This window comes from Eriocheir sinensis, chromosome 37, assembly GCF_024679095.1.
Source record: "Eriocheir sinensis breed Jianghai 21 chromosome 37, ASM2467909v1, whole genome shotgun sequence".
Lineage (NCBI taxonomy): Eukaryota > Metazoa > Arthropoda > Malacostraca > Decapoda > Varunidae > Eriocheir > Eriocheir sinensis.
Genome location: NC_066545.1, coordinates 16,969,541 through 17,032,825, shown reverse-complemented (window position 1 = coordinate 17,032,825; position 63,285 = coordinate 16,969,541). Strand labels below are relative to the sequence as shown.

The 63,285-nt window shown below is 43.8% G+C and overlaps 6 protein-coding genes across 15 annotated transcripts; 4 read left to right on the top strand and 2 right to left on the bottom strand.

The window, feature by feature from the left end:
- Positions 1-3,600: 3,600 nt before the first annotated feature.
- On the top strand, positions 3,601-10,800 carry LOC127008418 (uncharacterized protein DDB_G0284459-like). Of its 3 annotated transcripts, none has more exons than XM_050880562.1 (6): positions 3,601-3,694; positions 5,273-6,909; positions 8,305-8,507; positions 9,101-9,297; positions 9,465-9,623; positions 9,975-10,800. In XM_050880562.1, exons 2-6 carry the CDS (start codon positions 6,635-6,637, stop codon positions 10,416-10,418), a joined length of 1,278 nt encoding a protein of 425 aa, XP_050736519.1. In that variant the 5' UTR covers positions 3,601-3,694; positions 5,273-6,634; the 3' UTR covers positions 10,419-10,800. The 3 variants fall into 3 exon arrangements, with proteins under 3 accessions (XP_050736519.1, XP_050736521.1, XP_050736520.1); XM_050880564.1 differs by having other exon boundaries at positions 3,602-3,694; positions 9,477-9,623; positions 9,975-10,798; XM_050880563.1 differs by having other exon boundaries at positions 3,616-3,646.
- On the top strand, positions 10,689-11,135 carry LOC127008473 (uncharacterized). Its single transcript, XM_050880619.1, has one exon. It carries the CDS (start codon positions 10,689-10,691, stop codon positions 11,133-11,135), a length of 447 nt encoding a protein of 148 aa, XP_050736576.1.
- Positions 11,136-21,728: 10,593 nt separating this feature from the next.
- Positions 21,729-25,474, top strand: LOC127008416 (uncharacterized protein SYNPCC7002_A1628-like). 3 transcript variants are annotated; one of them, XM_050880551.1, is made up of 7 exons: positions 21,729-21,925; positions 22,555-22,728; positions 22,856-23,015; positions 23,139-23,332; positions 23,451-23,606; positions 24,166-24,277; positions 24,430-25,474. In XM_050880551.1, exons 1-7 carry the CDS (start codon positions 21,833-21,835, stop codon positions 24,588-24,590), a joined length of 1,050 nt encoding a protein of 349 aa, XP_050736508.1. In that variant the 5' UTR covers positions 21,729-21,832; the 3' UTR covers positions 24,591-25,474. The 3 variants fall into 3 exon arrangements, with proteins under 3 accessions (XP_050736508.1, XP_050736509.1, XP_050736510.1); XM_050880553.1 differs by having other exon boundaries at positions 21,785-22,346; XM_050880552.1 differs by lacking the exon at positions 22,555-22,728.
- LOC127008415 (histone deacetylase 8-like) lies at positions 24,942-30,977 on the bottom strand. Its single transcript, XM_050880550.1, has 10 exons — positions 30,816-30,977; positions 30,360-30,472; positions 29,350-29,539; positions 28,847-28,988; positions 28,012-28,118; positions 27,481-27,673; positions 26,891-27,063; positions 26,430-26,524; positions 26,012-26,117; positions 24,942-25,817 (listed from the first exon to the last, which is right to left on the bottom strand). The coding sequence occupies exons 1-10, from the start codon at positions 30,820-30,822 to the stop codon at positions 25,774-25,776; spliced, it is 1,170 nt and encodes a 389-aa protein (XP_050736507.1). The 5' UTR covers positions 30,823-30,977; the 3' UTR covers positions 24,942-25,773.
- Positions 30,978-32,122: 1,145 nt separating this feature from the next.
- LOC127008414 (5'-3' exoribonuclease 2 homolog) lies at positions 32,123-46,210 on the top strand. Of its 3 annotated transcripts, XM_050880547.1 has the most exons (19): positions 32,123-32,281; positions 33,674-33,850; positions 34,049-34,226; positions 34,589-34,740; positions 35,312-35,543; positions 35,648-35,854; positions 36,081-36,178; positions 36,388-36,570; positions 36,752-36,867; positions 37,213-37,413; positions 38,178-38,492; positions 39,120-39,276; positions 39,854-39,930; positions 40,493-40,747; positions 41,742-41,999; positions 43,854-44,027; positions 44,694-44,906; positions 44,940-45,011; positions 45,440-46,210. In XM_050880547.1, the coding sequence occupies exons 1-19, from the start codon at positions 32,207-32,209 to the stop codon at positions 45,687-45,689; spliced, it is 3,390 nt and encodes a 1,129-aa protein (XP_050736504.1). In that variant the 5' UTR covers positions 32,123-32,206; the 3' UTR covers positions 45,690-46,210. The 3 variants fall into 3 exon arrangements, with proteins under 3 accessions (XP_050736504.1, XP_050736503.1, XP_050736505.1); XM_050880546.1 differs by having other exon boundaries at positions 44,694-45,011; XM_050880548.1 differs by lacking the exon at positions 41,742-41,999 and having other exon boundaries at positions 44,694-45,011.
- A 1,541-nt stretch (positions 46,211-47,751) lies between these two features.
- Positions 47,752-54,360, bottom strand: LOC127008413 (uncharacterized). 4 transcript variants are annotated; one of them, XM_050880542.1, is made up of 5 exons: positions 54,127-54,359; positions 53,155-53,220; positions 52,586-52,666; positions 51,156-51,227; positions 47,752-50,785 (listed from the first exon to the last, which is right to left on the bottom strand). In XM_050880542.1, the coding sequence occupies exons 1-5, from the start codon at positions 54,155-54,157 to the stop codon at positions 49,893-49,895; spliced, it is 1,143 nt and encodes a 380-aa protein (XP_050736499.1). In that variant the 5' UTR covers positions 54,158-54,359; the 3' UTR covers positions 47,752-49,892. The 4 variants fall into 4 exon arrangements, with proteins under 4 accessions (XP_050736499.1, XP_050736500.1, XP_050736501.1 ...); XM_050880543.1 differs by having other exon boundaries at positions 54,188-54,359; XM_050880544.1 differs by lacking the exon at positions 52,586-52,666 and having other exon boundaries at positions 54,127-54,360.
- Between the last annotated feature and the right edge of the window lie 8,925 nt (positions 54,361-63,285).

The following is a 63,285-nucleotide window of genomic DNA, read 5'->3' as shown; positions in this document are numbered from 1 at the left end:
ATTTTTACATATTTTTCTTTCCTATCCCTCAGCATGAGATCCACGACTCCCTCTGGTTGAATCTATAGTCTTCTGAACGCCCCGAGAGGAAGATATTAATAAATCTTTCCTCTAGATTCTGAAGAGACTGTTTTATATTCATTTTTACAACTTTTTCTTTCCTATCGTCAGTATAATGAGATCCACAACTCTCTCTAGTCTTCTGAACGCCCCGAGTGAAAGATATTAATAAATCTTTCCTCTACGTCCTCAAGATACTGTTTCATATTTATTTTTACAACTTTTTCTTTCCTATCGTCAGTATAATGAGATCCACGACTCCCTCTAGTCTTCTGAACGCCCCGAGTGAAAGATATTAATAAATTTCTCGTCTACGTCCTCAAGAGACTGTTTTATATTTATTTTACCATCTTTTTCTTTCCTATCGTCAGTATAATGAGATCCACAACTCCCTCTAGTCTTCTGAACGCCCCGAGTGGAAAGTATTAATACATCTCTCGTCTACGTCCTCAAGAGCCTGTTTCTTCATTATCTTTCCACAATTTTCTAGTCTCCAGTATAATGCGTTTAGGATCATCGTATCGCAGGATTGAAACGTAATAATAAGTTTCCATGGAGGAGGTGGAGTTGAAGAAGGCGTTTTTTATTGATATATTAAGTACCTAAGAGCATTTTAAGCACCTCAAGATGGATTAGAGGCAAGAAATACAGAATCCATGTCCAGTAGGGTCAATTAGGGTCAATATTATATCATGTTTGAGGCATAATAAGAAGTTTGCATTACGCTCTTATCGAGTTGAAGAAGAAAGCACTGTCACTCAACCACCAGGGTCATAAAACTATATACATACCCTTGGATATGCCATGCACAACTATGGATGAAACCCTTGTCAAATATGTGTGCTTGGCCGTGGAAATGTTTATAATATGACCATCATCAGCCCCCTCCGCCCTTAACAAAGCCTCGGGGTGAACGTTACGAGGGGGAAGAGGTGTCGTATATTCCCCGGGAGGACGTAAATGACGCTTTCGTGAGGCTAAGTCCACAAGGTTGCGATCAAGTGACGAGACTTTCCGGGAAGGGCGGCAAGGCGAGTGAAAGGCTGCGGGAAGGGAACTCAGCAAAGGGCGGGACACGAAACATTCTTAAAAACTAGGGAGAGAGAGAGAGAGAGAGAGAGAGAGAGAGAGAGAGAGAGAGAGAGATTAATTCTTATTCTTCTTATTATTCTTCTCTTGCCTCCTCCTCCTTCTCTTCTACTCCCTTGACTATCATTGCCGGGAAGAGAAAGAGAGAGAGAGAGAGAGAGAGAGAGAGAGAGAGAGAGAGAGAGAGAGAGATCTGCAATATACAGATAAATGAAAGAAAAAAAGGATGCAAAGGAGGAAATGAGAAAGTTGAAGAGAGAGAGAGAGAGAGAGAGAGAGAGAGAGAGAGAGAGAGAGAGAGAGAGAGAGAGAGAGAGAGAGAGAGAGAGAGAGAGAGAGATGTTCGTCGATACCTTGGATTTTAAAATATTTCACTTCTCTTTCTACCACATTCTCCAAAGCGAGAGAGAGAGAGAGAGAGAGAGAGAGAGAGAGAGAGAGAGAGAGATTAAAAAAGCGGGCCTCCTGTGTATGTGTGTGCGTGTGTGCGTTCGTCGATCCCCGGGAATTGTATAATATTTCGCTTCTTTCTTCCTATTGTTTCACCTTGGGGTCGCATTGTGTCTTAGCCTCCCCCCCCCTTACCCTGCCCACCCCCACCCCCACCCCCCCTCCTTCCCCCTCTTTCGTCAGCACATCTCCACCACACCGCACCTGAACTATCGGAAGAACTTCTGTTTTTTGTCCCCTATCACAAACTCACACTCCGGAGGGCAAGACGCTGGAAGGAGGAAGAGGAGGAGGAGGAGGAGGGAGAACGAATGAATGAGAAAATATACTGAAAAATAATAAAAAATAAATAAATAAGATAAATCACACCCGTTGCTGAATGTTTGTATAGATTTTTTTCTTTTATTTCCGCCACCCAGCCATGCAACCCACACTTCGAAGGGCACACCAGGAGGAGGAGGAGGAGGAGGAGGAAGAGGGGGAAGGAGGAGAATGAATGGAAAAAAACAAACAAACTAAACTGATCCCGACCCTCCAACCCACGAAGGGAAGCTAGCGCGCCACACGAAAACTTTTGGAAAACTGTAGATTCAGGCAGAACGAACGAACACACGAGGGTTGGTTTTCTACAATATTTCGCTTGTTTTTCCCACGCTGCGAGTTTGGCGCTTCCGGGAGAGGGGGAGAGAGAGAGAAGGGAGAGAGAGGAGGGAGAGAGAGGGAGAGAGAGAGGTGTATTGTCAAAGTATCCTAACCTGCTCTGAACGTGACATGGAAGAACCAGGTATATTTAATTAAGAACCAGGTATATTTAATTAAGGAAAGGTAAAGTAAATGAGACAAGGTGAGAAAGAGAGGAGGGTGGGAGAGAGAGAGAAACCAAAGTGTCTAACCTGTTCTGAACGTGAGAGTAAGTATAAAGAACCAGGTATATTTAATTAAGGAAAGGTAAGGCAGATGAGACAAGGTGTGAGAGAGAGGCAGCATCCAAAAGTCCCAGCATCCCTCCCTCTCCCTCTCTCCCTCTCCCTCTCTAAAACTAACGGTACAGGGGATGAAAACTCTCGGTTGCTGCCGTTTCTGTTCTTTTTCCACCAGTCAAGAGCTGCTGGGAGGGAGGGAGGGAGGGAGGAAAGGAAGGGAAGGAGGAAGGAAGGGAGGGAGGGAGAAGTGAGCGTTCCCAGAGAGAGGAGAGATCGAGACAGAGCGAGTGAGCGAGAGAGCCAAGTTTTCGAAATGCATAGTACAATTTCTGCGTTTTGTTATCAGTCAGGAGTCTCTCTCTTACCCTCACGTTAGCGGCCTCAGTCAGTTCAGTTGTTGCTGCGCCCGTGAGTGTGCGTGTGCGTGTGTGAGTGCGTGTAGATCTTCGTAGTGGTTGTAGTGTTAGATACATACATTACAAAGTGCAACCAACCCTCACTCTTAACGGTTCTAAGCTGGTTGGCGGGTTGAGTTGGTGGATCGGTTACCTGTCCTTATTGCAATAGTGTGTGCGTGTGTGTGTGTGTGTGTGTGTGTGTGTGTGTGTGTGTGTGTGTGTGTGTGTGTGTGTCAGTCTCCATCCTATTGTGTCTCTCTTTTCTCTCAGTTCGTCACTCGCTCGCTCTCGTGTCAAATCGCTTCGTCCTTGCATGCGGTGGTGTTGTTCCATTATGCAGAGCCCTTCCCAATCGTTGCCTATTCGATGCTATGCTGTGATATGATATTCTATTCTTGCTTGCAGCTTTTATATATAGACGTACATACGCGAATTTTAAAGTGCTTAGTCATCGCTGTTGTTTCCCCTTCCTCGACACACACACACACACACACACACATAACATAAGTCAACCTCCTCCTCCTCCCTCTCTTCCTTCTCCTCCTCCTCCATCCGCGTGTCACTTTCTAGCGCTCTGTTTCAATACGTTTCCACCTCCCGGAGTCGAACCAGAATGAAAAAAGAGAGAAAAAAAGCCACCCCTTGGAGTTACTGGATGCACGAAAATACTGTTAGTCGTTCACCTGTGCTGTTTGTGAGCGGACGAGCGGACGGCGGCGAGAGGAAGTGTGTGTTGGGGGGAAGGAAATTGTGGAGGGAATAAGAAGGAAAAGAGTGAGTGGATTATCTTGCGTTCCTTATCAACCAGTCAGTCAGTTGAAGCTGTGTACCAAGTGAGCAGTGGTGTGGATCGAGTGGATAGTGTTGTGGATCGAGTGAGGGAGAAGTGGAGTGCAGAGAAGAGGTGATAAGAGGAGGAGGAGGAGGAGAAGGAGGGAGGGAAGAGAGTACAGTGCAGAGTATGTGTTAAATTCTCGACTCGACTCACTTTTCATTCATTTTCACACACACACACACACACACACACACACACACTTTACTCCCCCGATCATCCCCAAACCCCCTTCTTCAAAACACTTGTTGCACACCACACCACCATCTGTATATATATGCAAAAGTACATTGTGTGTGTGTGTGTGTGTGTGTGTGTGTGTGTGTGTTGCATAAATGTACTGTTCACAAGGATAGGAGGAGGGGAGAAGAGAAGAAGGAAGAGGAGGAGGAGGAAGAGGAGGAATATGGTTGCATTGCTGTCTGTCTGTCTGTCTGACCGTCTGTCTCATCCCCTCCCTCCCTCCCTACCTACCAACCCACCTATCTGTCTGTCTGTCTGTCTGTCTTTTCCTGCAGACGAGAGGAAAAAAATATCAGACGAAAACTAAGGATATTTTTGCTGCTTGCATGAGGTGAAAGCGGCCAGAGTTGCACCAAGCTATCTCGCCCACACACCACCACCACCGTCACCACCACCAATATCACCACCACCACCGTCACCACCACCAATATCACCACCACCACCGTCACCACCACCAATATCACCACCACCACCACCTTCCTTCTCTCTCTCTCTCTCTCTCTCTCTCTCTCTCTCTCTCTCTCTCTCTCTCTCTCTCTCTCTCTCTCTCTCTCTCTTGCAATCCTGTCGAGTATCTGAGCTGAGCAGGTGTACAAGCAGGCCTCCCTTCCTTCCTTCCTTCCTCCCTCCTCCCCCTCCTCCACCTCCTCCTCTCCTCTCCTCCCATCTCGTCCCTTCCTGCTTCCTACTCCTGCTTGTGACTCTTCATCTTCCTCCTCCTCGTTCTCCCTCCTCCTCCTCCTCCTCCTCCTCCTATTCCGCCCTTTCCTACTTCCTACTCATGATTGTGACTTCCTCATCCTCCTCGTCCTCCTCCTCCTCTTCCCCCCAACCACCAGAAGACCTAAACGTGTGCGTGTTTGCTTGTGCGTGCTTGGGTGTCCGTGTGCGTGTGTGCGTGTTTGCAATCTGAAAAAAAATATATATAACCAGTGCAAAGAAAGAATAAGCGAATGGAAGTGAAGTGAAAATTGCAGCGTTTGTGGATTTATCTGTGCAGTTTAGATCGACCGGTATAGTGAAGAGTGAAAGGGAAAAAGATGAAAGACAAGCTAAAAAGATATATATTACAACTGCGATCTGAGCGTCAGGAATATAAGAGTAATTTAAGGAATATACGGATAATAAAAAGCCATAATGATTGACTGGAGGTGATGGAGAGTGCATGAGAAAGAGAAAAAGGGAGAAAAAAAATAATGGGGAACTTATAAAAACGTGTATTTGAGCTGTGATTTTATAAGTTTCTTTTGTATAAGATTGTGTGTGTTTGATTACAGGAATTAAAGCGTTTCAGTCATTACGGGAAAAAATTAAAGAAAATACAATCAGAAAAGAGAAAGAGGAAACAGTGAAAAAAAGTGGAATGAAATAAAAAAAAAATAAACTAAGATGATGATAAAGTTAAGTGAAAAAGAAAATTATGATAAAGACGAAATGATGGAAAAGATGGAAAATACGATAAAGGACAATGGTATAAGGAGAAGGGAAGGAATAATCGCGAAAAATAATAAGAGAAGAAGGAAGAGGAAAAAGAAGAAGAGAGGACGTTGAGAGGAAATAAACAAGACACGAAAGAAATGAATGAAAAAAATAAAGAATCCCAAGAAAGAAGGGAAAGAGGAAGAGGAGGAAGAATAAGAAGACATTGAGAAAGAAAGAACAGGCAAAAGAAAGAAGGAATAATCGTGAATAATGGGAGAACGAAGAAGAGGAAGAGAGGACATTGAGAAACAAATAACATGAACGAAAGAAGGAAATGGATGAAAAACAGAATCCATAAGAAAAAAGAGAAAGAGGAAGAAGAAGAGGACGTCGAGAAAGAAAGAACAGAAATTAGAAGCAGGAAACAGATGAAAAAGAAACCCTATAATATCTCGCCATGACAAAAGGAGGAAAGAAAAAAAAAAGTAAAATAACCCCATTGAGGCGGAAATTACAGGACCCAAGGATGAAAGTCGAGAAGCCACAGATGTTTACGAGTGAAGGCGTAATATCGTAATGGCCCTCACAAGAACACGACCAAGGCATCAGGAATTATTAAAGTCGTAAGGAATAAGGGAGATCAGAAAAGAAATATGCAAGAGAGAAGATACATGGAAAAGAGTAAAAATAATAGGTAATACAGAAAGAATATGAATGAGAATGATATATTGCTCTTTGGTGGCCCGGAATATATTGAGATTGAGATAGACAGACGGACAGAGACAGAGATTGAGACAGACACAGACGGAGGGATAAAGACAGATAGACAGACACATAGAGATTGAGATTGAGACATAGGCAAACAGAGACAGATAGACAGAAAGACAGACAGACACACAGAGATTGAGAGATTGAGACATTGAGACACAGACAGACAGACAGATTGAGAGACAGACAGACAGACACCACCAACACCCAACACCCACCCACAACCTCCGCCCCCACACCACACCCAACCCCAACACCGCCACCCCCAACACCCACGACCGCCCCGCCCCGACAGCATCCCCACATCCGCCCGCCCCCAACACCCCCGACAACATCCCAACACCCGCCCGCCCCCGTTCAAAGGGCGCGGGCGTTCCCATACGAGAGAGCGAGGCCGAGGAGGAGGTCCCCCAGCATCGTGACGTCATCTCGCAGTCAAAACATTAAAGATGGCGAACATGGCGAGTGGTGGAGTGTACCAGCAAATGGTGGTGCCCGCGTCCTACCACTTCCCCCAACCACAGCAGCAGCCACAGGAACCAGAGCCCAAGAAGGAGCCCAAAAAGAGGAAAAAGCCCGCGGAAAAGTCCAATGGCGAGAAGAAGAAGCCTCGGATCATTGGACAGAGCGCGTACATGGCTGGGCTGAGGCTGGAGGCTGGAGACGGAGGCGGGGAGTGCTCGAGGTGCAACAAGAAGAAGTGTTTCAAGCATGTGGACGGGAAGTGAGTATGGTGGCAGGGGGGTGGGGGTTGTGTTATGGGAGGGGGGATCTGTCTCTTGTGGGAGGGTCTGTGTTCTCTGTGGGTCTCATGTTGTGGGAGGGTCTATGTTCTCTGTGGGTCTCATGTTGTGGGAGGGTCTATGTTGTCTGTTCTCTGTAGGTCTCAATGTTGTGGGTCTCATGTTGTGGGAGGGTCTATGTTGTCTGTTCTCTGTAGGTCTCAATGTTGTGGGTCTATGTTGTCTGTTCTCTGTAGGTCTCAATGTTGTGGGTCTCATGTTGTGGGAGGGTTTATGTTCTCAGTGGGTTTCATGATGTGGGAGGGTCTATGTTTTCTGTGGGAGGGTGTCTGTTGTGGAAGGGTCACTGTTTGCTCTGGCAGGGGGATCAGTGGGAGGGTGTCTGTTGTGGAAGGGTCTATGTTTAATTGGTTGGTCTATCGGAGGAGCCAGTTTGTCTGATGTAGGAGTCTCTGTTGTGTGTGGAAGGTCCCTCAGTCACTCCCTCGCTCTCTCTCTCTCTCATCTCTAAGGATTATGAGGTTCAGAAAATTCTCCCTTAACCCGGTAGCAGCGGGGATCATGTTTCTTAATGGTCCCTCCAAGCGAGAAAATGGGAAAAAATCACCCTCACACAAACCATTTCATAATATATATCAAAGCATTTGTGACCAGATTATGTATCATCTATTTTGGGGGGTTTATATCATGGCACAAATTTAGCCCGTCGCTGCTACACGGCAAAGCCACAAATTTGGCCCGTCGCTGCTACCGGGTTAAATGACATCATATTTATCTGCAGTTTATGTTTGTGCTGAGTTACTATTTTTGTTATCACTGAGATCCATGAAACTACATCAAAGGAAAAATATATAGATACCCAAACAAAGTGCCCCCAATGAGCAGACATGGGTATTATGTGGAAAATAAAGGTATATACAGTGGCAGTAAAGTAAGAAGATTAAGGAATGAGACAAATATTGACAGTGTTGCCCTTGAGCCGTCTCCTTTACTGTTAAAGAGAGAGAGGAGTATAAAAAAGGACATGGGACAAAAACAAGGCCCAATGAGTTTAAAACAGGCAGGTGTTAACTCATTGTACACTGACCTTACATGACCTTACACAACAAATAAAGGAAAGGCTGGATAAATGTAGATATGGAGACAGGACTATTACAGTTTAGCTCAGGCCCGGTAGACAATAAATAGGTAAATACACACAAACAACACCTTACACAACAAATGAAGAAAAGGCTGGATAAATGTAAATATGGAAACTGGACTATTAGAGTTTAGCTCGGGCCCGGTTGACTACAAATAGGCAAATACACACAAACAGCAGCACACACTAACCTTCATAAGTTGCTCCCGTTGACACTCGCATCCTCTCCCTCCAGGAACAAGAATCAGCTGTCGAAGAAGACCCCCGAGGACACGGTGCTGCAGATGAAGAAGCACATGCTGCGCCTCCTCTCCACGCAGGACTACCTCCTCTTCTGCAAGACGGACCAGAAGAACGGTCAGCTGGACGTTGACATATCCAAGATGCACCGCTCGTACCTAGAGGAACATGAACCACAGGCCTTTGAACCTGCCACCGGTTAGTTTTGTTACTGATCTAAGGGGTTTTATATTAACTCTTAGACGGCAGCAGTATTTGAAGAGTAGCCCCCCCGAAATGAATGGTCTAAATATACGGTAATCACTGCCGACCTTAGGACCGTAGCATAAATATAGTTACGCGGCATAATGGATGATTTAACTATTGCCTATATATAGATTCTACTGCAATCTGGAAGTGTTGTTATATTTCTGCCATACAAAACTGACTGACTGAATTTTGGACCGTCTATATATAGTTTCACTGTCGACTAAGGGTTAATGATATATTGTTCAAAGTCTTTCTCCTACCTGTTAGTTACCCAGATTATGAGCTCCCCCTTCCTAGACCATCCCCTTAAAAATAGTTCCCTCAATACCAGTAAATCAGAATCCTTATACAGGTTAATGTCTGCAACTAGCATATTAATTATCTCTGTTAGTAATTGTATCATGAGCAGTTACTTCAGCAAATAAAATCATACCTATAGATATTTCAAGACTCATAAATCTATACCGAGCCATTTAAATCTTTGTAGTAGAGAGACACAAGATAAATTAGCATCTTTTTAACATCTTCTAATTCCCTTCCAGACCCCAACAAGGAGTACAAGCCCAAGGTGAAGCAGTGGCTGTACAGGAAGATCTACTTGGATGAGTTCAAGAGCTTCGAGTACGCTGAGGGCAAGAGGAAGATTGGCGACCTACGGCGGAGCATAGAGAGTGTCATGATCCAGAAAAAGAAGAAAGCGCCCAAACCCAAGCCACCCGCCCCCTCCCCTCAACACCAGGTCAGTCTGCGTCTAGGATGGGCTCGCTTGCACTCTTTCTCTTCCCCTCTCATCTCATGGTTCGGCAAATCAGGAATTCTATATGTGATCTTAACTCACCTTATTAGCATGCCAGGCTGTTGTGTGTTCCTGCAACTCTTTTAAGTGTTGCTGGTGTGTGTTGCCAGGTATTGCCACAGGACTACAGCATGAACAGCCACAGCCCCAACACACCCGCCGGCCCCACAGACATGAGCAGAACGGCCGCGACGATGTCCGTCCCGCCCGGCACCATCATCGCGGCCTCCCCCCACACCCCGGCCAGCACCGCCACCGGGGGCTACCAGGTGAGGGGACAGAACTGGCTGAACCATTGCTGTTCTTCTGCCATTGTGTTGCACAGTAGCCTGTAGGGAGAGTGGAAGATAAAGTATTAGTGTAGTACCTGTAAAGAAGTGAGAGGACTGGAGTGTAAAATACATTGTGTAAAATTAGTATCAAGTGTCTCCCCCCGTCCTTATTCATGCTCATCTGTGTCAGGTATGAAAGTTCCTTAGACAAGGCAGGTTGACAAATAAGCACTTTGTAGGGATGGTGGATTCACTCTGTTCTTGGCACACCAGCAAGCACTCCCAAGCATAGCTGTTTAGTTTCTTTCCCTGAAAGTCTAAGATCCCTAGCCAGGCCTCCCTTCACAGCCCAACCTGATGAACCTTGGCGTGGAGACCACCACCACGCCCGTGTCCTCCATGGCGGCCATGGGCGCCACCTCCACGCTGCACAACTCCCTGGCCACCTACATGACCCAGCAGGTGCAGCCCAACCTGCTGTTTGGCCTGGGCCAGCAGCAGCAGCCACCCCCTGCCCAGCAGCAGCCCCTCAACCTGCAGACCTCCCACCAGGGGCAGCCCACCATGCAGGCGCCGCCCCACCAGACCCCAGGGACTGCCGCGCCCCCCACGGCAGCACCCCCCTTGCCCCTCAACCTGCACAACCACCCCTACTACGTGTCCCTGGGGCCCATGCTGCCCCTGCCCATGTCCACACCACAGCATAACCACCAGCAGCAGTTCCAGCAAAACATGCTGCAGCAACAGCAGGGCATTCCTGGCGGGTTCAACCAACACACCATGTACCAGTGAGGCAGGGCGGCCCCTGGCCCCACCACCCACTACCACCCGTCCCCTGGCCCAGCGCAGCACCACCAACACCACCACCACCAGCAACAACACCAGCAGCAGCAGCAGCAGCACCAGTACTGTCCACACGGCCGCTACCACCACACCTACACCGCCGCCGCCGCCGCCGTCCCTGCCAACACCGGCGTCCCGGCGAGACAGGTCAGCTTCCCCCCAGCCTACACCCCCACCCCCGCCTCCTCCCAGCCCCAGCACTGTTACCCCCCTGATGCCATGCCCCCAGGGGCCTCCCCTCAGAGCTTTGCCTACGTGCCGGCCCCCCAGCAGGGCCAGCCGGCCTACCACAGTGTCCACAGCAGTGCCTCCCCCCATGCCCCTGCCACCCCAGATAATCAAAAAGTGCCCCTCACACCCACTCCCCCCACCAGCCTCCCCTCCCCCCAGGCCTCCTCCCAGGACCTCCCAGGGGCCTCAGGGACCTTCCCCAAGCCCGGTCCCGCCTCTGCAGTGCCCCAGCAGACCATCATTGTGGTGCCGTCCTCCATGGCGCTGCAAAACAACTACATCATCAAGAACCTCCCCCAGCCCCCAGGCTTTGTGCCCGCCCCGGCGGTGGTGGACAAGCCCCCCTCCACGCCCACCCCCTCCCCCTCTCCCACCACCACCCAGGCTGGAGCTGACCCCAGCAAAGGTAACACAGTCATCTACCTGCCCTCATAGTGCACACAGCCACGCATCCTGCTGGCCAACCTTCAGGTACGTGACGGTGCACTATACAGTATTCTACGGTGGCACCATAGTGGATATATACTCATGTATTTTATTACTTTTAACAGTTATACAATTTTTACCACTGTTAACAGTAAGTAATGCTGCCGCTCAGTGAGTGAGTGAGTGCTGCGTCTGGCACAGGGGCCGCATATGGCCGGACGTTTTTTTTTTTTTTTTTTCATGCCATCTGTTTTGTGGGACTAAGGGGCCGACACCCTAACACTAAGCTTTGCAAGGAATGGTGTGTGTGATCACTAAGGAAGGTCTTCCTATATCTCACTCCCTTTCCCATGTATAACTAGAAAATGTATACTGTTCCATTGTCAGGTAGACTCGTCTGCACCAGTTCTTCAAAGTGTGGGTCGTACGTAACCCAGCACTGGGTCACCACCTCTGACAGACAGACAAAGAAATACTGGATGTGGCAGTCTCGCTTCAAAGCTCTAGCAAGAGCTGTCCACTGGTTTGTGACAATAATTCTTCAACCCAGATTGGGTTGAATCAGAAAACTGACAACCATTGGACTAACCTCATTAGGAGCAGAGTAAGGAAAAGGATGGAGCCATGAAAACTATTTAGGTGATCGCACCACCACCACCACCGCCACCACCACTCTCCTGTCCACCCATGACGGTGTGATGGGAGGCGACGAGGCGCAAATAAGATAACTAGTTTGTCCTGCTGTATTCTGCGTCAAACTGGTACCATGAAACACCACACCAAGCCTTATACGTGGGGCTGACTCATATTTTTCAGCTGTCTTGTAAATATACGACAGAAAGCAGCTACTGGTTAGGTGCAGACAGTATAGTTGACGAGTTCCTGGCTTTATTTTTTCATCACTCGGTACATCGTTCTGCAAGATGTACTGAACTGCTACGAGTGGCCAACTAAGTAAGCTAATAATAATGGGTATATATAAAAGTTGTCTTGATATTAATTATGAAAAAGTACATTACAGTAGAGTTATACCAGGTAAACGCACGATGCCCAGCTCCCTTTCCTCGGCTTAAACTATCACTGTCTGCGAGGGAATGCTTGGACGCTAGGCTCCCCTCAGCGGCCAGTCATAACACAGCCTCAGAAAAGGGAACTGGGTTGAGAAAGAGTATTTCCTGGGCTTACTCTCACTGCATAACCGTTAAGTGAAGACACTGTACGGGCTTCCCACACCAGAACCTACAAAGTGAAGGGCATTGTGGCCTCCAGTTGGTCTGCCCCATTCCTATCAACACTCATACCAGGGGGAAAAAACTTGTCTGAGAAATAGAACTGAGATATAAGAATGAATTGTCAGAATAAGGAATGTTTATCAGTCTTTATTCCGACAGTGGGTCATTTCCGTACCTTGGCTCGGGTTTTCAGAGTACAAAGTCTTGTTCCCGATATGAGTCCTGTTAGGAGTGGTGCATACTGACTGGTAACCGTGCCCTGGTTTTAGAGCTGGGAATGAGCTTCATTTGCGGTGATGAACACAATTGTCCATATATCTGTGATCAACCCCGCACCCCCCCTGTACCCCACTAACCCCTACCCTTGTGTTGTCCCCTTCCTCCTCTACCTCCTCCTCCTCATAGTGTGTATCGGGCAAGACGTCTTTCTGTTCTGAAAGTGAATTCCATATTTGTGATTATACAATACTATGCATAATATTATTGACTTTTTTTCTTTGTGTTATTGGTACATTTCCTTTTGTCTTGCGTAAGCCCACCACTTGGAAGAGTCCAGTGTTTAGCCAAGGTTTGTTTACTGTTGTCCGGCGTGAGTGGCGTGAGCACAGTGTTCCTAGGGCAGCCCTTGGTGGCGGGCACAACACTCCCTCTCCACAGGTCACCGTACATACAGACCCGTATGCAGGAATATAAAAGCTTCTTAGGAAAGTCTGTACCATAAACATTTTTCTAAATCAACCTCTCTTAGTGGTGTACTATATATGTATAAGAGTTTTGATATGGGCATAGAAGTATATTTTTATCAAGGTTGTACCATAACAGGCTTAGGACCATCCTCCACTAGTTAAGTCCTTTTCTAAACTAAACTTTCCAGACGTTTCATTAAGAGGTGTACTTTTTATTTGATCAGAGCCCAGTATGAATAATAATAATAGTAACAATGGGGCACGTTTGCTAGTCTCTACGCACCAGTTATACAAGAGAAAAAAATACTCTTGAGAATTGAGACGAAGCATAAAAACAAACTGTTGAGATAAAGAATTTCTAATAATCTATATCAGGGCAATATGTTCAATTTTCCAGACCAGTATTTTTTTTCTGATACGAGTACTAATTGAAAGGGTGCGTATAGGTTGGCAAACATACCCTGATGGTTAGCCGTATGTATGTATGTATGTATGTATGCCTAAGCCTCCATGTGTGTGTGTACCTCATTCTTGGGCATTGCTGGGTTGTGTGAATATGGATCAGGTTATGTACGCAGGCAGGCACACACACACACACACACACACACAAACAGTCTTGCTATGTATCTGGGTGCATGTGTGAATGTAGATGGGTTATGTATACTGGCACACACACACATATATATACATACATAAACACATCACTTATTCATTATTTTATCTCTTTATTTTCCTTTTTATAATGGGCATTGTTGTTAGGGCAGCTTCTCCTCAGGTTAATACTTTAGGTGTCTTCTTTAGGATAATACACAATAGACGGCAGCTTCTGTTTGTCAATGATGATATTACTTTCTCAATAGTCACTTCTTCAATTGGCTTGTGTAAGAAGTTTTTGGGTCATCTATGAAAGCCCAAATTGTCAATACGTTTAGTCATCATAGAGTACCAATAATAACAATGACTACTACTACTATTAAAACTTTTACTACTAACGTCTGTGTGTGTGTGTGTGTGTGTGTTTTACGAGGCCAAGTTCGCTGCCATCTGGAATCTCGGAGAATAGTGAGACTTCCGTTAGTGGGAATTATTTTACTTTGCACCGCTGGGACCCATGTTGGTGTATGTATATGTGTGCTAAGGTGTTCCAGGGTGCCATGGATTGTATTGCTAATTTAAACGTGCCAAATGTACAGAGTGAATACCTTTTATCACACTTTAATTATGATGCAATCTCCACCACTACATTTTATTATTGGCAACTCCACCAGTATATGGATTGTTACTTATTATTGTTTTTATTATACTTATTTCTGTATAGGTTAGTAGATTCCCGAGTGTGTGCGTGTGTGTGTGTGTGTCCGAGTCACAGGTATATTGTGAATGAGTTACAGATTTACTGAGACAACCATTTGATTTGTATATACGAGGAAGGTTGTATAAGGTCCATCTGGTTCGTAAAGGACTGTGTGAATGTGCATGTATGTGTGTGTATGTGACCCATTTTCCATTACTTTTTTCTTCTTTCTTTTCCTTCCTTTTTTCCGTTCCTTCCTGTATGCAAGAACCAGCTGCAACGTAAGTACATATGCCGTGGGTCACATGCGCTACAGTGATGCAGTATTTGTTGCATAACGGAATACGTGTAAAGGCATTTCTCGACAATCTTTAGCAGTGCGTTGAAAGTAATCGTATGAAAGTCTTAGAGTGAAACCAAATTGTCGAGTCCATTTGTGCGTTGGCTCCCGTGGGTCCATTTCTCCCCTCTGCTCTGCCACACAGTCCCAACACCTATTTTTTCCTCTCATATGTTACCTATAGCTTACATATGAGAGGAAGAGATAGGTGTTGGGACTGTTTGGCAGAGCAGAGGGGAGGAAAGGACCCGTGGGAGCCTATGCCAGACCGGCCCCGACATATTTGGAAGACTATAGTAGGTGATATTTACTACGGAAACTAACATGACAAAATTTCAGTGAGGAGGGTGATGGGACTTACTAAACTTACTATAAAAGAATAAGGAGTCAGGTGTACATGTATATGAAAATGTAAAGTGTATCTATCCTTCACAGAGCCGACTCATTAAGCAAACTGTAAAAAGAACCAGAAATCCAAGGAGTCTGATAGTATTACATATGAGACGTCTGAAGGAGAAGGGGCATTAGGGACAGAGCTGTTTTTTTGATAGTTTGCACTGGGAAAGGAAGGCTACATATTGCAGGAGGAACAAGATATAAATTGCAAGAGAAAAGCAACCCTCGGAACACTAAATACAAGGTCAGTTTCCCCTTGCAACTTATATCTTGTTCTTCCTGGGAAAGTGTAGCCTGCCTTTCCCAGTGCAAACTAAAGGAAAATGGCTCTATCCCTTACGTCCTTTCTCCACCTCCCTCATATACTCCGCTGCATTGTTCACTCCTTATTCAGAGATTGATCCATTGATACTTTTCATCCTGGAGGTGAATCTTGACTTGGTTGTGAATGTAGTTTATAAAAATGTGTGTGTGTGTGTCTGTAGGTTACGTAGGTAAATCCCCGTTGACTTACATGTGAGTGGATGTGTCTGTGGGATGTAACATTACCATACCTCATGTTGTTTACTACAATACAAGCCAGTAGGCAGGGCATTAATAGGAGTTCTTTCTTTCTTTCCACGTGAATCACAGGCGCATGAATGGCCAAACCCTCATGGAAGACGCTCAACAGCTAATCCCTTCTTCCTCTCCTTTACTTCACGTTCAATGCTATTTTTTATGCTGAGGTTAAGAGAGCAGGGCATCTCACATCTCAGGAACAGCAAATAATTTAACACGTTCATGCTCTCACAGAATCGTAATTATTGCCCATAAAGGAATGTAAGCAAGATTCTCATTTTCAAGATACTAGTGATGAAAATCCATTATGCAAACTGGTTAATCCTCCACAGCTATTCGTTGCCCTAACCAGAAGTAAATACAAGCTGATTTGGCGAAACATCCAGTCACGAAAGCAAAATTATCTATATATTGCCTTTTCCGCATCAGATGTCATACGAGCATTCATAAAGAAAGCTAAATGAAAGCAAAATGGATATAAAAATGCCACCAAAATTATCATCTTTTCCGCATCGGACATCAAATGACCGTTCGTAAAAAAAAATAATAATCACGGGAAGTGTTTTGTGAGCCTGCAAACAAAAAATGAAGTTCAAAACAAAAGCAAAGTAGATATAAAAATGCCACCAAAATTATCACCTTTTCTCTTTCAGACGTCAAATGAATGTTCGTAGAAAACAAACTCGCGGGAAGTGTTTCGTGAGGCTGCTACTGTTTATGCATTTGTGCGTTCGAAAATGAGGGCGTAACCTTCAGCATGTGGTTCATTCCCTTATCTGTTGGTGGTGGTGATGGTGGTGGTGTTGATGAAGCCCCACCACCACCACCACCACCATCACCAGGGAGCAATAATTCACACTGGGGGAACACTTGCGTAGATTTGAGAGGCGCATTTTATAGGCAGAGAAGGCATCTTTATACAGGCGCAGTTCTGCTTTTTAGTCCCTAGTGAGGAGGAGGATGTCGTGAGCTCAGGGTTAAATTGGAATGCATGTGTGTGTGTGAATATGTTTTTTTAATGTGACAAGTGAAGGGCATTTTTGTATATGTTGGGTTTTTTTCATGCAATACAACTCCATACTAGGACTGAATGGCATACAAGTTAAGGTCAGATGTGTTATTATTACTAGGTCTGTGTGTGTGTGTCCTAATCCTCAACTCTGTGGCCAAAACAATCTTTACTCTAATAGTCCGTTCCAGCAGCATCTCTGCGAAGAACACTTTACGATATGTTTGCAATCCTTTTTAGGCTACGTTGCATTACGGCGCATTCTCTTGATATTATTTTGCCGGCAGGGAATGGAAAATGTATTGACGCAGTTGTTTATTTGTGTTGCCATATCAAGAAGGTTTACACGTCCACTGCAGGGAATGGAAAATGCAGCTAAACACTATAGTAATTACTGATATTAATGATGCTGCTGTTCCTCATTCACGCCGACATATTAAGAAGGTTTAAGGTCTAGAAACAAAGTGGTCGGCAAAGAGCTATTAGAGGAGGGAATGGAAAATGCAGCTAAACAACATAGTAATTACTGATATTAATGACGCAGCTGTTCCTCATTCACGCCGACATATTAATAAGTTTTAAGGTCAAAAAGCAAAGTGGTCAGCAAAGAGCTATTAGAGAAGTGTTACCTTTGAGAGGCTCGCTGGAACGGGGTACAATAAACATTACTGGGTATGTACTGGAGGCATTTATCACTGTATTCTTATTATTATCATTATTTTTATTTTTGCTGGTTATAAAAGCAAAGCAGCTGTGACTATTTTGTAAGCTTAATTTTAGGCATCTATACCTCCTCCTCCTCCTCCTCCTCCACCACCTCCTTTTTGCAATACTACGATGGTGTTTTGTTTTTATTGTTACTGAGAGCAGAGAAAAATTAACAACTGTCATTCCATGTGTATATTCTTAATGCCGAGTGGGGTGTATTTGCCAGCCTGTTCATGCCAGTCTAATGATAGTGCTTATGCCAGGAGAGAAAAGTACCTCATAAACCAACTAGTGGCATTTTTACGGCAGCGCGACTAATCAGAATACTACCTATTTTCCCCCTGGCATAAGTGCAAATTGGACTGGTTGGTGAATATAAACTCGCAAATACTACACTCTAAACATTGAAGTCTATGATATTATATTAGCAACAAGTGTTTTCTCCAAGCAGGAATGACTGGCAACAGCGATTGAAAGGTTCCCCCAAAGTAACAAAATTGAAAGTCCTATATATTGTTCTTAGCCTCCTCGTGTGTGTGTGTGTATGCTATGTGTTGACGCTGCAGGGAGTCTTGCTATACAACCTATGCTGAAGCCAGTTTTATTTTTATACATGTTTGCACTGGAAGCCTGAAGCCTGCCATTCTTAAGGATCAGGGCAACTGTTTAGTCTGTAGAAGGGAGCCAGTTCCTTTAGATTGACCCCCACTTCTTCTTCCTCCTCTTTCTGAACTCATTCTAATCCTTTCTTCATTAGTTTTGTCTTCTACACTTCCGTCTTCACTTCTTGCACTTCCTCTTTTTCCTCCTCTTCCTCCTTTTTTTTTATTATTTCTACGCCTTCCTTTATTTTTCTTCTTCCATCTTCACTTCCACTTCTAATGCTTTGTCTTTCACCTCCTAGACTCCATTTTTCCGCAGTATTTCCTCCTCCTCCATTTACTCATTTTTCTCCTCCTCAAAAAAAGTGGAAGGCATCTCTCCATCTATCTATCTAATGTTTCTCTTCCTCTATCCTCTTCCTATCCATCCATCTATCAGTTTCTCTTTTCCTCTCTCTCACACACAATGGCTCCCCAACTAATCCTCCAGAACAGATGTGGTCAGCATAAGCTGTGTCCAGATCATCAGTGCTGCTTTTTCAATACAGACACTTTTATAAGAATAGTCTTTTAACACACATGCTCCTTCCCCTATGTGAGTTTTTCTCTATTCATTTATATACATGTGTTGTAAATAAATGACAAGCAATAATGTAAAATTCACTCCCATGTTTTGCTGTAGCTACCCAAATCTCTGTCAATATATTATGGAATATCAGTTTTTCTTATTTTTTTGGTTATATTCCACTATTACGAACATGGCTGCTTTGATGCCTCCTCTAAGCTCAGCGCTGAGCAGCTCAGTCTTACATTATTTATATTACGTTATGGGTTTTTATTATTCTATTTTGTCATAATATTTCTTCCAGTGAAGTGTACAAAGTGACCTTACATTATTTTCTGTATATATTTGGTGCATTGCAAGGTCACTCTGTATGTTGTGTATGTATTTTATATATGAATATATTTTTTTCCTCCTCTCCCTCCCTTCTTTCCTATTTCAACATTGTAAAGCATGTTCAAACTGTGTGTGTGCAAGTGTATGTACACGTATGTGGTGCCCGCTGCCACACATGGCTGTCGTCACACACACTCTGGCACACGTAGCCCTGCAGTGCTCTGAGAGACACTGTATGACCCTCATAATGCTGGTGCTGATACTGGTGTCCCATTGTAAGAAGAAAAGAGTGAAGGAACAAACCATTTTCTCCTCAGTGTTATACATATATAAGTGAGGAACTAAAGCAGAGCTTGGAATTCTCTGAACTAAAAAAAAGATATTTATATAACTAATCCATACATTATTCTGCACTTGTTAACCTAAAACATTCATTTATAGGCATATAATCTAAAAACTTATCTTCTGTTCTCTGAAAAGCATTTGGGCATTATATATATTTTTCAGCCCTTGGTCTGTCTCCTTTTCAATAGTAAAAAGATGGGCCATTTCCTCAAGAAATTCAAGATGCCCAGAATTCATTCACTCACTCTCTTTCTCTTACTGTCTCCTCCAAGTGTATATTTTTGGTGCTGATTACCGATGCAACTGTTACTATCCAGCCGTGTTACTGCGCCTGGGGCAGCGCAGCACACTAGCACCGCCACGCCTCAGCCAGTACGTGTACATAAACATATTCCAAGGCAAACTGTATTGATCAATGAACGGCAGCTTGTAAGGGCCGGCCGCCAAGATGTACATTTTTATGTGTGCAGCCTTCTCTAACAGCTAGGAGGTGTTTGCCAGTTTGTGCTCACCCGTGGAATTAGTACTTATAACAGGGCAAACTTCTTCCCATGATACGAGTACTAATTGGAAGTGATGTGTATGAATTGGTGATCACAGACTCTATTTTCACCCCTCTCTATGGGATGCCACAAACGTAAGAGGGTTCGGGGATGGTTTGGAGGTGGAAAGTGACCTGTCCTGTTCTTTTCTCTTCATTTACTTCCCTCTTCCCCACTTCTTTTCTTTAGTCCTCCCATTCTGTAGATTAACAAAAAACAAATCACTGAAGACTGTATATTATTACTACGCTGCTTCAGGATGTAATGTAAAAAAATGTGAGAAATTCTAGGTAGGGAGTAAGTATGCCATAAATATTTGTTTTTAATTTCGTAATAAAAAAACTAAGAATAATGGTGTGTTGAAATTTTACCTTTTATTGCTATTTTCTCAAGTGTGGTCAATGGCAGTCTTCATCCACCCCTCACATCAACTACTTCCAAGGGCCGAAAAGGAGGTCAGTTGGGTCCTAATGAGTGTTTCTTAGGTTCATGGTACAGAAGATGGGTCATAAAACTACCCCTCAAAGTGCCTGCAACTCCTATGAAAGCCTAGTGTGCTTGGGCGCTGAAATATTTAAGAATGACCTAAAACTTTTTATAGAATATCGAAATACTACTTCAGCCCTATGGTAAAGACCCATGATAAACCTACGACCAATTCATCCTATAGTTAACAGGAAAGATAAAACAAAAAATAATAATAATAATAAATAATACAAGATAGAAATAATAATAATAAATAATACAAGATACTCAAAGGCAAAAAAGCATTGAAGAAAGAACTAATTTATCCTATAGTTAACAGGAGAAATAGATAATAATAAATATACTTGAAGGAAGAAATGTAATGAAGAAATAACTATATAAAAATGGGAGAAAGGGCTTAACAGTTATGACAGGCTTGGCAGTCATGTTGTGAGTGCCAGTATGATAGATACATTAAATAAAGATTAGATATATTCATGGATAGTGAGGCCATGTTCATATCTTATAAAAAAGGCACATCCCCTATTAACTAGCTAACTAGTAACTGACTAATGGAAATAATGTAATGAAGGCGGAGTCAGATGTATTGCAAGGTAGAAGATGGCGCCACTATAAACACTTGCCTGCGCCATGACGGGCTGGGGGCCGAACACCATCCAGGCCCCACAAGCAAGCCTACCGGCGCTATAGGCGTAGACGTAAATAAAATAAAATAAATAATAAAAAAGGAGAGTGATTATGAAGAAAAAAAACTATGATGTGAAGAAACGAGGAAAATGCTCATTACTCATCCAGCTAACAGAGGATTGATAGTAAGGTATGTTATTTTTTTATTTTTTTTTTTAGGTAAAGTTGGGAGCATGCACTATACGGACTGATTGATAGTAGGCCTAAGGTAAGGTATCCGGTTTTTTTTTTTTTTTTTTTTTTGGGGGGGGGGGTAAATTTGGGAGCATAGCTATAGGTGCGCGTGGCGGCGGTGCTCAACTCCGTCCCTTTGAGGCTGTGGTGGGGCAATCCTTTAAGGGACACAGGGAAAAAGAATGAAGAAAGGGAGGAAGAAGAAAGAGGACGCTGAAGAGGAGGAGGAGGAAGATGAAGGAAACAGAACGAAGAGAGGGAGGGAGAGGACGCTCGTGTGACCGGTCTTGATCGTAGAGGAGGATCTCTTAATATTCCCTAATTATCTCCTCTTATTCCTAAGCTCCTTCTTCTCAATAATGCCCTATATCATGTTTAATTTACAGTGACACCATTATTATTAGACAGCGCAAGACTTAAAGCTAGATAAATAAACAACCTAGAAGTTACAAAGTCCTTTAAATAATCTAACACAAATACAGCAATGTTAATGGAAATAGGAGATCGACGTACGTCTTCCCCATTTATCCTAATGTAGCAAGTACGTAGTACCTATATAATCTTAAACTGACTTCAATATAATGATCGTAATATAAGGAGGGAGAGAGAGAGAGAGAGAGAGAGAGAGACTGCTGCTAATGATGATGATGATGGTTTGGAACAGCTGATGAGGGTCGTCTGCTCGCCTCCCTGCAAGTGATCTTTCTCCCCAGCGAGGCGTCCATACTGTTGTCCTCGGCAGTGACATGACTCCCTTCGGCAGGGTGGACGCCTTCATCACCTCAAGACTACTCAACAGGGGACAGGAGCAGCAGAGGCGGTATTTTAACAGAATCAGGGTGAGCTGCCCTGTTGGATGCTGGTCCGGGGATGCTGCTGGCTCGGTATTCTCAGACGCTTCCATCTCTCACATCAACTATTCCCGAAGCCCGAAAAGGAGATTAATCGGGTTTTCAAGAGGGTTTTTTCACATTCATGGTACTGAAGAAAGGTTACACTACCACCAAGGCCATTAAACTACCCCTGGAAATGCCCAAAACGCCTACGAAAGCCTCGTCAAATGTGTGCTTGGGCCTTGCTTACCCACATAATACCATTTTATAATCATGGCAGGTTTACCATTAGTCCTGAAGACCTTGTCGTCATGCCTGGCTGTGGTGAAGGAGCTGACTGTTGCCTGTAGTAAGTGGTCATGGGGAGCTTTTAAAGTGCCTGCATGGAGTACAGGCTGGGCTGTCACGGTGCTCCACACAGGCTGAGGTAAATGTTTGCATCTATCTCAGTCAAGATGCACATAGTATTTTAACCAGTTTTATTTATTTTACTATACAGCAATTTGTCAGAAATTGCTAGTTTGGCACTAGAAGTCAATTTCTTTAGATAATGTTGTGGGTGTAGGGAAGCATAACTTACCCTGCTGAGCCAGGGCCGGACCAGCTGTGCCGTCACCTTGGCCTTGTTCTTGCAGCACCACCTGGCGGAGGGGGAGTGGCGCCAGGTGGGGCGCCTGGCCAGCCTGCCCATCGTGCACCACCCGGGCTATGTGTGTCCGCTGCCGCCCAACCACCGATTCAAGATGATGAAGTTTCACTATTTATACGAGATTCTTTTAGGCGACGGCGTCATAAAGAAAGATAAGCAGGCAAGCAGATAAACTTGGGCCTAAAAACATGTCAAAACCTTGGAATTTTACTCAAGCAGAGTATGGACAATAAATAGCTATCAGTATTTTAATAATCTCGTAAGCTGATGTCTGCCAACTGTTGCAGGTGATACAGCCGGAGCAAGTGAGCCGAGAACTGGCCTCGGCTGTACACTGTCCGCTGTACGTGGACAAATTCTTCGATGGAAAAACATCCGAGACAGAGCAGCGAGCGACAGGCTTTCAGTGGACGCCGGGACTGGCCAGCCGAGTGCGCTATGAGACAGGTGAGAACAGCAGACTTTTTCTGATATTTGTGTGGCCTTTCAGTCTTTATATGAAGTAGATACATTTAATAAGGTCTGCATAAACATGACCCTGAGCTGCCTATTGGTTCCCCCTGGTGAGAGGTGGGACTGTTCTGGCAGCCAAACTGAGTCTCGAGTTTGGCCTGGCGTGTAGCACTGGGGGCGGCACGCACCACGCCTTCCCGGACCGAGGCTCGGGCTACTGCCTCATCAACGACCTGGCAGTGACGGCTAAACACCTTGTACAGTCTGGCTTGGCTGAGAAGGTTCTTATAGTGGACCTGGATGTACACCAGGTTAGTGCCTTGAAGAGGATGTTGGGGGACTTCAATATATCATGTGTGATCGCTGATGTCATAGAATCTGAAATGTTGTTGTACCAAGCAAAATATTTCATCACACCTTTTGTTACAGGGAGATGGAACAGCGTTTATATTTGAAAACCATCCCGACGTTTACACACTCTCCTTCCACTGCCAAAACAACTTCCCACTTCGCAAGCAGAAGAGCGACCTTGACGTGGGCCTGGCAGTGGGCACGGGCGACAAGGACTACCTCAACACCCTCGCTGTATGTACCAGTGGACAGGATTATTGAACTGCTTGACTGAGATAATGTTTTGTTCGCCTTTCTTTCATCACCTACAGAGCCGAAGCATCAGCATTATCTATTGTTATGTCTTGTAAATGTTTTCAGGTTATTTCTTAATAAGACATCCCATTGTCACCTTGAGTAGCCTAGCCTTGTGAGGGGCATGAATAGTCCAGTCCAGTGGTTCCCGATGTTCTTGCACTCACGACTATTTTCCCAAAATCTGGATATCCATTGCTACCCCCTGATATCAGCAAACTTATGAATTTACTCAGCAAATTTATGATAAAAATAATTAAAACATTTTTTGTTCTTAAACAAAAGCCAGGAAAACATAAAAGCATTGAAAACATCATCAAAATGCCTAGCTATAAAAATCATCCTTCCAAGCCATTTCTAGCTAGGCCTCGTCTCCACTTACTGATTGGGAACCTTTGGTCTAATTCATTCATGTGAGTAACTTAGTGCCAAATAACATGTGTGAGTGTGTGAACCAAGATCTCTCAGGAATGTTCTAATTACAGCAAACACTTTTCAGGAGTACTTACCAAGTGTCTTAGACAAGATCCATCCTGATGTTATCCTGTATGATGCCGGAGTTGACCCTCACGAGAAGGATGAACTGGGCAAATTAAAACTAAGTGATAACGGTATGTCCAACAATCCACCCACTACACCAAGGATATAATCATCAGGATGCTATCAACTTTAGGGTAATAGTTTATATTTGACCAACCCCATAAATAAATTCTTAATCTTCCCTACACTTGATTCTAATGCCTGTTGCACCACTGACCTGCAGGCCTGTATCTGCGGGACACCTACGTGCTGCGGGAAGCCGTGTGCCGTGGCATCCCGGTGGCTACCGTTATCGGCGGCGGCTACGACGAGATAATGAGACTCTCGGCGAGACACACCATCATCCACCGGGTGGCCCAGCAGATGTGGAACACATACCTTTGACATGTTAATATGTCTTTTAGTATTCATTCCCCAGCATCAGCAGGTATATGGATGAAGGAAAGGTCAGCTTGCTGCTCAGCACAGCACAAAATGGTTCTATGGAGTACTCAAGTCTGGTATGTGTAAATCAGGCAAACTCAACATCCACATTAACTTACGCAATTCACATATAAATGCAAATATGAAAGGTACTTTACATAATTGTCAGGGTATATATTCAGTTTGGCCAATTTACATGCAAGAGGAAAGCCGAATAAGCCGCTTCAAGGAGTTGCTGCGGTGCGCTGAGCAGCAAGGCGACGCTCCACTTCCCTGAGGGACTTTGTGACGCTTGTGAGTAAAATAAAAAAGGACAAACATATAATTTTATTTCAATCACATTTTTTGTGTATAAAAGTGATTAAAACTTCTTTAACAAATAATTAAACTGAGAGAATAGCAAAAAGTGTTGCTTCTACTTGTGTACTGCTACAAAGCTGTTATGGTGATGAGAGTAACAAGTTTACAAGGATAAAGGTACTGTAATTAAAGCTCCTAAACTTTTTTAGTGATGTCTAAACCTAAAGAATGGCAAAAAATATTATCCAATTGTATTAGTGCCATGAGGCCCGTTGTGGCAATGAAAGACTTCCTTCACCAGCGTAGCCAAGCCTCCCTTCCTTCATGTGCTGATTGACACAGCTTGAAGGGGAGTCACACAGCAAGAGACATAGTGACTGGCCAGTGATGGGAGTCCTGCCACAGCCTTACTGCTACACCACTACTCAGACACAAGCACTTGACTTCAGTCCCAGCCAACCTCTTCAGGAAATTTTTTGTATTGCTATGTATAGTACCCTATTTTGCTGAAAGCTCAGAACTAAATGTAGCCAAAACCTATCTATCTACATCTATGTGCTAAAGCTGTGCATGGCCTCAGAGCTCACCAACAACTCCTTAGCCCTGAGCCTGTGGTGGGTAAGATCCCATTACCTCGGGACACAGGCCAGTGTGACATCCGGGTTACCACTGTTTACCTTCCTCAGGTTTCTTAAAGTAGTACCCATGTACTGACCAGCCCAAAAGGGAGGATGACCAGCTGAGTGGGCTGCACACCTACTGACCTAACCCCAGACCCCAAAACAATCATTGCGCCGACCACCACACCCGGCACCGCCAACATGACCAACAATATTTTTCATAATTACTGTTTTTGCCCCAGTAGCTCAGCCAATTTATCAATATTCCCTGAAAGAGTGAAATAAATAAGTACTGCATGAAATGAAGCATATTTCAGAAAATGTTACAGCGAACCTTTAAACTTACTGACAGGAAACTTGTATCAAACCAGCTCCAGGCTTGATGGATGACTATTTCAATCGCTGGACTGCTCTATGTCTATTTTTGCATACCTCTCACACCTCACTCATCCTGCTACTTACCATGTGCTACTTTTATGGTCTGGTCCAAGGACTCCTGTGTGTTGGAGCTCTTCTGGAGGCCCGGCGTCACCTCCAGGTCAAAGCTGGGCCCGTACCGCATGAAGAACTGAAAACAATAAATATGGTGTCTACTACAACATTTTTACCAACACTGTAAGACTCGGTAAAATGGAAAGACTGGCTGCTACTTGTTTCAAATGTCATATACCTTCTAACAGAGAGGAGACAGAAGATATAGCAATGGTACAGGGTGGGTTTAGGGCTTGGGTAGCAAGACTGATTTGTGTGTGTGTGTGTAATCAATCAATGGGGGTATACACTGGGGGGCATGTCGCCTTACCCACCCTGCAACACTAAACCTACAAATATAGATCATAACAATATCAACAATACCAACACTAGTCCCCTCACATCCTACCTGGTGGTCGGGGATCTCGGAGGGCAGAGGACACTTGAGGAGGGTCCCGGTGATGGCCGTCCACAGCTTGGCGGTGCTGATCTTATCGTAGCCGCCTGCAAGTGATATCATGAGAAAGTTTTTATTCGTCAAAGAAAACATTGAGGATAAAAAAGAATTGTATGAAATCTGGAGTGTGTGGCAATTTAAGGAAAAGCTGGACAAGTATAGATATAGACATAGGACCAAAGGAAGGGAGAATTGTAAAGTAGGAAAAACAGAACAAAGAAAGGAAAACATTAACGAGAGATTGATGAAAATGACTGTAAAACTAAAACAAAAAAGAAATACTGTAGAATTAATTATACAAATGGAACATAAACAAAGAGACAAAGGAGAAGAAATCAATGCAGTGAAAAATAAGATACTAATTAGATATGGACACTACAACTAGGTAAACACACACAGACACACACACATACCTCCACCCAGAAACAGTGTGGGCTTGGAGAGGTTGGCAACATGGGTGACACAACGGGTGTAGGCTTCCAGGGTGAGGTTGGCGCCCCCGAGAGGGTCTTGGCTGAGGGCATCGGCACCACACTGGCACACCACAGCATCAGGCATGAACACCTCACACAGCGGGTAGAGGATGCTGCACACGGACGAAGAATATTATTGTTATTACTGGAACACTACAGCTTTAGGCACAAACACCTCACACACTTGGTATATAAAGGATGCTGCATATATTCAGTTACTATAGGTCTTGACTGAGAAAATTCATATATGCTTCCTTATCAATGAGACTTTCTATACAACAAAGTGAGGTCATTCTTTGTTGATTTATACCATAAGGTGCTGGCCATCATGTGTTTGAAGATACCCTAAACTTAACCTAACAAAACCCAAAACGGTTACTATAGGTCTTGACTGAGAAAATTCATATATGCTTCCTTACTAAAGAGACTTTCTATACAACAAATTGAGGTCATGCTTTGTTGATTTATACCATAAGGTGCTGGCTATCATGTGTTTGAAGATATAGAGAGAGAAGATTGTATGGACCCACCTCTCAAAAAGATACACAAACTGCTCATCGGTAATCCCTTCCTTGTAGGGCACGTTGAGGGAGTACAGCCGCCCCTTGCCCAGGCCTGTGTCTTCCTGCGCGCCGGTGCCAGGGAAGAATCCTGCCTCCCTCTGGTGGAAGGAAGCCGTCAGCACTTTGGGGGTGAAGATGAAGGCGCTCTCAACACCATCGCCTAAGAGATTAAAAACACATTTATTGGAAGAGTTAGGAATAGAGAAATATATTAGCACTGGATAGAGAAACTGAGATGGAGAAATAAATCAGCACTGGATCAAGCACGATAGAAGAGGGAGAAGATGAACCACAAAAGAAAAAGTAGTTATTGGGATGTACTTTGTTATTTGAATACTTAACAATTATTATATCTTGCATACTTATAATTTTACATTTCAAAAAATCTATTTGTAAGGGAAAATAATGAATGGTATTAGGTGAGAGTAGAGTTGGGAGGAGTTCAAACAAAGGCACTCATGATCTCAGAGCGCACACACACACACAGGAGGCACTGACCGTGGTGGACATCCAGGTCGAGGTAGAGCACCTTTGGGAAGGCCGTCCGCAGCTGCATGATGGCCAGCACGATGTCATTCACATAGCAGAATCCTGCAGCCATGTCCCTGCAAGTGTATACTGTTCAGACTAGACATCAAGCCCTGTATTCTCAGAAGCTTTCAGATCTCACACTAAATATTTCCAAAGGCCACAAAGGAAGTTAGTTGGGTTTTCATCAGTGTTACTTTACATTCATGGTGCAGAAGCCTTGTCAAACTATCATTAGGCTCATAAAACTACCAATGGAAACATCCACAACTAATACAAATGTCTTTATCAATTGTGGTGTGTAAGCCCAGAAATATGTAGTGTACCAGTGTAAAAGAGTTCCTGGGGCCTTATCCCAGAGTAGCCACTAAAATATTATGAGGCCATTATCCCTGCGAGCATAAATATCCACACCCATTAAAGATCCATCACTAATGCTCTATATAATGCTACTGTCTCGGCACACCCACACCCACTCACCTCTGTGCATGAATACAACCTATAATCACATCCTTTTAAGCTCCCTGGGCCTGGCAAAATAAAACATCCAGTATCAAGGCTCAACACAGTGCTACTCTCTCTGCACACCTTTGAACACTTTCCAGAGGGGCGTACCAAGACACCTCTCCATATGAATGGTCTCTCTACTTTGAACACTTCTACTAAACGCTACCGATTTGCAGACTTTTTTATTTCCTCATTTTTTTGCACAGGCTTTCTTGTTTCCTCTTTTTTTGACCCTTTGAGCTGCCTCTTTTCCTGTAAAACAATAAATGAATGAAAATCAACACCCACACCTCCCTACCTCTGTGCGTGGTGCCAGCCGCCACACCAGTTCAGAGCAATTTTGGCCCGGCCGGCGGTGAGCTCTCGGGCCGCAGTGAGGGAGCCGCCAGCCAGGCCACAGACCACGCCCCAGAGATTGTCCAGGATGGGGCAGTCAAATCCTGTGCAGGGGAATAAGTATGAATACATCTCCATATAGGACAAGCGATGGTAGGAATAGATTTTATCCCTCCCTTCCCCAGAGACACACAAAGCATATACATAATTTAATTCTTTATAAATTCCTATTAATAGTACATGTTATTAGCCACACAATTGCATTTCTCTCATTATTTATTATTGTTATTTCTATTATTATTGTTACTTACACCCACAAAAATCAGTCATCAATACTTACCCAGCCTAAACTCATCCCATACTATTGCTTTCTCTTCTGTACCTTCTATTGGTGCCTCTTTCTGAATAAACTTTGCATATTATTAGCATTATTTACGCCCACACAAACCATTCAAGAATACTAACCCAGCCCAAACTCATCCTGTACCATTGCCTCCTCTTCTGTCACTTCCTCTGACGCCTCCTTCTGAATAAACTCCACGTATTCCTGCGAGTGGAACTTCCTGATGTCCTCCTCGGTGGCTTGCTCCGAGGGGACGACCCGCATCTTGCTCAGGAGTCCGTACGAGGCGATGAGGGCGTGGGTGAGGCGAGCCTGTCAAGAAAGGTGCCCATGAGATGCGTCCAGGGTGTTGCATGTAGAGGGTGTTTCTACATCTGAATAATAAATTGACATACTAATGAACATAAGATAACATATGTTTCAATTGGTAATGGTGGCTCTTCTTTATGATAATTATTATTACTTATTTACTTTAGTTTACTTAGTCTTGTCTGGCTTAATAATATTAGAATTTCTCTATATTTATATCATTAGGTACTACTAAGTGTAATGAAACACACAATGAATTAAACTCTGCAGCATTTTCCCAGTATACTAAAAATTGGCAAGGCTGCAGAGACTAAAAACTAGGTCAGTGCATGTCTGTTCTGCCACTTAACAGGGCTGTCATGACTTCTAGCCTCCCTGTCCACTCTGAATGGAATGGTTTCTCATTTCTACTTCCGTGTCCTTTACCTTGCCCTTCAATGAGTTTCAGTGAGTGCAATAATCATCAGGTCTTCTACACTTGCTAGCTCCCTCAGGAAAGGCATTTTGCTTTTGTACATTTTGAGGTAGTGGTCCTGACTGTTTCCCTTCATTATGTTTCCTAGTGGTTTTTAGGGCACTGGTCGGTATTACAAGACATTTTCGCTTTTCATATCAGCTGTTTCTAAAGGCCAAAGAGGGGGTCAGTCAGGTTCTAATGAGTGTTTCTTTAGGTTCATCATACAGAAGAAGGGTCACACTACCACCAGGGTCATAAAACTACTGGAAATGCCCACAACTCCTATGAAAGCCTGTGTTCTTGAGCGACGAAATGTCATAATACGACCCACTGAGTCACGTGAATTTCGGATTAAAAACAACTCACCCGCTGGCGAAAGACTGGAACAGCTTCACAGCATTTCAGCAGCTGAGCATCGGCAACATACACCACCTCAGCCTTGTTCTGGGGGGGCCCGCTTTCCCTCATTGCCGCCTCACCTATAGGATTAACAAACCCCGTGAGTCCTTTACTTGGGCACCTTCAGGGGATGGTTAGGCAAATGCTGTCAGCCATAAAATATCTGGAGACTAATGGAATAGATTGACTAAAAATAAAACCCAGCAACAAAGATAAGGTTACGGTCAGGAGACAGTTAGGCAAATACTATCATCAATATAATGTATCTGGAGACCAATGGAATAGAGACTGAGTAAAAATAAAACCCAGCAACAAAGAATAAAGTTACGGCATCTTCCGGACACCTGGTTTTGAACTGTATCACTAAAGTTTCTATTTAAATCTCAACAGTACAATGTTATGGAGTCTTATATATCAAGTGACCTGGCATATTCCTTTGGCTGAGTGTTTCTGTGCTTAGTTAGTGTTGCCGTGCTGCTGGGGACCGTGGGGAGGCGGGAGGAAAGCCAGGAGACGCAGGAAAACGGCTGTCACATTCAAACAGCCGCCAGCCACCCTCTGCCTTTTATTTACATCGCTGTGGCGGGAAGAGGAGCGCCCACGAACCTATTTTATATTTTATTTTATCTCATTTATTTATTTCTTGCTAATTGGCTCTTTCAGGGTCTCATTAATAACCCTGCATGAACATCAACTATAAGACCAAGCCCACATAAAGCTCCTAACATCCTTTAAAACCTACATTATTTGTTTCCAGATGGTGTTTTAATTAATTTTCATTTTCCCGTAAGGTAGTGATGACCTTCCCCCCTATGGCTGCTCTGAATCCTACTTCCTATATCCTGCAGTGCATATCTATGTACAGCTGTACGATAAACCTACCTAAAATTACTGTGGGGAGTCTGAGTGTTCGTACAGCAGCAGCTCCATCCGCATCTGCTTCTTCGATCGTTATAATTATCCCATTTTAACACTTTCCTCATTAATTACCTGTTCCTAGTTACACTCACGCCTTCTTAATGACCTAGTCTACCTGTACCCAGGGCATGTAAGTAGCCTACGGTACGGTTCGGTGCGGTATATTACGTGCGGTACAGTAAGGTAATTTTATAAGGCCAAAAATATGGTTCGATATATTTCTTCAAGTACGGTACGGTACGAAAGTACGATTATTCTTTTCGTACTTATATATTTCGTACCATATCCGTACCCAATCAAGTTCGAAGGGGGAAGAAAAGGACGAGGTCAATTAAGTCACCTCACCTCAGTTTAGGGAAAGGTCAATGAGTTAGAATTCTGGCCACATATACGTCATACATCCTCGAACTTATAATTACATCCTCTTTTTCTTAATCCGCCCTTTAATTGATGCCTTAAATTAAATTACCCCCACAGCCCCACGTACCGGTGCATTGCATGGTCAAGCATTGGGAACGGAAGTTAATTGTTGCCTGAGAATTACAGGAGTTACTATTATACTAATGAGAGAGAGAGAGAGAGAGAGAGAGAGAGAGAGAGAGAGAGAGAGAGAGAGAGAGAGAGAGAGAGAGAGAGAGAGAGAGAGAGAGAGAGAGAGAGAGAGAGCATTATACCAGGGTCACATTACATCACTATACACAACCAAACCACGAGGCATTAAAAATTTCAACAAGTCTATAAATTTACTAATACTACATTCCTTTATTTCCACTTAGAAGCGTGTAATAAGAGGGAGCCATTAAGTAGCACAGCCGCCCTTCTCTCCACTAGCTGAGGCGGATTTAACAGCTGCGGCGTAGACTGAAGGAGGAGGACGCCGCCGAGGCATCGCCAGCATGGGAGTCCCGGCATTTTTCCGCTGGCTGTCCAGAAAGTACGCGTCTGTGATCATCGAGTGTGTGGAGGACAGGGTGAGTGCGTGGCGGCATACTTTGGAACACCGGAGGAGGGCGAGGGAGAGGAACACCCTGTGGGGCTTAAGTGGGCCATACGTGTCTTCCCCCGGGTGCTGGCGTGACCTTTTTCTTCTTCTCTTTTTCTTCTTTTGACCTGTTCCGCTTTGTATCGCTTCTTAGGTCCTCCTTCTCAACACTTATATACTTCACACCATCCACTTAGTTACTTCACAGTGCACACTTACACACTTCACCCTGCACTCATGTGATTCTCTGCTCTTTTCTTACCCTGATTTTGCTTTTCTTTGCCCTTTTGTTAGTTTCCACTGTTACACTTTTCACTCCACTTTCACTGCTCGGTTCATTTTTCCCAACATGACAAAAAAATTTCTGTGTGAGGTTCGTGTGATGGTCCTTACACCCACACAGTCCTAACCGAGCAGCACTGTAGTGCACAGTGGCTCCACGAGGGGCACGGGTGTCCTCCCCAGTGGCGGGGTTGGTTTCTGTCGTGAAGATTTACATTATGCATATATTCTATTTGTGGACTAACATTTTTCTGTGACATGTTGATGTGTTTTGAATTATTTAGGCAGTTGTTATCTCTGAATAACATAACCTTCCTAGTGGGGGCTTTGCCCCCCGGTTCTCTCTAACAAGAGGCTTCGCGCCCTTCGATCCCTCTTAACAGGGGACTTTGTCCCCTTCGACCCCTCTAACAGGGGGCTTTGACCCAGGCTGTGTTTTTACATTTCATCTCTATAATTTCAAGTCTTACACACCTTACTGTGGTGAGTGAGTGTGTGTAGAGCAGCGCATGTCAGGAAGTTTCCTCCCGTGTGTTTCCTTCCTCACTGTCTTGCAATATACACTACTTCATGAAGGCCAAACATTGCAATGTTCACCACAGGACAATGGTGGTAGAAAAATCACCGTGTTCCTTAAACCCTTGCAGTGCCTTTGGATTGCCCTAAAAAATGTACCATATTAAACGAGTAAGAAAGACCTTTCCTGTCAGCCTTGACCTGAGATGTTCAAACTGGCAGGCGAACGGCAGACCCCCCTGCCAAAGCGTATATGTAATTTGATTATCATTAATTTGTTTATGAGATTTTGATCAAAGTGATTGGCTTCTGGGAGGTTTGAAGGTTAGTAGAGGACATATGACAACAAAAGAGCAGCTGGTTAAGTAGGAGACAATATAGGGAAAAGTGCATAATGTAAATTTTAACCCAAGTTGGTTTCCTCAGTGGGGTTAGGTTACTTTCCTTAGTGGCGACAGGTTATTGCTATTTGCTGCTTAGTGTGAAATAAGTACTTGTATTATGGAGCAGGTTAAAGCCCCGGAGATGTTGTGTGCGTGGCCCACCAGTGTATGGACTTAATGATAATAATAACAATTTGCAGCAATACAACACTGACGATGGAAAGCAGATCCCTCAGGACACCTCCAAACCCAACCCTAATGGGATCGAGTTTGACAACCTGTACCTGGACATGAATGGGATCATCCACCCTTGCACCCACCCTGAGGACCGCCCCGCCCCCAAGAATGAGGACGAGATGATGGTGGCGATCTTTGAGGTGAGTAACAGCAGCCTAGGGTTCACTTCTTATCCTCTTTATTTGTTCGTAGTTGATTTCCTTACTTCCTATTATTTTCTTTAATGTCACTTAGGCAAGAGGTAACCAACATCTTCATTCTTTTATTCTTTTCAGTGGTAAAATTTTGGTGTCTCTTCTTCCCCTTCTTCTTTTAACTTCTTCTTACAATCTCTACAGTGCATCGACCGCCTCTTTGCCATCGTACGGCCGAGGAAGGTGCTGTACATGGCCATCGACGGTGTTGCTCCGCGCGCCAAGATGAACCAGCAACGCTCCAGGAGGTTCAGGGCATCAAAGGAGGCTGCCGAGAAGAAGACAGAAGTGGCTCGCCTCAGACAGGAGCTGCAGGATAAGGGTGAGGGAGGGGGATGACTTGTCCTGTCCCTTGTTTTTGTTCACACCTGTTTGATCCTTTTCTTGTTATTGTTCTGGTTTGTCTGTTTCTTCATATTCTCCTTTTTCTTTTTCTTCTTTCCTGTTTTGTTTTCTTCCTCTTTTACTTATTCTTTTTTCTTCTTTTTCTTCCTCCTCAGCTTACTCGTCTTTTTTGTCTTATTTTCTTCTCCTTTTTCTTTCCTTTTTCCTCTTTTTTTCTGTATCTCTTCTATAGTCCTCCAGCTGGTCTCCCTTCTACCTCTACCTCCACAGCTCTTCTGGGTAGTATACTAATGGGGACTAATAATCACTTGTCATCATATTTGTTTTTCTCTCTCTCAGGTTACAAAGTGCCACCTGAGAAGCCCAAGGAGGCACACTTTGACTCCAACTGCATCACACCCGGCACGCCTTTCATGGACAGGCTCTCCAAGTGCCTACATTACTACATCCATGATCGCCTCAACAACGATCCAGGGTGGAGGGACATTAAGGTAAGTGGTGGTGAAGGACGCAGAAAAATCAGGAACTTACGTCATTAGCTCCCCTCCCTCTTCCTACTGACAGTCTTCTACTTCTTTAATTCCACTGTTGCCTCTCTTCATTGGCACGGATTTGGCTTTCGCTGGTAGCCTGGTAACATATACTCTCTGGTCTTTCTCTGCCTCTGTGGTGGATAGTAGTGTGTTTCCCATGTTTCTTCATTGAATTGTAGCTGCCACTTCCTGTAGCTTGGTGATGTCATCTTGTAGGAAATTTGGTCTTAGGGTTAAACTGTACTTCACTGTTGTCACTCTTATCTTCTTTCGGGCAGTAGGAATTTTAGTTTTAAGCTCCTATCCTTTCTCTTACTGACAGTCCTCTACTTCCTCTTGAATTCTTAAATTACATTGTTGCCTGCCTCTTTTTCTATATATCTGCTCTCAGTATTTTCATGCTGACTGCTCTTCTGGAATTGCCAATCACGGTTCGGTGCCATATGGCCACTGTAGTTGTGCTGCCATGAGTACATACCTCATTAAGTCGATCAATAACCCTAATCAATAACCTTCGTAACCCGTGCAGGTCATCCTCTCTGATGCCAACGTGCCCGGCGAGGGGGAACACAAGATCATGGACTATATCCGCAAGCAGCGCGCCCAGCCGGACCATGACCCCAACACGCAGCACGTCCTCTGCGGCGCTGATGCTGACCTCATCATGCTGGGTCTGGCCACGCATGAGGTCAACTTCACCATCATCCGAGAGGAGTTCAAGCCCAACAAACCCAAGCCCTGTGACATTTGCGGCCAGCTAGGTGAGACTTTTTTTTTCTCGTTTTGACGTTGGGTGCAGATAGACGTTCTATAAAACTAAATCACTACTGGTTTGAACACTTTATAAGTCGCTTGCCTCCCACAGGACACGAGCTGAACGAGTGTGTTGGGGTGGCAGAGGGTGGTGCGGGGGATGAGCCCGATAAGGTGTTCGAGGAGACGCGCTACATCTTCGTGCGCCTGAATGTGCTGCGCGAGTACCTGGAGAAGGAGCTGGAGATGCCGAGCCTGCCCTTCAAGTATGACTTTGACCGCGCCATCGACGACTGGGTGTTCATGTGCTTCTTCGTAGGTGAGTGCGTTGGGAGGGGGGTGGGGTGGTTTGCAGTGCTGGGTAAGGGGTGGAGTTTTTACTTTATTTCTTCTTTTTCTTTCTAACTCTTATATACCTTCTTTTACAATCTATTCTACTTGCTTTTTTACTTTTTTCTTTCATTCTTTTATTTACTTGCTTTTTTCTTTATAACTTTATTTCTTTTATTTTCATTTTGCTCACTGTGTCTTCTCCCAATTTCCAGGGAACGACTTCTTGCCACACTTACCTTCCCTTGAGATCAGAGAGAACGCCATTGACCGCCTCGTTAAACTCTACAAGGACTGCTGCTACAAAACGGGTGTAAGTACATACTGCTACTGGTGTGGGAGTTGAATTTCTTGACCTTATATTTTGAGGTATATCACTGAGATCACTTGGAGAGATGGGGTGGGGTGCTCAGTGAGGAGGCAGCAAGATGTGGATTGATGGAGCGGAGTACAGGGCTGAGAGTTCGTAGACTGAGGTGATTTGGGCAAGAACGGAGCCTCATAAAATTTCTCCCTCCCTAGGGCTGGTTGACGGACAGCGGCACGGCTAACATGCGGCGTGTCCAGATGATTCTCCAGAACCTCGGCAAAGTGGAGGACGAGATCTTCAGGAACCGACAGAGGAGGGAGCTGGACTTCCGCGCCAGGGACAAGGCCAAGAAGAAGGCTGAGAAGATGGAGAAGGAGGCCGCCAACAGGTTCAAGGTCGGATTTATTTAGTTTTTTCTTTGTTTTCTCTTTATTTAAGTTTATTTTTTTTATTTTTGAGGTTGAAGGTTGGTAAAGCTGAAATATAGTTGGTTTATATAATCTTCCTTCCTTTCTTTTTTCTTTCTTTTCTTTTCCTGTTTTCTTATTTGCTTTCTTATTTTGTGTGTGTCAACAGAACGAGACTGGCCAAGGGGCGCTGGGCGTGATGAGGGCCGGGGAGACTGCTGTAGCTCATGGGGCCAAGGACTCCATCATGGAACAGCGCTACATGAACATGGACCGCCAGGGAGGGTGAGTCACTTAGCCACACTGTTATTTTGTACTGTCATTGAAATCTAGTGTATTATTTTTCTAACCCACCCACTCATAGTCAGTGAAGTCTATTTTGTATTATTATTATATTTTCCATATTTTCCACCACTATTTGTAAGCCAGTTCCTCATAATATACTGAGCCCTCCTTCCACGTGCACTTAGCCACACTTATTCTGCACTGTCATTGAAATTTAGTGGAGTAGTATTTTTCTAACCCACCCACTTATAGTCAGTGAAGTCTATTTTGTATTATTGTTGTATTTTCCACCACTCTGTAAGCCAGTTCCTTATAATATACTGACTCCTCCTTCCACGTGAACAGACAGGGACGCGGGCAGAAGAGGTCCATAGACAGTGTGAACGGGTCCGACGACGAGGAGGAGACTCCGGATGAGGTGCGCCTGTACGAGCCGGGCTCCAAGGACCGCTACTACGAGTCCAAGTTTGAAGTGAGCCCCAACAACCTGGAGTTTAGGAAGAACGTGGCCGATGAATATGCTCGTGGCCTGTGCTGGGTCCTCAAGTGAGTGGGGTTTGATGGCATGATTTTGTAGGACCATATTCTTAACATTTTAGTACCCTGGTATGCATGCTTGACGAGGCCTTCATAGGAGTTCTGAGCATTTCCAGGGGTAGTTTTATGACCACACCCAGCCACACAACATCACACGTACTATCATAAAGGAGTCGGAATTGGAGATATTTTTACCGACTCAAACTCCGACTCCGGACAAAAGTAGGCGACTCCAACTCTAGTCCATATTTATGAACATCTCAGTGCCTCAGTTCGCTCGTTTGAAAAGCCTCTCGTAGAAGTTGCTGGGGTTTTCATGGGCTGTTTTGTGATGCTGGTGATAGTTTTACCCGACTTCTGCACCTTGAACTGGAAAACTACCCATGAAAACCATGTTAGTCTGGAATCCTTGGAAAATAGTCGTAGTGGGAGCCTGAAACAATTGAAAAATATCACCCTTTTAAAATAATTTCCTAAGTCATTATTCGTAGATATCCAGGTTTTTCTCTTCGTTAATTTTTCAACATATGACCCCCATTTTTGTATCGTTGCCTTCATCACTCAGGGTTTCAGTGTTCTAGAATTGACCTTTTCATTTCTGCCTAAATCTTAAGCCAAATGAGATAATGACTTCCAATTTCCTGAAAAGTAGAAAATAATGACTTAAGTGGTTTGTTTACGAAGGTGACGATATGGACCTCTGACTGCGACTTGAGCTCCACACCCCTGACCTTACCTTTACCATTATCCTCACCCTGTCTTGTGTCCACCAGGTACTACTATCAAGGCTGTGTGTCGTGGGACTGGTACTTCCCCTACCACTACGCACCCTTCGCCTCAGACTTCACCAACTGCGAGCATGCCAACGTCACATTCAACCTGGGGACGCCATTCAACCCCCTGGAGCAGCTGATGGGGGTGTTCCCTGCCGGCAGCCGCTCCCACGTGCCGGAGCCGTGGGGGGAGCTGATGCTTGATCCAGATTCGGTCATCATCGACTTCTACCCCGAGGACTTCAAGATCGACCTCAACGGGAAGAAGTTCGCCTGGCAGGGTGTGGCTCTCCTTCCTTTTGTGGATGAGAAGCGGTGAGTGCAGAGTTCAGGAGAGTTATTTTACAGTAAAGGAAGGAGCTCATAGACATAATAAAAGAGTACGAAAAAAGAACAGTTCAGGAGACACTCAGTCCAGTCATCAGCAGGTTTAGAAATGCTGCTTACTTGACTGACTTTATACTTCTTTTCAGGGTATTTTGAAGTGTATTAATTACCAGTGGTTATAGAAATGCCTCTTCGTTGATTTGATAGCCATTGCAACACATCTCTAAGGGTATTTTGCGTTAGCTCTGTCCTGTCACCAATAAGTTTAGAAATGCTGGCTTGTTGACTGCCTGTATGCTACTTCTCAGGGTGTTTTGAAGTTTATTAATCACCAGAAGAGTTAGAATTACTACTTTGTTGATTTGATAGCCTTTGCAACACATCTCAGGCAATACTTTCAGTCACCTAATCACCAACATAACTAACTGCCATTGCCTTTTCCTTCACCTCAATTAAGTCATTACTAGCCTACAGAAAATTGGAACAAGTGAAATTTAGTATAGTCAGGGTATTTTGATGAATCTGATTGCCAGCAGATGAAAGAAATATCGCTTTGTCGACTGCCTTTACACTACTTCTCAGGGTACTTTAATGCATCTATCGAATTCCCAACAGATTAAAGAACGCGCTCGAGGAAGTCTATAACCAGCTGACCCCAGAGGAGATACGGCGTAACCAGCGCGGCGACGACAGACTCTACATCAGCGTCAAGCACCCATCATACACCAGCTTGATGGACCTCTATCGCCTTGGCATGGACAACGAGAACGAGGTGGGTGTCTTTAGGGGACTCGGAAGGCATGATATGAGGCCCTTGGTACTCAGTTATTTCAAGAGGAGAGTACTGAGATATATTTACAGTGTCTATATTTTGGCATTTATAGTTGTGGGTGTTGCAGTGCTGTTCAGGCATAATGTAAGGGTTCTGGTTTTCAGGAGGAGAGAATTGAAACATCTTTAGAATAACTTTTGTTTGGTATCGTGTTATTTATAGCAGTGGGTGTCGATGGGGTTTCAGGACATATTGTGAGGCCCTTTGTACTTTATTCTTTCAAAAGGAGAGTACTGAAACATCTTTTGAATGGTCTTTGTTTGGTATCTTATGTTATTTATAGTGGTGGGTGTTGGTGGGCTCTGAAGGCATAATGTAAGGCCCTTGATTCTCTATTCTTTCAAAAGGAGAGTATTGAGACCCCTTTAGAATACCTTGTTTGGCATTGTTTGTTGTGTTTATAGCGGTGGCATGCTACAGGCCTCTTTGTTTTGTTCACATTCAACACCCAAAAGAACAACAGCCTTACAGATAGGTCATGAAGCTTGTCACTCAACCTGTGTGTGTGTTCCTTCAGGTTCCGATCAGTGGCAAGGAGTTCCAGGGGATGCAGGGCTTGGTGCTGCTGGCCAAGGACAATGTGGAGACCAACGGGTGAGTACTTAGGGTGTGTTGTTTGGTCAGAGGTCTGTGAGGGTGTGTGCTGGTACCAAGGCTGAGGGGAGGACTTGTGTAGTATCCCTTATGCAAGAGTTAACCAGCATCTTCATTCTTTCATCCCTTTCACTGGTAACCTTTAGAACAGCATCCCTTTGTCTGTATTTCCTCCTGCCAATGACTCTTTCAAGGGGGGAGTATCGAGACAGCTCTCCACCCAAAAATTGATCTCATTTGGCCACTACTTCTTTATAGGACCAGTGCTTAGTGGGCATTATTATTTTTATTTGTTTTTGCCCTTTAGTTGCTTCCATTACTGTAAAAAAAATATGTACACAGCCAGCCAGTCAAAGTCTTAGTCACACCATATGATGCTATCCTTAGTGTAAGTTATAATTGCCTGTTGATTAGCTTACTTATCTAATCATGTAAAGTGGCATGCTAACTTCCATGGCTATTTGTTACTATCAGTTTAATTGGTAACTATTTGTTATTTTGAACTACATATATTTTTTGTAAGTTTCCATCTTTCAAACTTATTGGCGTTCCTTTCTTCCAGTGTGCTGAGGACCCCGGTGCAGGGCATGGACGATGTGCTGAAGAACCAGGTGGTCACAGTGAGGTACCGCAACCCCAAGTACCCCTCGGACTTCATCTTCCCGGCCAGGAAGCTGGAAAAGGCCAAGGAGCCTCCGCGCGTCCTCAAGCCATCAGACCTCAATCAGCAGCAGTCCAGGAACTACCGTCCAGTCATCGGCTTCAATCCCAACATGCCCCGCGCCCACCTGGACTCCTCCGGCCACCGCGCCCTCAAGTGAGTACCCACACAGGAACACCACTCAGACACATCCTGAAAGTGACCTCGAAGCTTTGGGCAGCAACACGCATGATTCAGCAGCACAAAATTTGTATTTCAAGATGTGTCTGCATTATTACTGAAGAATCACGTCAACATCTGTGGCAAACTGGTGCAGTAGAGTTAGAGTGGCATTGTGTCCTTCCTAAGCCAGGCCACTTTGGTAGCCCCACTCTCTTAACACATACAAAGGTTATGCTGGCTGTAGGCTCTGCTCGCTCTTCTCTGACTTAGCATTCTGTAAGAGATGTTGCCAGAGTTGTTTGTCCAACCCAGAGATGGTAGTGATGTGATCTCTTTACCAGACATAGTAAAGAGATGGACTTGTTTATCTGGGCCTGTGGAGTTCTGTGACTGATCACTGACACTCCACACAACTTGTGGGGACACTGCCCGTGTTTAAAGGTGCTTTTTGCTGCCTTAAGGTAGCAGTACCAGCAGCATTTCTTCTTGTTGCTGTGTATTGCTACCTGGATTTTTTATTACCTTTGATTATTTGGTTGTAAAGTTTTAAAGAATATCTGATGTGTACAAATTTTATCTTAAGATGCTGTGAAAACTTATAGATCAAGTAAAAAGAGTTATCTGAGCAATACTAGGCATTTCAGGAATATTGGCTTAGGTTCATGATACAAAGGTGGATGGAATAACTTTCTCAGCAGCACACTGACTAATGATGGAAGTAGCACACCAAAACTTAGTGTTTGAAACTTTATACTAAATGAGATTTCATTGCATGAGTAAAAGGGACTGTTGTACATTAACTATGATACATGTTACATATCTTTAAAAGAATAATACACTAAATATCACTGGTTCCAATTTTGTGTACGCTAGTCATGTCTGGCAAGGCAGTGAGTATTTTGCTGCAGTAGTGCTGTTTGGCCTCTTGGTTTGCTTTATTGTGTCCACCGGAGAGAGAGCTGCCTCCTAACCTGCCGTCCTCCTGCAGCCACAACCTGCCGAACCTTCAGGGTGGAGGAGGGCTGTACAGCCAGAACGTGCCCCTCCTCAAAGGTGATCGAGGAGGGGAGGGGCTTCTGGGAGCAAGTCCTTGCCTGCTTCCACCTCCACCGACACCTGGAGGCGGCCTGGGCTCTGAGCTAGGTGGTGGAGGATCTCTCATGGGTTCTGGAGAGGGAGGAGGAGGCCTCTTAGGAGCAGGACCTGATATGCAAGCATTTTACGAAGACTCTGGAAATGCTCTTGGGTCAGTACTAGACATATTACCCTGTCTAGCAAGGGAGGGGGTAGAGGCCTGCTGGGAGGAGCAGCTGTTGAGGGAATGTTAGATGTGGTTGTTGAGGAGCACTTTTGAAGCCTGGAGGAACCATGTGGTGAAGATCATTACAAGGAACACAAAGGAAGAACAAACAGAATACATACCTCATACAAGGGAGGTAGAGGGTGTGGATCATAACAGGGCAACAGGGTAAACACACACACACACACACACACACACACACACACACACACACACACACACACACAGGCTGCTGGACTGAAATACATGACTCAATACTGGCCTTGGTGATGCCTGGTGAAAAGATACTCTAGACTGTTATGAGCATTAGTGCAAACTGTGTGGAGTTCATCATTGAGCACCATTTGCTGCATTGCTTTAGCAGCGTATCATCTGCCATATTTAGAGGATGTGTGATTGATTAGAAGAGCTTCATTATTTTCAAAGGGCAGCATTTTTAGAGGTAATTGCACCTGTGAAAGATTAATGTTCAGAATTGCTGTTATTCTGTTCCTCATCTAACCTGTCACTCCCTTGATGCCTTCTCAACACTAACCTGTTTACCTTCACTCATGTTTACCGCTGCACCCTGATCCGGTCCTTCATTCTGACACTAACCCTTAGACGGCGGCAGTATTCTAGAGTAGCTCCCCCCAAAACGAATCATCTATATATAGTCACTGTTGACCTTAGGAGTGTAGCATAAATGTAGTTACGCCACATAATGGATGTTTTAACTATCGTCCATATATAGATTAAACTGCAGTCTGGAAGTGTTGTTATATTTTTGCCATACAAAACTGACTGGCTGAATTTTGGACCATCTCTATATAGTTCCACCGTCGTCTAAGGGTTAATTCTAGTGTGTTATTTCATTGATCAGCTTCCTAGTATAAGTCATTTTAACATCATCCTCATCTGTAGTGTTTCCCGGGCTCAGGGGGTTGGCCACTAACCAGCAGGCACAGCACGTGGGTGTAAGGCTGCTATCATCACACACCCTCTAGTTATTGGGGTTGAGTACAGGCTTTCACCTGCAACTCATTCATCTTTCTAACACTTTCTAACATTTTCCGTGAATCTTCAGTCAAACCACAATTTCCGCTGGCTTGGTTCTCATATTTCCGTGGTTTTCTGACATGTTCACGATCTTCCAAAGCTACGGTAGATTTCACCGAAGGAAGACAGTATTACCATCATCATCAGCAGCAGCAGCAATAACAAGAAACAAATAAGAACCACGCCAGCGGAAATCGTGGTTTGACTGAAGATCCACGGAAAATTTGCCCTGTGTGATAGCCCCTTAATCAGTACTCACGTCACGGTTAATAATAATTTAGCTGAGGTATAAAACAAATAATTTTCATCATCAAGACTAATTCATCACCTTTTTTGAATGCTTTGCCTCAGTTCAGTTATCCAGTTTATTAATTTATTATTGCTTCCTTCGCTGTCATTTAGTACTCGCATCATAGGGAAAAAATTGAGCACCAAGGAGTAAAAAACATGTCATTTTCATTGTAAAAGTTAAGCTAACCTATTTTTATTTCGACTCTGAACTCTCTACCTCACTGCTGTTATCTAGTCTATTAATCACTATTATTATCATTATTTTTTCCCTGACATTTAATACTTCAATCATTCTCATAGTAAAAGCTGTCACCAACTCTCCTTTTTATTTCGACTCTGAACTCTCTACCTCAGTGGTGTTATATCTAGTCTATTTATTCACTATTATCATCTTTTTTTCTTTCCCTAATGATGTTTTAGTGCATATGTATTGGCGAGCATACCCTAAGCATTGTTGTTGTTTTCACTCAGTCACTACAGCAACCAAGGCAGGGGTCAGGGCCGATACTCTGGGGTCCCGCCGCCCGGAGACTCCAGGGACAGCAATCGCAGGTCAGGTGGCGGTGGCGGTGGCGGCCGCAGCCTCTTGGGAGAACCGCCGTCCTTCAACTTCCCCATGATGAGCCAGTCGTCGAATTACCGCAGGTGCTGTGTGACCCTTTTCTTGTCTTTCTAAGCTAAGGAGACATAGGTTGGTATTCCTAGATACTGCCGACTCTCACATCAACCGTTTCCTAAGACTGAAGAGGGAATCAATCAGGTTCCAATGAGTGTTTCTTTTAAGTTCATGGTACAGAAGAACGATCAAACTGCTAGAAGGGTCATAAAACTACTGCCCCTACGTGTCCCAAACTTACGAAGGCCTTGCCAAATATGTGACCTTGTGCACCGAATGGTTGAAATTATGACCCACAGACCAATGTCAAAAGAAGAAAACAAACAAGAAAAGATAAAACACTTCATATAAGCCAGTCATCCAACTATTGTAGATGTTTTATGACCCTTTTCTATTTTTTCCAAGCTAGAGAAACAGACCAAGGGCAGAAGAAGAGAAGAATATAAACCCAAAACAATAACATTTCTTGAACCTTTTCCGAATAATCTTTGGGAATTCTCAATCACAATTTTCTTTCTTTTGGGGAGCAGTCTTCATCAACCCGTCCTACCCCATAAGGGAAAAGAAGGGCACTAAAAAAAGCAGAAGAAAAAAGACCAGTTATAAATATGGACAAAGGAAGGACTGACAATGACTTACGTAATGGACTTGTGTTTCCAGCAGACGTAACATCCGTGATTTTTCTTCCTTTCCAGCAACTCGAGAAGCAGTAATTACTCAGGAGGTGGAGGAGGAGGTGGAGGTGGAGGAGGAGGAGGAGGATACAACCAGAACTACAGCAACTCCGGGGGCTATGGTGGCAGGTCTCAGGGCGGGTATGGTAACAATGACAACAGTAGCAGGTCCCAGGGTGGCTATGGCAATGACAACAGCAGGTCCCACGGAAGCTATGGTGGCGACAATGGCAGGTCCCACGGAAGCTATGGTGGCGACAATGGCAGGTCCCACGGAAGCTATGGTGGCGACAACAGCAGCAGGTCCCAAGGTGGCTATGGCAACAATGACAACAACAGGTAAGCATTTGGAGGAGGAGGAGGAGGAGGAGGTCTCTCTAATCTCTGAAGTATGAATATTTTTATTTTCTTTCTCCTCTCACTTCTCCCTTGCCTTCCTCTTTTCATTTCTCTCTGACTTTTTCTTATTTCTATCAATTATCCCTGCTCTTTCTTTCCCTGTTCCTTTCTTCTCCTCATCTTACTTCTCTCTTCCTCCTATCATTCATCCCGTCCCTTCCTTTCATTTCTCTCTTCCCTTTCCTTCCTTCTGCCATTCATCAGTTTCCCTTCTCCTTTTTCTCACTCCTCTGCTCCTTTCTCTTCCTCCTCACTCCTTCCTTTCCTTCCTCCCTTCCCTTTTTCATCTCGCTCCTTTGTTTCTCTCCTCCGCCTCTTGACATGTCCTGGATATGCTTCTAATCGTACTCCCTGCATCTTGATTTCAGGTCCAGTAGCTACAGCAGTTCTGGAGGTGGGTATGGTTACAACACCGGGAACAGCAGCAACAACTCACGCTCTGGCAGCAGCTACGGTTACAGCACGTCCAGTCACTCCTCGGACAGTTACAGCAGGAGTAGCAGCAGTAACCAGGGCGACGGATATGGCTCAAACTGGAAGGGCCGAGGTGGAAGTGGAGGTGGAAGTGGAGGAGGAGGAGGAGGAGGAGGAGGAGGGTATTACACGTCAAGGAATTAGTGTTAAGGCATGGTTGTTTGAGGATGTGTGTGCTGTTTTGTTGTTAGGGATGGCACCGTTTCCCGACAGTCTTCTTTCCTGTGTGTTCTCGGAGCGAAGTTTGACACGATGCCTGGCTAGTCAGTCAGTCAGTCAGTCAGTGGCCCTCGTTTAATTGTAGGTTAGCTAGCTTGATATCTGTAGCGTTCCGTGTAGCAATGTTGCTGGGTATGGAAGGGAGGCGATAGGGTAAGAAAGTGAGCTGCAATACCACGGGAATGTACATTTAATTTAATTTCATGTTATTATATCAATTTACCTTTTCCCTTAGTGAAGTTATGGGATGTGCATCTTTGCAGTATAGAGTTTTATATATGATTTTACTATATTAAGCTTCAGTATATGTTACTGAACAACTGACTGGGCTGTCACTGTTAATAGCCTACAGTAAGTATTTTCCCTTTGTCTTATTTATGCCCATGAGTCACACTGATGCAGCCCCTGTCCACCACTGTAATAATAACATTTGAGTTCTGCTTTTATTAGATTTATTGTTATCCTCCTCACTACAGCACAGCAGAACAGTGTCAGGTGTCCTTGAAGTGAAGTAAAAAAATTGCAGATGTAGTAAATTCCCACACATGACCCCCTCACTAATCAGCTCTCAGGGCCGGCCCCCCACTCACTGGCCCAGGCTTTGCTCAGAGTGGCCCGTTGCTGCCTCCACCTCTGTTGAACCTTTACACCAGTCCTGCAGCAAATGTTATCACAGATTAGGTTGGAATTTAACTTTTTTACAAGATATGCAACTCTCTTTGGAGTGCAGCTTCTTTATAGTGTCTTGTTAGTTAATGAGCACAAAGAACTTCCTTCTGCAAATAAATGAGAGCTAGGTAACAGTGGGTGCTGCTGCTCCTCATATTTCACATCTATGGCAATCTTTTTCCCAGTGTTTTGATGGTGAGAATATATTAGTTTTGAGGAAAGTCTTCAGTGGAGTCCAGATGAACCTTGATCACTTAGAAGCATCAAAGAGTCTGTGGCTACAGTAGTGTGGCGGCTTGTCCTCAGCACAGTGAGGTGAGGCGAGGCTCTGTGATGCTCGCCGCTCCTCATTTTGAGAATTGGGTAAACTGGACATCCTCCAGTTAACTAGAATATTTTTTCTCTTATAATTGTGCATACTACAGTGTATGGCAATTAGTTTGCCTGAATTAAGGATACAAAGAATAATGAGTCGGCTGCTTCACAGAAACCCTCCCCAGCCCGTCATGGCTCTGCTCCACTCAGGGACGGCTTCACGCTAGGGGTTCTCAGCCCCTCCACGTGGAGGTGCCGCTGGACAGCCGCCCACAAGGGATTGCATGGCACTATTTTACACATTTTCAGATAAGTTTTTATTAAAAAAATTACATATAGTATTTCTTTGACCCACAGTGTCTCACAGAATTCAAGGAAATTTAGCACTTGAGGCAGAGAGTTTCTAACAAATGATGAAATACTGTATTTGCCGCCGCTGAAGACACACCCAATCGTCATGTGAAATATTTTGGAAAAAAAAAAATATATATATATATATATATATATATATATATATATATATATATATATATATATATATATATATATATATATATATATATATATATATATATATATATATATATATATATATATATATATATATATATATATATATATATATATATATATATATATATATATATATATATATATATATATATATATATATATATATATATATATATATATATATATATATATATATATATATATATATATATATATATATATATATATATACAAGCAAGCTAAATCTTGTTTTGAGGAAAAAAGTGCGTCTTTGATGTTGACAAATACAGTAGTTCTTTGGCTCAAAAGTTCTCACATAGGATAATCTGTCTTGCCTGCAAGGCACAGTAAGCAGCAGGGCAAAGTGCAGAGAAAACAGATTCCTAAAAAGAAAAATGTCCTGGAGATGTGCTGTTTTTCCTCTAGGATAGGACGTTGTACACATTATTTACCTGTTGAGCACTGTGTAAAGGAGGATCACTAGACACCCTTGTTTGGTATACAGTTTACTGTCAGGTTTGTTTATAGAACCTGAATGCAATGCACACTGTTGTATAGCTGATCCTTGTCAGTTCAGTCATATGGTTAGGCTGATGCTTCTTATTTTGTCTCCATTAATGTAACTAAATATATATAAAAAAAAATTGCCAAGTACCTGTTCCTCTTGAGTCAACACAATAACATCAGACATGTTGTGTTGATGTAGAATATTGTTTCTAAGATAGTTCTTTACAGTTTAAAAAACAACTTATTAAAACATTTACATAGGGGAAAAAAAAGGATTTCGTACACAATAATGGAGTGTCCACAACAGTAGGCCACGTTGTGTAGCTAGCTGCCGGGTGACCAGCGAGTGTCTCGGTGTGTGCGGCGCAAGTTCTCGGCGCTGCTTTTAAAGACTCGCCACAAATAGATGATCCCAAAGTTGATGCTTTGGAGATTGGGTTAAAACTCATTATGAAGATTATATTTTATATTTGTGAACAGGTAACCATGTATGTATAATAAAAAAAGTTGAATTTATAAGAAAACTGAAGGAATATGTCTTGCAAAGCTTGAAATTTTCATAAACACAAGTACTAATAACAAACAATGGGTATTGCACTTCTGTAAGTGGGAACAATGTGTAACTCATGAGCCTGAGGGCTTTTCAGGGTAAATTACCATACAGATTTGTTTTTGTGAAAACAATTAGTACAAAGCTTTGTAAATACAATAAAGTGTATTCTTTCCACTCAGTTCATAATTAACCTAAGTGAGCAGCACATACCCTGCGATGCCACCAAAGACACAGCACCCAGCTTGTGCTTCCCATTAGCTATGCACACACAACACACCACAGTTGCCACACCTTTACAAAATTCATAAACAGTAAACCCTCTATTTAATCATCTAAGTGGGGGACACCAATTTGTTGCATAAAGTTTGTTATATCAAAAAGTATCAATACGTACAATACTGTACCAAATAAAATATCTTGTTTACAGTACATACTAAGAGGTAACCCCAACAGCAGGACAGGAAATGCATCTAGTGAGGTAGGAGAATGCTTGCCATCTCTTGCTTTCAGCTCCAGCGAAAAGAAGGCAGAGGGCATAAGTTCCACCTGCCGGGATGTGACATGAAGAAGAAGAAAGAAAAACAGTACAAACTAAATACTATTTCATCAAATAAAAATAGTTTTGTCTTAATAGTTAAAAAAGAAAAAAATCCTCAATAATAACATAAAAGGTATCAAATAAAATACAATTTATATCAACATACTGAAGCGTGTGTAGGTTCATGTGGCAGGATAAATGTCAATCTCATCAAATAGAGTGATTACTGCACTGACAAGGTGAGCCACTCATCTGCCAAGGACCAACGCAGGGGAGAGAAAACTGGCCTTACTCCTACCACAAAACAAAGGCTATACCATTAAGGTCTGGCCTACAGTCCATGTTCTGATACCTAATTATCTCGTCAGTATACATCTAACTGTCTCCAGTCTATACCTGAATCAACCACACTTGTATCTAGGGAAGGGAAGAGACCAAATCATCCAACATGTGCACCAAATAAGGAAACAAACAATTCTTTGCTGTGTCCAACCCCTTGAAGAGTTGAGAGGAGCAAATGTCAAACACAGATAAACAGCCAGGCAGGTGGGAGTTGAAAACCTTCCTACAATGCATGTGATCCGACAGCAAACTTCTGGCATTCAACACAGATGCACTCCAAAGAGCCCGATAATTAACTTCCTGAAGAACAAACTTCACTCAGTGGCGGCTGAAAAATCCCGGCTTGTGGCACCAGGCGGGGATTGAACTCGCATCGTCCTGAACGCGGCGCCGTCACGCTATCCACTCAGCCACCGTAACACGCCATAAATACTCGTGTAAAAGCAAAAATTTTCCACAGTAATTTACATCAAAACTTTCGGGTGTCAAATCTTTATGGTCAAACTTAAGTGGAGTCAAATTTTAAATGGATATCAGTTTCCTGGAGGGAGAGGGAGGCGTGGTGTGCTGCTTTTACAATACAATAAACTACCTTTCTGCAGGCTTAAACATCCTTCTCAGCTAAACATATTGTACGTAATAGTCTTCTCGGAGGGTGAACTGTCCTATACTAACTCTTACAGTGTCGGTTCTAAGCGCTGGCTGTGACCGACTTCAGCACCGTCAGCATGTGGGAGTAGAGCGCCATGTTGGTCTTGTGTGACGTCCGCAAGGTCTCCAACAACTCCTGCTGGTACTCCTTCCTCTGCCGCTGCTCCTCCTCCAGCCAGGTCATGATGCCCTCGAGGTCGCCACTCTCAGTGCCCTCAAACTTCTTCTCAACCTCCTCGGTGGTGGGCTCGGAGTTCCCCCAGTTGTCAAGCAGTTTGTCCAGTGTCTTTCGGTTGAAGCTCAAGACTTCCTGGACCTTTAAACCGAAGTCGAGAAGGTTCTCCATCACTGTCGGGTCGAAGCGCGTTATTTTTGTTTTGACTTCAGGCGATTCATCCTCCTCGTCTTCCTCCTCCTGCTTTGAACCTCTTGGTGTCCTGCGAACACGCTTCTCTCTTGGCTTCGTTTCCGTGATATCCGTGTCCGGCCTCTTCCGTTTCCCTCGTGTTCCCAGTACCGGAACATGCGTAACCGTAAGGACTGGCTCGGGATTGCTGTTTACCCTCTTTGGCCTTCCCCTCTTCCTCGGCACTGGTGAGGAAGAACTCTGCACCACCTCAGCCTTCACCACGATTTTCTTTAACCCCGACTGCGAGTTGTTGTTATTAGACGTCACCCTTGCTGAACCGGGTCTCCTCCTGAGCAGTTTCGACGAGGCTACTCTGGTGTTCTTCTTGCTGCCTGCGCCCATGTTTCCAAGCCTCTTCAAGGTGACTCGTGGCTCCTTCTTGAATGTGTATTTCCTGGATTGGTTCTGTAAAGCTGATTTGGACAGGGCCTTGATCACGACCTTGGCCTCCTTGTATTCAGCTCCAAGTATTTTGCTAGCCTGCACAGGATCTAGGAGCTCCTTCTTGGCCTTTTTTGTGCTGCCTGAAAGTGAGATGTTTAGGATTTTAAGAACTTGGGGAAAGAGAAGATTGAGGAAAAGTAGGGAGGAGGAGGAGGAAGAGGAGGAGGCAAAAATACACAAGAAAAAGAAAACTAAGGAAAAGCAGGAAGGAAGAGATGAAAGGATCAGGAAAAGGAACAGAAGTGACAGAAGAAGGAGGAGGAGGAGGAAGGAATATACGGGAAAAAGAAAACTAAGGAAAAGCAAACAGAAGTAACAGGAGGAGGAGGAGGAGGATGCATGGAAGATTGGAGGCTCTGAGTGAAGTGCTGTTGGAGATATTGAGGGAAAGAAAGTTGAATACGGGAGAAACTTTTTCACCAACAAGAATCTAGATGGTGGTGGACTTACCTCTGGCATTGTTGAGTTCCTTCAGTTTCTCGGTGACTTTGGGGGGCCGGCCGCTCCTCCTCGTTGGTTTTTCTGAGAGTGAAACAGAAGGTGCGATTCAAAACTAAACAACCCTACCAAAAAAAAAAAATTTACATTAGGTCAAATATCTCTCTCTCCTCTTTACATATAACATTCCCATTCTCATCATCATCATCATCATTTCATCGATGCCTGCTCCTAGGAGCTCCCACCAGGGGATGGCCACGGCAGAAGAGCTTCCAACTTTCTCTATCCAGACACTCCCTCCTTGCCGGCTCATTCTCCCTTACTGTTTTTATCACTATCCTCTTTGTAATTATGTAAGCCTTTTAACCCCTTCGTTACCGGATTTCTGAGATGTTGTACTTGTGTATAACATGACTGAATGTCGTGTGGAACTGATGTTGTATATGTATACAACATAATTATAATAGGGTGTATGGAGCCTTGCTGAGAATTAGTTTGGTGTGTATTGGCAAGCACTCATGGTGTAGCTTATGGCATCTGTGCAGTGACGTCATGCAACCCTCTATGACACTGTAAGAAGGTATGAATATATGCCAAATAATTACATTATAACTCGTTATTATTTCCTATATACATACTTTGACCTCCATCAAATAGAATATAATATGTAGAAAATTATTACTGCTGGCACCTCAGCCATACGTCCTTGTATGGCAGTGGTGCCACCAAGGAAGACAGCAATTATAGAGGCAAGCAGGAAGAAGCTCGGCAGGATGGAGCACACGGATTGGCATCAATACCTGCTACTGAGACCAGGAAAAGACCACAAAAGCAGTGCAGTGTCATAAAGAGGGCAGGGTGAAGTGGTGGAGGAAATGTTGCCCCCATGCCCTGGTGTGCCTGGGTTGTGGTCTGAGGAACACTTACGGGCCTGGCACACCCAGAAGCACCCTAGTGTACGCCACTGCACCTGCCTATGAGCGCACCACCCCTGAATTTACACCACCCAAATATGGAAGGAAGTCAACACAGCTTACAAGGAAAATAAATCAATATTTTTATGGTACAATTTTTCGGTTTCTTCTCTTTTACAATTAAGTTTACACATATTATGAACGTTGAGTAAAGCATATGATTCTGCACATAAAATGGCTTCAAATTCAATGGTATGGTGCGGGTAGTGAAAATCGGTTCAGCGGGAGGGGTTAGCACAGTGGTGAGGGGGACTGTCGGTAACAAAGGGGTCTTTCGGCCACTCCTCTTGATTCTTTTGTGGGAACAGTGAGTAGTGGGCTTTTTTTTATTATTTTCCTTTTTTCTTTGCCCTTGATCTGTTTTCTCTAATGTAAAAAAAAAAAAAAGAAAGAAAAAAAAAAGGATGAAAAAATGAAGTAACCAAACAGTCTATGCCACTCCAGTGAGAACAAATCTTGCTGCATTACCTTCTTCAACATGATCGTCTAAGTACTCCTTCAGCTTCTCACTAATTTTGGGAGTTCTATTGCTCCGTCGTGGCTCCGGCTCTGAGGGCAAGAACGTTGAGCTTAGTGGACCAGACGTGTAACGCTTTCATGCATAGCATTAGTACAATTACTAGTGTGTTAGGGTGTCGTGAAATTATAATCACATACGTTGACCCAAATTGAGCAAAAGGAAAGGTTAGTATGGATAATGTGGGAATAGTTGGGATTCAGACATCAAATTAAATCTAACTTGAGCTACATTACTTCGCATTTTTATTTTCAGGAACGTAAAAATCTCACAATTTTTGAGATTCTTCACCAATAAAGATTAGGGCAGTAAGGCTATACTGACAGCTAAAGGTTATGTTAGATAACCAGAAAACTTTAACCCCTAATGAATTTCATGGACAACTCTTCACCTTTATTAGTCTGCAAAATCAAGGAATAATGTTAAACAGGGAGAGGAGGCAAGCATGGCTGAGGACAAACAAACAAATCAAACAAAAATCAGGGCTTGGCAGAACACCTCTGGGCATAACATAGCTTACCTTTCTTTTGCCTCAGTGCTTGCTTCACCTTCTGCACCCTGCTCTTCAGAACGGGCGGCATTGTGTCTGGAAGGGAATGGTTTTGTTAGAGGAATTAACATTAACACCACATTTCTGTCTGTCTGTCTATACTCCCACACAAGACTGCTAATAATTACCCTGGGTAGGAGACAGACCCCTCCTCTTCCCCTCTCTCCTGAAGATACCCTACTCCCTTCACTTGACTTTCTCCCATCCTTGTCCCTTCCCTCACTGAAACATAAGAACATAGGGAGACTGCAAGAGGCCTAATGGCATACACAGGGCAGCTCTTAGGTACATTTTCTCAATCACCTCAGCACCAAAGCACACATCAGACAAGCCTTTCATAGGAGTTTTAGGCAGTATCAGGGGTAGTTTTATGACCCCTCTAAAAAACCCTCACTCATTAAAACTCAACTGATCTTTTTTGCCCCTTGGAAATGTAGAGTTGACATGAGGGGTGCAAGTCTGAGAGTACCAGCTTAAGAACTATGTTAGAGAGGAATCACTAAGGAATCTGCTCTGAAATACTAATAATACGTAAAAATGATCCACTAATGAAGACTTCACTGCCATTAAACCTTGCCACCACACACACTGAGAGCTTAAGAATCCACTAGAGAGAAAATCACTAAAAAGACTTCCTTGAAATACAAAAAACACGTAAAACAAGATCCACAGGTATTATAAGAAAACTCCACTGCCATTAAACCTTGCCACCACACACACTGAGAGCTTAAGAATCCACTAGAGAGAAAATCACTAAACAGACTTCCTTGAAATACTAAAAACACGTAAAACAAGATCCACAGGTATTATAAGAAAACTCCACTGCCATTAAACCTTGCCACCACACACACTGAGAGCTTAAGAATCCACTAAAGAGAAAATCACTAAAAAGACTTCCCAGGAAATACTAAAAATACGTAAAATAAAACCAACACATATTACCCCTCCCTCTGCTACCCACGCCTCGCCTCATGTTAAACAGCCTCAGTACCCCAACACACACCTCACACACGACTCCTTGGCCTTGTAAATAAATGGCTGGGGTGCTTTGGTTGATTGGTGAGCAGGGCAGCGTGAGGAGAGGGATAAGAGAGGAATTAGAGGGAAAAAAGAGAAGCTCGGCGTGGTGTGAGGTGAGAATGCCCAGGGTGTAAACAAGTGGGCTCAGATCGAGGTGCCAAGTTGGGGCTTATATATCTTGTTTTGGGGTTATTTTGAGGTTATTTTGGGGTTGTTATGTGTTATTTTGTGTTTCCAGGTGTTGTTATGCAGGTATGTGTCCCTATGTGTCATTCCGTTATGTGTTCCTCCTCTGCTATGTGTGGTTATTCAGTTATTATTGTGTTTTTATGTGTTATTATTGAGGTATTTGGGGGGTTTATGGTGTTTTTATGTGTTATTTTGTGTTTCTATGTGTTGTTATGCAGGTATAATGTCACTATGTGTTATTCCGTTATGTGCTCCTCCTCTGCTATGTGTTGTTATTCAGTTATTATTGTGTTTTTATGTGTTATTATTGAGTTATTTGGGGGTTTTATGGTGTTTTTATGTGTTATTTTGTGTTTCTATGTGTTGTTATGCAGGTATGTGTCCCTATGTGTTATTCCGTTATGGGTTCCTCTATGTGTTGTTTTGTGTGATTATTCAGCTGTTATTGTGTCATTGTGTTATCATTGAGTTATTTTGTGTTAATATTGAGTTATTATGTGTCTTTTCTTACCGGTAGTTATGAGTTATCTGTTACGTGTTATCAGTTACGTTGTTCTTCAGTTATTATGCGTTATTCCTCGGCTGCATGTTATGATTCAGTTATATTATTACTCAGTTATGTTAGGTGAAGAAAAGAAGCAACAGAATAGGAGAAAATAGAGGAAACATTACCTTTTTAATGGGAGCCGTTACAAAGGCTTATCTCACAAGTTCAAGTTCAAGCTCAAATGTGGTAAACAGTTAAAACTCAACAGGAAAAATCTTTATTTCTGTGTTGATTGAAAGGTTGTGTAATTGGACTGAGAGTGCCAGGGTGCTGGGTGAGGAGCAGAATGGGTTTCGAGTGGACAGGCGAGCGGAAGATAATATGTTTGTTGTGAATGAGCTGATTGTAAGGAAAAAGAGAGAAGGAGGGAAACTGTACTTAAGCTTCCTAGATATAGAGAAAGCTTGACAGGGTGACTAGAGATGTTGTGTGCAGAGTGCTAGATAGAGTTGGGCTGAGTGACAAGATTGTTAACATAATTATAAGTATGTATGTAGGTACAAGAGCAAAGTAGACAGGTTGGGTGAAGAGAGAGAGGAGTGAGACAAGGCTGTGTATCATCACCAAGCTTATGTAGTCTATTCACAGAGGAGTTAGCAGTCAGGACGAGGAGAATGAATGCAGGAGTGAGAATTGGAGAGGACAAAGTATATGCGTGTTGTTGTATGGGGATGATGTAGTGGTTATGAGTGAGTCTGCTGAAGAACTACAGTGTCCTAGATGTGGTAGGGGGCTATGGAAGGGATTTTGGGATTAGGTTCAGTAGTGAGAAGAGCAAAGTAATGATCATGAATAGGCCAGAGGATGAGAGAGAAACAGCTTGGAGTCTGGAAGGGAATGAGTTGGAACAGACAAAAGAGTACAAGTATCTAGGGGTGTGGATGGATGTGAATGGATGCAATAGGGCCAAGAATGAGAAGATAAGTATGACGAACCAGTGGGTAGGCCGTCTGGGGAGTGCAGCAAGGATGAGAGCGAGTAAGTATGATGTCATCCGTGAGGTTTGGAAGAGTGTGGCTGTCCCGAGCATTATGTATGGAATGGATGTGGTGACATGGAACGAGAGTGAGATAGAGAAACTGGAAGTGGGGCAGAATAGGGTAGCAAGAATGGCACTGAATGCACCAAGGTTTGCGGCAGTAGAGGCTCTTAGGGGTGACATGGGATGGAGCACTTTTAGGGAAAGACTAGTGAAGGCATCCTTGAAGTATAGAGTGAGACGAGCGAATGGAGGCTGCAAGATTAGCAAGAAAAGTATACTTGTGGAATATAAGAGGTGGCAAATGGGCGAATAAATGTGGGCGATTGATTGATAGGAATGTTGCGCTAAGTAGGTGGGTGTCCGACCCTTTGAAGACAGACAGAATGTGTTTGAATGGAGAATAACAAACAGAAATGGAGATGGGTTTGAGTGGGATGTAAGTAAGTGGAAGAATGTGATAGATATGGCAGTAAAAGATGAGGGATTGAGCAAGTGGAAGAATGAGATGGAAAGAAAGGAAACCCTCGACTGGTACAGGGAGAAAGTATCCCCAAAGTGTGAGGTGTGGTATGAGGGAAGCCTGGGAGGTGATCTTCTTTTCCGTGCTAGAGCGCAGTGTCTGGATGTGAATGTAAAGAACAATAGATGGTCTGAGTCCCACAGCGAAACGTGCCGGATGTGTGACAGGGGTGTGAACGAGATTGTGCAGCATGTAGTGCTGGAATGTAAGAAGTATGACAGAGAAAGAACGAAGATGATGCGGGTGTTTCTGAGTGAGATGAGACGTGGAGTGAATGGGAGGACGGTAAGGGAGTGGATGGTGCTGCTGCTGCGGCTGAGCGGAGAGACGAATGGACCAGTGATTGAGGCAGTGAGTTCTTGGAGAGCATGTGGCGCGCAAGATGTAGGGAATGATATCTTGCCCCGAGAACAAAATAGACTTTCCGTACCTGTGACATCAAGATTTGAAATCCGCCCTTGTTTGTCACTCCTATGCCCTCGCCGTCGGCCTTGGGGGGAACTACGCTTACCTTACCTTACCTTAACTTACTTTCTGTCAAGTGGTGGAAGGCAAACCTCTCTGTGATACCACAACCGCCTGTAAAGGTAAATAATATGAGTCTTTCTGTTTGGGGTCAGGGATCTGCAATATATCGTTAATCATGTTAGGTTACTGTCTCGATTTTAATGTTCTCTAGACTCCTTGGGGCACATAATAGGAGAATAGATGAGGATAGAAGAATAGAATAGGTGTTTGGCCATAGCTGGAGCATAAAAAATCACTTGCACTATCATCAATTTGAATTTCCTGCGGTTCCTTGATTTAGTCGGGCAAACTTTCCTATTCTGTGGCTCCTCTTTCTATCCATTATTTTGCCCTATCACTGATCACCAAGCATATTATATCTTCCTTTATCTTCTTTGTTTCTTTCGGTCCTCTTATACTGAAATTCATACTCACTAATCACATAACACTTATATAATTTAGATGCAGTTCATTTTTTTTTCCCCCTCTGACTGCAATGACTGGGGATTTTTAGGTGTTTTAGTGAGGCAGGGTCGAGTGGCCATAATGCTTTCTTGAGTGAAAATGTCATTCCTTTTGACGTGAGGTTAGCAGGGAAGGGGAATTTGAACTCTCTTTGTGGGGTTCTTGTTTTGGGGTTCGGCGCCCCTGACAGGGAAGCATAGTCGGGGAGGAATTAACAAGCCGCTACACTAGGGCGCTGAGGCTGTGATGTGGGTGTGCTGTGGTGTCAATATGAATAAGCTACATTAGGGTAAAAAGGGATAGGTTCCAGTCGCTCGGAGGCTCGTAGGGGCTGTTCATGGGTGTGCACGTGTGGTAAGAACGTCGAGGCCACCAAAAGTTTCACACACCTTGGTAGCGTGTTGCATATCAATGGTGGGCCTTGTCAGGTTATTCGACGGATTTGCCCCGCGGTGTTATATATATGGACTCGCTCAACACAATATATGCCGTTGTCGATACTTATTCAGACGGGTAAGGACTCGAATCTGTTAGTCGCTTGTGCTCTGTCTTACTGTATGGCTGTGAGAAATAGACACTGATTTTTGGTGCCAAGTGCCGTCGCAGGGTTGTGTGGTATCGCTGAAATGACTTTGTGCGAACCAGCGACTACTTGGTGAAACTAAATGATTATCATAGATAACATAAATTATATAATCACTTTCCTTTTCTCTCTCCTTCCTATATTTCTTACCTGATTATTTTTACTTAATTGTTCTTATCTATAACAACAACAACAACAACAACTACAACTACTACTACTACTACTACTACTACTACTACGGCGTCTAGTACATTGATTCATCTTAATATGTGGCCGACATATATACTTGAGCCTTAAAACCTTGCGAAAAACAAGACTTTAACGCGTCTCTCTTCATAGGGCAACTTTGTGCATACGACGCCAGGTAACAAGGGCAGGGAATGAGGGTCATATAGTCCTCAACATTTCGTCGACCAAGCTCATATTTGAAAAGGCTTTCGTGGGAGTTAAGGGCATTTCCAGGGGGAGTTTTATGACTCTGGCGGCAGTTTGAGCCTTCCTCTGTGACATGATCCCACATAAACACTCATCATAACCCGACTGATCTACTTTTGGCCTTTGGAAATAGTTGATGTGAGAGGCAGAAGCGTCTGAGAATACCGACCAAAGCGAGCGAGGCCAAGCGAGGAGCGGAGCGCTATGGTGCCGGTTGGTGGCGTGTGGCATTGAGCACTGGCACATGCGCTATCTCAGAGCCTGTAGACAAATCAATGGGTAGTGTGCATCTACTCTACGTGAGGCTGAGGCGGGTGGTTGGGTTCTCTCCGTCATCTCCCAGCCACTTAACTGGCTTGATTAGGTTGTTTGAAGGGATTGCACCGAGGCTGTAGCCCTGCGCTGACCTCCTGCTGGCGAGGCGCTGCAGCTGCCGCCCGGGTGACGCTGGAGAAGCGGGGAGGAACGGGCGATAGTGTTAAATCTGCGGTGTGCTGGTGTTGGTGGTGGTGTGCGGCGGTGGTGGTGGTGATGGTGGTGGTGTGCCGCCCGGTGTGTGGTGTGCTAGTGATGTGATGGTGGTGTCAGCGTAACCCACCGACTGTCAGCTGTCCTCCGTGTCGTGGTGGCCCGCTGTCTACCTTCCTGTCAGCACTCAACCCCTCCTACGGTGCCTGGTGGTGAAGGATTACCCAGAAAATACAGTCATCCCTTGCTTGAAAAATACCAGGCGTGTAATCCTTGTAGAGACGGATTGGAGAGGAGGAGGAGGAGAGAAGGAGGGGAGAATAAGAGAATACGACCTCGGTAGTGGTGGTGAGAGGGGAAAGCTTGTGAAGAGAACGAGAGAGCGAGCGAGCGAGAGATAAGAGCACCGCACAGGAAGGAAGGAAGGAAGGAAGGAAAGGCTTGCTAAGGCTCACCGAGGCTCACCATCTCACCAAAACCATGGCTGAGGACGACGTGCTCTTTGACGAGGTGTACGATGTCTGCGAAATCATCGGAAAGTAAGTTAGTTCATCCCAAGTTAGATAAATATAATTGGAGAGTAAGTTAGGTCATCCATCAGTTAGAAAAAAAATAATTAGAAAGTAAGTCAGGTCACCTCCCCGTTAGAAAATAGCATTGTAAAGTAAGTTAATCCGCCCTCCAGTTAGAAAAGTCACAGGAGAGTAAGTTAGTTCTTCCCAAGTTAGATAAATATAATTGAAGAGTAAGTTAGGTCATCCATCAGAAAAAAAATAATTAGAAAGTAAGTCAGGTCATCTCCCAGTTAGAAAATAGCATTGGAAAGTAAGTTAATCCGCCCTCCAGTTAGATAAGTCACAGGAGAGTAAGTTAGTTCTTCCCAAGTTAGATAAATATAATTGGAGAGTAAGTTAGGTCATCCATCAGAAAAAAAATAATTAGAAAGTAAGTCAGGTCACCTCCCAGTTAGAAAATAGCATTGTAAAGTAAGTTAATCCGCCCTCCAGTTAGAAAAGTCACAGGAGAGTAAGTTAATTCTTCCCAAGTTAGATAAATATAATTGGAGAGTAAGTTAGGTCATCCGTCAGAAAAAAAAATAATTAGAAAGTAAGTCAGGTCATCTCCCAGTTAGAAAATAGCATTGTAAAGTAAGTTAATCCACCCTCCAGTTAGAAAAGTCACAGGAGAGTTAAGTTAGTTCGTCCTTCAGTTAGAAAGAAAGGTTGAGGAAGGAATGGACTGGTGCATGCATGAGTTAGCGTCGGGACAGGGAAGTGGATGGACAGAAGGGGAGGGGAAAGTGTGGAGGATAGATAAGGTGGGGGGAGCAGTTGAAGGGGAAAGGGGGAGGATAGGTGTGTGGGGGGGAGTGGGAAGAATAGATGGGGAGGGGAAAGGGGGAAGTGAGGGGAAAGTGGTATAAAGTGGGTGAGTGGATGGGGAGGATAGTGGGAGGGGGGCAAGAGTAACATGACTGAGTTTCAGAGGAAGTACCTGAGAGTTAACTAAATTTACACCATGCAACTGTAGCTACACATTTTATTATTATTATTATTATTATTATTATTATTATTATTATTATTATTATTATTATTATTATTATTATTATTATTATTATTATTATTATTATTGTTGTTGTTGTTGTAACTGTGCACTACTGCTGTTTTCCTTCCCTTTCCTTTACCTCTTCCTTCCCCATACCTTCCACTTCCCTTACCTTACCTTCCTTTCCCTTTCCTTCCCCTCCTTTCCCGTACCTTCTCCTCCCTCCCCTTCCCTTCCTTTTCTTCTCCTTCCCTTCCTTTCCCTTTCCTTCATTTCCCTTTCCTTCCCTTCCCTTCCCTTCCCTATTCTGCACCTCCCCGACTCATCCAATCTTTTCATCGCCTTCCTTTACCCTCTATTGAAAAAGCAAGACATATTTACTGTAGTGGAGATTGAAAAGATGAAGAAGGAGGAGGAGGAGGAGGAGGAGGAGGAGGAGGAGGTGTTGATGTTAAGCTAACCAAGTACAAGTTCAGTTCCAGTATAAAAAACAAAACAAAACAAAAAAATAAGGAGAGAGAGAGAGAGAGAGAGAGAGAGAGAGAGAGAGAGAGAGAGAGAGAGAGAGAGAGAGAGTTACATGAGGTAGCTGGGAGAGAGTGAGAGAGAGGAAGTCATCAATACTCATCATTATAGTGCAGATAAAGGGGAAGGGGTTGATGATGATGATGACTTTGATGAAGATGGAGAGGAAGGGATGCGGTACCATAAGACTAATAAAGGGGGAAGATAGTAATGATAGTGAAGGAAAGAGCTAACTGAGAAGAATGGGAAGGAGAGGATTATGAATGGGATGCTAGAGAGAGAGAGAGAGAGAGAGAGAGAGAGAGAGAGAGAGAGAGAGAGAGAGAGAGAGAGAGTGAGAGTGCCCGCTCATCGACATATATGTACTCATTTGCAATATGTAAGATGTAAAAAAAAAAAAAAAGAAAAAAAGAGAGGAGGGAGAGGGAAGACGGAGGCTGCAGAGATGAGTGTTAGAACCTGTAGGAATGAAGTGGAATAGGCAAGGCTCGTTTTCTCAATTCTCAAACGCTTTCTGCTCTCACAACAAGCGTTTTCAAAGGCCACAACGGAGATTAGTCGGATTCTCATGAGTGGTTTTTCACGTCCATAATGCAGAAAAGGCCTTGTCAAACTTTAAAAAAAATATAACTGTATAGGCTCATCAAACTACTACCTCCCGTGGAAATACTGCTATACTAACACAACAACCTCTACGAAAGCCTTATCAAATGTGTGTGTGTGTGTGTGAGAGAGAGAGAGAGAGAGAGAGAGAGAGAGAGATGAAGAAATGATTGATGATATGGGTCCAGAATTTAAAGGCGACGGTGGATAGGCATTAGCAAGAGCAGGAAGGAAGTGTGAGTGAGCGAACAGAACATAAAGAAGAGTGAAGAAAATGCCATTGACTGAAGATAAGATAAAATAAAACGTGTTTGTGTGTGTGTGTGTGTGTGTGTGTGTGTGTGTGTGTGTGTGTAAGAATGGGTACTATAAGGAAAGAAGGAATGGATGGATTGAAAAGGAAACAAGGGAGGGAGGATGGTGGGAGGAGGAGGAGGGCTAAGAAAAAAGAGTGTGAGTGAAGGCGAAAGGAAAATAAGGATCGGGAAAAAAGTGAGTAAAAAAGACTAAAGTTAGGGAAGAAAAACGTGTGAGTGGAGGTGGAAGAGAAAAAAGTTGGGATGGAGAAAGAAAGGGAGGGAGAGGAGGGAGAAGGCGGGGAGGAGGCAAAGACACCATAGGATAAAGGGAAGGAGGGAAGGAAGGAAAATGACGAAAATGGAGAGAAAATAAAATGAAAAAAAAGTCGTAAAAAGAAACATGAGTGGGAGAATGCAACAAGAAAGAAAGAAAGGAAGGAAATGAGAGGAGGGTGTTGGAGGGAGAAGGCGGGGAGGAGGCAAAGAGACCATAGGATAAAAGGAAGGAAGGAAAATAACGAAAGTGGAGAGGAAATAAAAGAAAAGAAATCGTTAAAGGAAACCTGAGTGAGAGTGGAACAAGAAAGAAAGAAAGGAAGGAAATGAGAGAAGGGTGTTGGAGGGAGAAGGCGGGGAGGAGGCAAAGAGACCATAGGATAAAAGGAAGGAAGGAAGGAAAATGACGAAAATGGAGAGAAAATAAAATAAATAAAAAAGAAATCGTAAAAAGAAACCTGAGTGAGGGAGTGGAACAAGAAAGAAAGCTACGAGGAGAATTTAAACTGAGGGGAAAGAGGAAATTTATGAGGATGAGGATACTGATGTAAGCAAAAAGGAAGAAATAATGACTGAAACGAACCAACCTTCTTGAACCAGAGACTGAGGTTGGTTTTCTGAGACGTTTCCACCGGTCACAACAACAACGGACTATTATTTTCTATACTCCTTTTGTTGCCCATGAGCCGTCTCCTTTGTAGTTGTTGTAACGGCCTAAAAGGAGATCAGTTGAGTTCTAATAAGTGTTTTTCTATGCTCACGGTACAGAAGAGATGCCAAACTACCAGAAGGGTCATAAAACTAGCCCTGGAAATGCCCCAAACCCACACGAAACCTTGTCAAATAGGTGTGTGTACTTGGCCTCCGAAATGCTTAGAATATGACCCCTTGCAGGCCCCTATTCTCAAATGTCTCTGCGTCTCAGTCCGTCTGTTTGAAATGCCTCTCGTAGACGTTGTTGTTGGGGTTTCCATGGCTTGTTTTGTGATGCTAGGGATAGTTTTACCCGAGTTCTGCATCTTGAACGTAATAAAACACTCATAAAAACCCGATTAATCTTTTTCATGGCCTGTTTTGTGGTGCCTAGTGATAGTTTTACCCGAGTTCTGCATCTTGAACGTGATAAAACACTCATAA

Coding starts and splice junctions, on each gene's coding strand:
- LOC127008418 (XM_050880562.1), top strand. CDS start 6,635: ATGGCGAACATGGCGAGTGGTGGAGTGTACCAGCAAATGGTGGTGCCC. Junction 6,910..8,304: donor TTCAAGCATGTGGACGGGAA/GTGAGTATGGTG, acceptor CTCTCCCTCCAG/GAACAAGAATCAGCTGTCGA. Junction 9,298..9,464: donor CCCCCTCCCCTCAACACCAG/GTCAGTCTGCGT, acceptor GTGTGTTGCCAG/GTATTGCCACAGGACTACAG.
- LOC127008473 (XM_050880619.1), top strand. CDS start 10,689: ATGCCCCCAGGGGCCTCCCCTCAGAGCTTTGCCTACGTGCCGGCCCCC.
- LOC127008416 (XM_050880551.1), top strand. CDS start 21,833: ATGACTCCCTTCGGCAGGGTGGACGCCTTCATCACCTCAAGACTACTC. Junction 23,016..23,138: donor CCGAGTGCGCTATGAGACAG/GTGAGAACAGCA, acceptor CCCTGGTGAGAG/GTGGGACTGTTCTGGCAGCC. Junction 23,333..23,450: donor TGGACCTGGATGTACACCAG/GTTAGTGCCTTG, acceptor CTTTTGTTACAG/GGAGATGGAACAGCGTTTAT.
- LOC127008415 (XM_050880550.1), bottom strand. Junction 26,118..26,429: donor CCGAGATCCCCGACCACCAG/GTAGGATGTGAG, acceptor TATTGTTTTCAG/TTCTTCATGCGGTACGGGCC. Junction 25,818..26,011: donor GACCATAAAAGTAGCACATG/GTAAGTAGCAGG, acceptor TCACTCTTTCAG/GGAATATTGATAAATTGGCT.
- LOC127008414 (XM_050880546.1), top strand. CDS start 32,207: ATGGGAGTCCCGGCATTTTTCCGCTGGCTGTCCAGAAAGTACGCGTCT. Junction 35,544..35,647: donor TGACATTTGCGGCCAGCTAG/GTGAGACTTTTT, acceptor TGCCTCCCACAG/GACACGAGCTGAACGAGTGT. Junction 37,414..38,177: donor GGCCTGTGCTGGGTCCTCAA/GTGAGTGGGGTT, acceptor TGTGTCCACCAG/GTACTACTATCAAGGCTGTG.
- LOC127008413 (XM_050880542.1), bottom strand. CDS start 54,157: ATGAGGCGAGGCGTGGGTAGCAGAGGGAGGG. Junction 53,221..54,126: donor CGTGGGTAGCAGAGGGAGGG/GTAATATGTGTT, acceptor ATTCCCTTCCAG/ACACAATGCCGCCCGTTCTG. Junction 51,228..52,585: donor AGACGATCATGTTGAAGAAG/GTAATGCAGCAA, acceptor TTTCACTCTCAG/AAAAACCAACGAGGAGGAGC.